The sequence below is a fragment of the Colius striatus genome, chromosome 6, assembly GCF_028858725.1.
Source record: "Colius striatus isolate bColStr4 chromosome 6, bColStr4.1.hap1, whole genome shotgun sequence".
In the NCBI taxonomy this organism is placed as follows: Eukaryota; Metazoa; Chordata; class Aves; order Coliiformes; family Coliidae; genus Colius; species Colius striatus.
The window spans coordinates 36,428,067-36,500,155 of record NC_084764.1 but is presented as its reverse complement, the minus strand read 5'-3'; the positions used below and the strand labels follow the sequence as shown (position 1 = coordinate 36,500,155).

General features: G+C 44.6%; 1 protein-coding gene across 1 annotated transcript; it reads right to left on the bottom strand.

The window, feature by feature from the left end:
• Positions 1–36,091: 36,091 nt before the first annotated feature.
• On the bottom strand, positions 36,092–70,109 carry TMEM260 (transmembrane protein 260). The gene is made up of 16 exons (XM_061998254.1): positions 69,956–70,109; positions 64,806–64,837; positions 63,900–64,051; positions 50,583–50,760; positions 48,112–48,225; positions 45,676–45,855; positions 44,258–44,298; positions 43,809–43,892; positions 43,421–43,538; positions 42,290–42,462; positions 40,981–41,152; positions 39,867–40,015; positions 38,811–38,987; positions 38,198–38,251; positions 37,702–37,792; positions 36,092–36,597 (listed from the first exon to the last, which is right to left on the bottom strand). Exons 1-16 carry the CDS (start codon positions 70,107–70,109, stop codon positions 36,325–36,327), a joined length of 2,142 nt encoding a protein of 713 aa, XP_061854238.1. The 3' UTR covers positions 36,092–36,324.
• Positions 70,110–72,089: the final 1,980 nt, after the last annotated feature.

Sequence of the window (72,089 nt, the reverse complement as noted above, 5' to 3'; positions counted from 1 at the left end):
TGTCATCTAGATTTCCTTTCTTTCTAGTTTATCTCCTTCTTCTGCAGCCTGTGCAAAAGACCAGTTCCTTTCCTTGATTTATCACATATCGTCTTGCTGTCCAGCCATTACAATCCCAGCCCTCCATACAATCCCACCAAGCTCCATTTCTTTTGTAGAATATATCACTTGGGTTCAGCTGAAGAGGGGTAACTTGCTAAGAAATGTTAACTCAATCACTCGCTATCACGGGTCCAGGGCAGATACAATCAATGCACATCTCTTTAAAAAATGGTTAAGACTTTTAGAATAGCCACTGAGCTGAGACTGCTAAATAGTGGTGTCTGGCTCTCTCTCACCTGCCCCACTGACTCTGTGTGTGACCAGATGCATCGTCTCAGTTCTGCAGTTTAATTCCTTCTGCCCTTTGCCAAACCTCCTAACTGCTTCACCTGAAATTTGCCCAGGGAGCTCCTCTTGCTTCAGTGGTGTCAAGCACACAGAGCACAGCCTTTCAGGTATGGTTTCAGGATGCATTTAATCCAATCTACAACAGCATGGCTGCCAATGAAGGATAAGGCTGCATTTTTACTCTTCTTCCTTCATATTGGTTGATATACTCAAACTTCAATTATTTCCAGGGCTGGGGTATATATAATTCATTGCAAAGCTACAAGAGCTCTGTAGTGGGCACAAGGGAGGAGGTAGACACGTGTGTTTGGAAATGGAGGCAGCAAGTGGCTTCAGACTCTGTCCCTGAGTACAGACAGTACTGACAATAAGAGAGCAGGGCCCTGTGCATAGTGCCGCTCCATCCATTGACTTGCCTGATGCTTAATGTGAGTTTCTCGCAGCGTTTCCCTGCTCAGGGTCCTCAGTCCTCTCTGCCAACAAATGTTGACTACCGTGTTGGAATAATGAAAGCTGGAGGTTGGTAATATTCATATCAATACGAAAGGGGGTTAAATCACATTTGGTAAACTAAAAAAATTACGAGTCTCACTCAGGGCTGGGAATGAGGTGAAACTTACCTCTACAGTGCCCAAGTGGGGAAAGAAAAAAGCTGTCTTCCCTTCTGCGACTTCTGTTAATGACACCTCTGCCCAGAGCAGGGCCACTCATCCAAGGCGTGTGGGTAGCCTTTTGTTTCAGTTTTCCTTCCTGGAGACTGTTGCAATTAGCATTTCTTAATGCAGCTCAGCTGAAACTGCCACTAATACAATCTGAAGTTGCTAACTACAATGTCATTGTGCATCGTAACGAATGTTTGCTTAAAGATCAATAGGTGATGCCAGTGTTAATTGTTAAATTAAACATAAACATTGTCAAAACACATCCATCGTTATTCTTCCACCTGATGACATGAACGTGGAGATCCCTTTGTGACCTTATATTCAGGCTCTGTGACCTTCAGGTGGTCTGCATCAGATTATCTTTACCTTATGCAAACTTAGTGTTTTAATTGATCATTTTAGAATAGAGCAGATTGCAGAACTCATGCATTCTCGGGAGGGTTTGCCTTGAGAAACACTCTCTGAGGGGGTAAACACATTTATAGGGTACCCAGGAACATTTGTAGGATATAAGGAAACTTGGAGCTAAATGTGTGACTGTCTGGCTGCCTCCTTCCATGACAATATCCATTTCTAACCTTTTTCACTTGTCTGCTGGACTCACTAGAGCCAGGAAAGTGTCGCAGAACAGAGCATTTCTGGTGATAATCTCCAGATGCTGATTGATGAGATTCAGTTCCTAATATCTGGTCACAGGAAGAGTCCCAGTTCTGAGGATGGGCAACACGGATGAAGCAAGAAGAATAAACTAAACTATAAACCATGAGAAATATTGGGCTCCAGCGCAGCACAAGCACCGTTGCTCTCAGTGACATTGCTGGTAGCAGTGAACGGGAACTGATCCCTGCCCTGCTCCACCTTCCTGCTGTGCTGCTACTGCCAGGTAATTAGAGCTTGCCAGAGGCTGCAGAGAGCCTAAAATAATTACTCCAAGATGCATTATTTGTCACATGTGTCTTAGTACGTTAAATTCACTGTAGAATTTGAAGGGAGTCATGGAGTCTGGTTCTTTACACCACAGGGAACAAAACTGCACAGGTTTCATCTCTTTATCAAATACCATCTTCAAACTATTGAATTTTCCTGTCCCGCTCACATTGGTGTGGCTTGTTGCAGAACCCCTTCCCTCTTTCAGTGTAAAGCTTCCCTCTAACTTCCAGCCTTGATTTATTCAGAGCCAGTTCCTGCCTATTTGTTCTTGTGCCAGCATTTCAGCTTATATAGCTCTTATCCCTCCCTGGTGTTTACCCCCCTGATGCATTTCTGGAGAGCAGGCCTATCTCTTCCCAGCCTTCATGTTATTAGGCTGAACAAGCCCTGCTCTTTCAGCCTTCTTTCATAAAATAGGTTCTCCATTTCCCCAGTCACCCCAGTAACCCTGAAAGTCTGAATCTTAAACATGGGTAACCACAACTGTCCCGCTCAGGTTTTCCTTCGTGTCTTCTGCAGCAATATTAAGGCTGCTACAGGTCTGCAATAAAATGGATATATTCTAGGATTGTGGTTGTTCTGTTCACAGTCAGGTTGCACAGTGGCCCATCTTCATTCCCTAAGCTTTTAACACAGTCTTTCACTATGTCTGTCTTTCAAGCTGAAGAGTCCATGGTTTAAGGCAGCAACTTCTGTTATTGGTCCCAATGTGCATTGACTTTGTACTTCACAATACTCAGATTCTGTAAGTTGATCCGAATCAACAAGGCTCCTAAATTTTCTATCAGCAGTGTGTTTCATTAGTTCAAGTAACTCCATAACCACTTTATAGTTCCTCATTTCTTCCTCCCAAGTCACCTTCCATCTTTGCCCCTTTGACCACTTTTTGCCCCATGACAGAACACTAGTTTTAATCCTCACCATCTCCATCATCACAAATTCCCTTTATAGCACAATATATTCAATTTTTCAGAGGAAACCAGCTAGACTGGGGCACCACACACTTCTTGACTTCTGCTCAGTGAAAGCCCTCCAAGGAGCCCAGCACAATCACTTTTTCACAAGCCCATCTTGCATTTATCCTATTTTTCAGGTGCCTTTGCAAGTTCAGTTATTTAAAAAGCTGCTCTAAAGCACTGCATAGTATTGAGGTACAGCCAGAAGTTTCCTTAATCACGTTTCCACAGCTGCTCCATCATTTATTACAGGTACTTTGTTTGCTACTTCCCAGTCAAATGCTCAGGGCAGAGCACTCAGGCTGTGAACAGTTTATTGAGAATCTTCGCTACAGGGATGGTGATTTTGTGTGTCAGTTGCTTCACTCCTGGGGCTGATGTGATCCTTACAGACTTTAACACACAAAGTGCTTGGAGTTCTGTGTATTGCACATGATTCTCTCCAGTTCTCGTCACTCGTTCCCATCAGCCCTAGGGAAATCTGAGGCAGCGTCCCTTCAATGTCTGGGTGGCGAGTATAAATCCCTAGCCCATGACCCATTCTTTTTCTTTCTTTTCATCTACATGGCTAATGAGCCTTTTATTGTTTCTTTTGAATTCTCTACAAGATCCTCTCAGCTTCTTTACCTGATCCAGATAACTTCCACACTTTCTTTTAAAGAAATCACCAGCATTTTACATATCCAATCCCTTGAGTTGTCCTGCTCTACTAATTCCACCAGCTTTAGACAACAGCAGGAGTTGCTGCTGGCTGTTAAAATGTTCAGTTTGGGGACCCTCCCTTTGACTATCTTACAGGATGGCTGAAACCATTCATAGTATCAACATTTGGTTATGGGCAAGGTGAATCCTGGATGATTGTACACACAAGGTGTCTGCCCAGCTCTAGGCAGCTTTGTGGTAACAGGGAACGTGTGAAGCTTTGTCTCTCTGCGCTCTAATACAGAGCCTGCTGCATGTTATAGTCTCTGGTTGAAGACAGGACAACATCCCAAGCATCACTGAGATTTTCAGCCCAGGTTAACAGGTAAAACTCTTCTGTATCATGATCAAATTGTCTGCCTGTATGATTGAGGCTACTCATGTATCTCTTAAAGCCTGCACTCGCACGACTGAACTGTTATCGGTGTTACACAGAAATAAGTTGCCTTCTGATGGGATTCTTGAGTGGAGCACTGCGTAAACCCTGCAGTTTTAATTTGCTGGAAGGAAGAATATCACTTTGATATTCACCCTCGCTTCTGTCAAACAAGATACGTGCTCTGATCTGCCATGACTGCAATTTCATAACTTCAGAAATACACAGCCACACGTCAGCGAGGACGTGTTTTTGTTAAAGTCAACAAACCCAACATGATACTGTTTTAGGTTTCCTGTTATTTTTCATAGTGTTGTTGAGGCTGTTTGGGTCTCTCTTTAATAAATACCTTTATTCACATAACACAGATTTGAGATTCGATAATTATGTAAAAGCATGCAAGTCTCAAGCATAGCAGGACCCACAATAAAACAGTAACAATAAACACAGAAATTTCATCAAGAGAAGAAGGACATGCAGAGCTAGAATTAGGAGGACTGCTAAAAAATTAAAACAGCTGCCTTACCTCCTCTTCTTTCTGGAAAACCTGGGGAAATAACAACAAAGCAAGAGATGGAAAGAGATAGAAATCTCCAGAATTCAACTTCTCCACACCATTAATTATGGCAGTTAGAAGAATCAAGTGCTTTGGACAGATTTTGCCCGGATTCAGGAAAGCGCTTTAACATGGGTTTAAGTTTACCCTCTGTTTGGAAAGTACTTAAGTATAGGCTTAACTTCGAGCAGACGTTTAAGTCCCCTTGACTTTAACATGTGCTCAAGTGCTACCTACAAAGGAAGCATTTTCCTGAAGCAGGAGACCATCTTGGCTTAGGCACTGGATTAGCTGTCAAGAGATAGGGATTTGTTCCTGGCTCTACCCCTGGCCATTGACAGGGTGAGCCCAGGCAAATAACATCCCTACTTTGTGCTTGTTTCACCACCTGTAAAATGGAGCTAACTACACTGCCCTCTGAAAAATGCACCAATTCACATCATTATACTTGGGGCTGTCTTGCATTATCCTTTCAAACAATTAGTCCTGGACAGTGAAGGGTCTCGGTTGCACATCCTGCTTATCCTTCGCTGTCAATTGAGAATAAGGCCTGACTGTGTTGGTTAGTTTCCACTTTTTACATGTCTCTTAGTAAACCCCTTTTTAAAAAAATTTAGCATAAAAAATTACATTGAAGTTAATGGGTTATTAAGTTGTTGGATGCGTTTTACACCTTCATATGTGAAGTGAGTTTGGATTTTCATTAGTTAGAGCTAACACCAATCTTCAATAAAATATTAACCAAACACACAGAGAAATAGTTCATGTGGATCTATCCACTACTTCAATAAAATTAATAGACTTAGATATTTACTCTTGCCCCAGCAGTAATATTTTCCCACATTACATTTCAAACAATGAAATGACACTAAATTCATTTAAAACAAATTTATATTATTGTTATTTTAAACAATACTTAATTCAATTTCAGTGTTTGGCATGCAAAGTTTGAAAATATCAATATTATTGTTTAATGTAAAAAAAACAATAATAATTCAACTACAAATTATTAGCATATGCAAGCTTCCCAAATGAGTTCCAGGGCTGGTATTTACATTAAACTGAAAATGAGCAAAACCAGCCAGATGTAACTGTGCCATTTCAAATGGGGTTGCAAAGATTGTTTGAAAAAAAAAAAGATAAAAGAAGATGTTTGGTCCCAATTTCAGCCCTCTCACCTGCACTTGTGGTATCGGTTTGCTGTGGTTGAAGTGAAAACAGAGGCAAACAAAGAGGAGAGGAAGAGAGATGGGGAGACAATCGGTACGTTGATCACTGTAGAGATTTTGAGGCTATACTCGTCACCAGTAAACCTCTCAATAAGTGGTAAATAGCATAATTTCCCACACAGATATGCAAACTGAAGCACCACAACTCTTGCTACCATGGAGAATACTGGAAATATGGCCACATACGTGAAGCATATGACTCTATCATTGCAGCTTGTCGTCCCAGTCCTCACCTCCCTGCCTGCCCCACGGTCAGCAAGGCTTCTCACACAGGGTACTCTGTTCCTTCATCCTCCACCATGCATCTGTTATGAGGCCTCCCCTTAGGCTTCTCACACAGGGTACTCTGTTCCTTCATCCTCCACCATGCATCTGTTACGAGGCCTCCCCTTAGGGCTAGGGCCAGTGGTAGCCATTTTGTGTGTGCCCCTCACTGCTGGCCCTGAGGGTACAGCACCTGGAAGGCAGCAGTGTTATTACTCAGTAATACTATATTTATTATATAATCTATTATAGTAGCCCACATTATTATACCTCTAATATGTTATTCTAACGTCTAGATTAGCACAGATGCTGCAGGGAGATGATATGTTGGCTTCCAGCTCTGCACAGAGTGGTATTGGCAGAGCGTGAGCCATAGCAGCAAATGCTTATGAAGAGTGGCTCTACCCAGCTCTTGCCTTAAAGGAAATCAGATGCCTTATACTATGTGGGGCTACCTATGGTCTTGTCAGCAAAAAAAAACCAAAAAAAAGAGATTGTTTTAATCTTTTGGGCCAAAGATTTTGGCTGAAGAAGAGGACTGTAAGTACAAGGAGGCTAAAATAAGACCTGAGTTTGTTTGAGCTGCCTGCAGCCTGCTGGGACGATGTCAGCATTTGCAGAAGTGCATGGCTGATTTCTGGTGCTTTCACCCCACATCTGATTGGTTGGGTTAGCTGACCAGTATCCCCCTCTTAACACCAGTCTTGCTGAGCCATGTGCTGGCTGTCCAGGGTCAGAGTAATCTATGGGGTCAAACCCTCCTGCGCATGGGATTTAATATCAGCTCACGGGGATGCAACATCAGCATCGTGCAGGCAAATTCCACTTTGAACAAAAGGCATTTGAAGCAACAAACATTTCAAAGCTTGTAAACCACATAGAGATAAACAACATACTCAAGTATCCCCGAGCACTCCACCAACATGAAGGAGAAGCTCCATCACTTGGAAACAAGCTGCTTCCTGAAAATTGCCAGGATGGCTCTTGCTGAGCTTTCCTGATAACACCACCACATGGATGGAGCCTAGAAAGGCCCATGACCAATCAGTGACTTAAGGCAACCTCTGAGGACATCACAAAGTATATTTAGATTTGTTCTTTACCTGCTAACATGGTCCTTTAAAACCCTTTAGACAAAGAAACACTTGCCATTTGAGGATGCCTTCCCCACATCCAGCACTCAGAGGAGCTCTGATTCAGAATAAAACAAGTGGCTAGAAGAGTGTGTGGGTATTTAGCTAATTATATGCTTGGTAAATTTGTGTTTTAAAACAATGCTGCTTGTCTCCTCCATTTGCAGAGTGCCAGTTCACTGGAGTGTTTCCCATGGATTGGCAATTAGATGTAATTAGGTCTTGTGATTTCCACATTTGTCTTCATGTCACAAAGTTTACTACTAAAAATGCTCATTTTGGTGGTAGGCGTTTTCTAATTGCTTACAGCCTGCAGCAGTAATAGAAACCATTGGCAGCCTCAGCACCTGAGTTTACTGTTGAATCAAGGAATTACTTACTCCCTGCTCAACTTTTTGGGAGGATTTTGCAGCTCCAGTAGTCGCAGACAGTACTTTGTCTGGGTCAACTGCACTGAAGTTGAGGACAGGGAATTTATACTTGTCTGCTGGCTGACACATCAAATCAAGTAGTAATTTGGAAGGTGTGTAGAAAATTAGAGACCAAATTTAACGGTTGCTAAAAATTCAGAGAGGAGAAATTAAGCTCTTTTTCTTTTTTTTTTTTCCAGAAAAAACCTGTCAGTATGAAAGTGATCATTTTGCAACCTTTTGCAATTCAAGTCTGTGAATGATGTTACCTCAGTCCCATGCAAGGCATTTTTGTGCAGTTTGTAGGAGGGACCACTCTGCTGTACATTTCCATGGTGGACAGGATGAGAAGCAAGAGGCTTAAGATGCAAAGGAAAATATGAACCAGGCAGTAGAAAAATCTCTGCAGAGTGAGAACCATGAAGCTCTGAAGCAGGTTGGTAGTGGTACGGTTCCTCCTAAATTGGAGACCTTTAAGAATAGGTTAGAGAAATTGCTAGCAGGAGTAATTTTGGTTTTGTTGGGTACTGGGACTGGGAGATGGACTAAATAATTTCCTAAAAGCCTTTTGAGCCTTATTCTTTGGTTTTATGAGTAGCAAGGTCTTTCTCAGCCCACCATTGTAGGTATTGTTTCACTGCGTGTGCATTTGTCACGTAAGTCATACGGGCACCAGTCCTCTCTCCTGGCTGGATCTTCTAAGCTCTTAAATGCATCCCCCTGAAGAGTGCATGGCAGAAGGGCGTATTTGACAAGCACAATTGGAGATAAGCAGCCCTGAGGAGTTTTAGGACATTGAAGAAAGAAAATAATCTTCTGGTTTCTTCTTTGCACAAAAAAGATTTAAAATAACTCCATCCCCTCTGGACTGCAGAAAGAGACACTGTAAACCAGATAATCTCTAGCTCTTAGACAGAACATTTTCTCTGTTGATCTCAAAGATCTTTCCTAAAGAGGTCAGCAGTGTGATCTTGTTTTACTGATGCACAGAGGTGTGCAGATCTGAGCTGTGGCCACACTGCCAGGTGAGCAGAGGTTGGGAGCTGCTTTTCTTGCTCAGAGGCAGACCCAGGCTGTGCTCAACCCTTCTTGCAGATGGAGAGCACAGCACCTCCATCCACTCTGTGCATCTGTGCGGGCAGACCAGCTGGGCCCCAGCAGAGCTAAGCTTGCCACGTCTAAGTCCATCAGCAGACACCATAAGACCAGCTCTTTCTTAGCATGCTGCAGATGCTTGTGCCTTCGCTGAGTGCTTGGCAACATGGAAAAGAGGTGTGCGTGGGCCATGAAATACAGTTATTGCTCTCATTCCCCTTCCTCACCATGCTGTGTAGACATATTACAAGCAACTGGCTTATGTTCACCCTGCAGGTCATAGGGTGGAGCAGAAGGAGAGCTAAAGGCACCGTTCAGTTGTCCCAGTGCTTTCCAGGCTTGTGTCTGTGCCTGGAGCAAGCACACTTACGGATGACGTGTGTGGTTGTGCACATTCCACCTGCAGAGACTGCAGCTCTTTGTCTAGTAAATGCTGCTGTAACAAAACTGTTCCCTCTCACTCTCTTTTATTAAATATTTGCTACAGCGCTGGCTCAGTGCTTTTCTCAAATGCCACAATCTTGGCTCTAGAACTGACAATAGAGAAGCAGCACAGAAACAATATAGGTGTACACAGGGCCAACATCTATAAATTCAAAGTGTGGAAGCCCTGGCAGCACATAAGACTCTTGTTTCTTCATTCAAGCTCTGGGAGAAATAAAGACAACACAAAACTAAAGCTATCTAGTTTATTTTTGTCTGGAACTGCAGGGCAGATGAGTTTTCCAGAAGGGATAGAAGGCTGCCATCGATTTTATTATTGAATCAGTTTTAATGAGTCACAGTATTTTTGGAAGGCTTTTAAGATTACTGTAAAGTGCTTAGTTACAGTGGCTACAGGTGCCAAGGCAGGAAAGGAAATAACAAAGAAATGCACAGCAGCTGTATTGCTACGCTTCCCCTCAGAACTGGGATCAGCAGAACAACACACATGGAAAATGCAAAAGAAAATAGGAGAAGATGTAAGAAATGACAGAAGTCAGCACGGTCAGCTGCTAGGCTAAAGCAAAATGCATTTTATTTAAGGAACAGTCCAACGCTTCTTAGCTGCAAGTTGGAAAGGGCCACTGACAGGCTCTGGATTGCCAGACGTTCAGTGACTCGCATGTTTGCCTTTCAAGTTGTCCTTTGGTTGTAAGTCATTTGCTCCCATAGCTGCCAAGCTCTGCCACTGCCATCCTGTGTTGAATGAAACTGTGGAAACATCTCATTTAGCAGATGAGAGAAGGGAAGGCAGAGAAAGCGGAAAAGAGGTGGTATGAAGAGAAAAAACACATTTTTTTCTTGGTGACTTGAACAGACTCGCCTTTTTTTCCGCCTGTACCATTCTGGAATACATAGGGCACAACTTTCAGAGAGCTCACAGAAACAAACACCACAGAATGGTTCAGGTTGGAAGGGACCTTAAAACTCATGCTGTTCCAACCACCCACAGGGACACTTTCCAGTAGAGCAGGTTGCTCCAAGCCCCATCCAACCTGGCCTTGAACACTTCCAGGGATGGGGCATGCCCTTTGTGATATGGCAAAAAAAAACCCCTCAGTGTTTTCTACTAAAAAGAATGAACTAAAAAAAGTACATTCTAAAGGTGTGGGGATGGAAAACAAACAGCCTCAAAAACAAAGGGGTCGAGAAAAACCTTCCAGTTATCACCTAACGTTGCCAGGTAGATTCTCGGATGCTTCTCGTGACGATTTGGACTCAGAGTTAGGTAAAAGCAGCAACCACAGTTTCAGTGAGCAAGCCCTGAGCAGGATCCATTAAATACACACACGCTTGCCTTGGCCTTGGCATAGCAAGTGCCTGAATGCACAGCTGGATACTCGCATATGCAAATCCCAGTTGGTATATGCAGATAGCTGCACGCAGCCCAGAAAGCAGTTCTGACTTTGGAGGCCTATTTTCACTCTCCTCCTGCCACCCCCCTCCCCCCTTCCCCAGACGAGGCTGTGCAGGATGGTTCTCCAGCACGGCAAAGGGTCACTGCCACCTTTACAGCATCTTCCAGGGTCCATTGCTCACCCTGGAGATGCCACATAGCAACCTGGGCACCAGCCACCCTGCTCCTGCACAAAAATACATACGTACGAGAAGGGGCAGGGGGAGCAAAGGGAACTCCTTATTGTCTGTGGTGGAGCAGAGTCGCAGTGGATCCAGCCTTGTGTCTGCTTTTCATGCGTGACTGGCATGAGTCCCACCGCTCAGCCTTTGGCTGCCGGCCAAGCACAGAGTGGCAGGCACCTGTCCCTGCTGGGAGACCTGGCGACCCCGACTTGCCCTAACGGTTAGTTCTTTTCTAACATCACGTCTACTCGAATTTACCTCAGGATTTCCCCCCTCCGGGTGCCAGGGAGCTAGGCTGATGCCAACTGCTTCACCATGGATAAAGCAAGGAGCGTTCCCAAGCTACACCCGGGCACCCTTGAAGCATTCAGCTGTACCCTCCTCGCTGGAACAGATGGGGCCCATCAAGGTGTTAGCGTCCTCCACCACATCAGCAAAATACCCCAGCACTGGGACAAAGTCAAGAAAGAAAAACAAACCAAACCTCAGTAGGGTTCCCCCTCGACTGTCCTTAAAATGCAGCTTGAGACATGTGCTGAGAAGCAGGCCTGGCTCTGCACTCGCCCCTCAGGGGTGACAATGGGCCTAAGGTGCCCCCTCACACCCTTCACACAAAGACATTGTCTCTGTATCCAGGAAATCACAAGTCCCAGACCTCTAGGCTGTGTTTCAGTTCACTTTCTTTGTGATGTCTGTTCTATCATTTTATTTTCATAGAATCATCAGGTTGGAAAAGACCTTTAAGATCACAGAGTCCAACCACTATCCTAACACTGTCAGGCTTATCACTGAACTAAACCATTTTACACCCGCAAGCAGCACCCGGCACATGCAGATCAAAACCTTTCATAAGTGTTTCTGCTGGAAAGGAGGGCAAGGAGTTTCATTTCACAGAAAAGGAAACAGAGACCAGTCAGGAAGGGGTTTTTTTTCAGGAAGTTTAAGGCAGAGATAAGACTAGGACATAGGTGTCCCTCGTCTGCAGCCTGTTTTTTTATATAGACTCTTCTTCCTTCAGCGTTACAAATGCAAGTAGAAATATTTCCCAAGTGTGGAGAATTTTTGAGTGATGTTCCATTACTTCAGCTTCATTTATAGTCTCTTGTCCCGATATAGGCACATTTCGCTTATCCTTCTGAAGAAAAAGAACGGAAGCTTTTGCTTTCTGACAAGTGACCTGCAGTCAGAAATTGTACACCCTGTCCTCAATTTTAACAGCATGAAGTTCATCAGGCAGAATGACAAATGCGGTTGAAGAGACTTTGTCTGGTAGGATTGGTCCTTGCTAATAAAAATGGAGCTATATTGTGTGGATCAGAAGCTGTCTTCTCTGTGATGAGGAAGATGTCCGAAGGCATCCCAACTGCCTCTGTGTTGGCTCTGCAGCCACCTTTCTCCTCAAGTGACCATTCTTAGTAGGTTTCTCCTGTCTGTCCTGGCTCCTCTGACCACAGATCTTCATGGCCCAAGCTCTCATCTGCAAGGGCGATATAGTACCTACAGGCTGGAAGCTTTGTCTCAGCAGGCTTCACTGCAAATGCAATAACACGAGGAAAACTAAAGATCCAAATTCTCGGTCTTAGAAATCAATTCTCATTTTATGTTTAGGTTCAGAGGTGCTTAATCAAGGCTGGAAAACAGAAACAGCAGAGGAAAAAGTGCTTTGTGCGAGAACCACAGACCAAGAGCGAGGGCAGTAACATTCTCAGGCTCGCTCATCTGTCAAACAGGCTAAAAACAGGCTAACAACAGTGAGATGAAGGAAAAGCCATCATTTAGAGCAGTGGCAACTCGTTAACCCAAATGACCTGTGTCTTTGGCAAGCATCAACCCAAGGACTCGCAAATTTACCTCCACTGCCCAATAAACTGTCGCTGCCCAGCTTCTCTAATTAAAATAGTCCTGGATTTGCAGGACCTACCCAGAGAATAAACTGGAATTTATCAGATTAGCTAAGCCAGATCATACGTAGAGCATACAGGCTGGCCAACAGCCTACTTTGGACCAGATTAACCAGCTAAAATAATTGGGGATTTTTGCAAAGTCTGCCCCTAAAGACTGGCATTAAAGAAATGCACCAAAGACTGAGCATACATTGCAGCCCATTTTTACCCTATTTAGTTCTTAGCTTGATGTTCTTTGGCAATTGCTGGCAATCAGCTTTTTATCTTTCACTAACCAGTGAAAAAAAAATCCTCTCTCTGCAGCTTCTTCAGGTGTGCTGTGTCAGTGGGAACTGGTGGGTCTCTGAAAGGGCAGGGAGGCTGTTGTTTAATATATTCCTACATCAAAACTCTGTTCCCCTTATTCCTACCCTCTGGTCCCTGTGTTGCCAGCTTTGTGTAATAAGGAATGATTTAGAGAGGAGCTTGTGGACTGATGTCTGAGCAAGAGCAGAGCTGCATCTTGTCCTGATTGAGTCAGATAGCCTTGCTGGAAAAGAATGAGGAGGAAAGAAAGTCTTGCAGCCTGAAAAGGATGGAACCCAGCTGGCTGCAGAATGCCCTGGAGGCTCCATATAAAATAGAGGCCTTTCTCCTGGTGTCCTAAAGTGAAACGTGGTGCAGTGGTGCACCCATCCATCCGCTCTCACTGAGTTATGTGCATGGGAGCCAGTAGCAACATTCTGGCAGATGTTTCTTTTGTGCAATATGAGCTTCATTGAGCTCAGGCAACACAGGTTTCGTTAATAGAGCCAAAGGACTGCAGCTATGGGGAGGAGCAGGAGGAGGAGCAGAGCCAGGAAACACCTGAGAGCTGCATTTCCTTCTCCTGTTCTCTGTTCACACCCTCCCTCAGCAGCCCCTACCCAAGCCAAACATACAGCAGAGCTCTGGATGTCTTGTTCGCCTCTGTGGGTGCAACAACCCACTTGGCTTGTGCCTGAAGCAGGCTGCAGGCATTCTCAGCCCTGCTTTGAACCTATATACAGCCAATTAGAGGGGAAACAAACCTGAAGTCTATGAGGCTCTGTTTTTTCAGAATGTCTGGTTTCAGCTTTTCCCTTTTCCTTCAACACTGTTTGGTTTTTGCTATACAGAGGCATATATAACAAAATGTGTAAAACAAAATAAAAACAGGAATATTGCATTCTGCTGAACTCAGCTGTGAGATGTACCAGCATCCACTCACCTCCATTGTCCTTAGCAAAGATCTGTCAGAACACAAAGGGAACAGAAAATAGCAGGTGACAAGTGGGCAAATAAGATGCCGTTGTCCTGAGCCGGTGCTGGTCAGGAGTCCATGTCCCTAAACAGTGAGGCAATAGAAAGAAGGATGAGTTATTAAAGGACAGAAAAAGACCTTCTCCCCCTAGTTTTGACTTTGCAAAGGACATCAGGAGGTTTATGTATTGTTATTAAACCAAACGAGAAAAAAGAGACCCTACAGTCAGTCTTTTCATACAAGAGAACCACAGCTTCACCAGAGCTGTGACTGGTTCGATCTGTGGCTCATATCATCACCTCTCTGACTGTTGTGTAGCTCACTCCTCCTTCACTCATCCCTCTGGATTGTACTGGTATGAGCTCCACAGGAAAACATGAGAAAACCTCACGCCTCTCTCACCAGCTGAAAGCAAACTGCCTCTCTCACAAGCACACATCCATCTGAACTCAAAGCAGCAGGCTTGCTTCAGCCATACCATTTGCCAAACCCAGCCCTGCATGCACAAGCTAATGCTGCTTCTGCACCCGTCACAGCCACCCACAGCAGTTCTGTGCTTCCAGGCTGAAGTAAGGGAATCTGTTTCTTGCTGCTGGTTGGGGGATATGACCCCAGGACTACCATGAGGCAAGCAAACCAAATGCTACCGGCCTGTAAATGAATCTTTACATACCCCAAACTAGGACGTGCATCTGCTTTTTGGGCAGAGGGACAGCTGCCACAGCAGGAGAGAACAGCTCAGCCTCAGCATTCAGTCTTGGCTGCAACAACCTGGCTCCTCAATTTCCACATGTGATATTTCTGCTGATGCAAATGAAGGAGCTCCATAGACTGAACAACTGCAAAACACAGTACAAATCCAAGCAGTAAGGGGTTTCTCCTGGGTCCTCAGAGAGCCCACCCAGCTTTAGCTGGGCTCTTGCCAAGGATTACCCTAAGGTCTTGCTACACGGTCCAGGTCTGAACCCTGAATTCTTCACCAAAGTTAGCATTTCACCCTGTTTTCTAGAAGCAAGTCCAGAAGCTGACCTAAGACACCCGGGTGGGGGATATTACATAACAACGGAGATTGTGTGTGTAGTTTATGTAAAAACACTTAATCTCACAGCTGCTTCCCTCCCGTACACCCTCGGCAAAATTTCCTTTCCATCTCCCATTTAAATACCTGGTATTTGATCATTTCACAGGCTTGGCAAAACAAGCACAATGGAAGCAATGTTTGCTCAGATCTATTTTTGTGTGTATGTGTGCGTGTGAATTTTTGGCAGAATCAGTGTTTGCAAGAAGCAGATAAAACTTTTCTGTTCGAGAACCACTGACAGCCAGGAATTGCTGCCTGCCAGCAAATCTCTACTTGCCGAGGGAGATCATGTCATTGTTAGCCAGGTAGAGGGGCTGGAGACAGAAATCTAGAGAGCTTCCTTGTTAGGCTGGAAATGAAATAGTTGTTTAGCAATTACTCTAAGACAGTAAATCTCTGTGTCTGAACCCACTTCAAGATAAAATCCAAACTTGGTTTGCCCTGCTTTTATACAGCACAGATGCATATGCATCCTGGAAGCTACATAACCCAGTCATATTTTATTCACATCACACTCCAAGGAGCTCACTGACTGGAATTCAATAGAAACTGTTCTCTGTGTGAAAGTAATTTCAGAAAGTAATCTAGTTTATGGAAATGAAAGGCATCAAAACACAAAAAACACTGTTTCTGTACAAGTGCTTTGCTTCAAATATTTGACATGGAAATTTATATAATCCCTCTGGGGCACATGGGTTTCACGAGTGTTAACATCTTTTGAAATGAATTTCACAAATGTTTATTTGGAATACCAGGCATACAAATAATTTAGAATATCAAGGCATCTTGTTGAATCAGTCTTAATGATACAGATCTCAGATGGCTGTGAAGGTTAAAAGGTATGAATTTTAATTGGGTGCGTGGAAGATGTCATTTTCAGACATCGCACTGCATTGCCACAGCTATCACTTTCCAATTCTAAGCTTCCTGCTACCTCCTCCTCGACTCTCTCTGTTGCTTAAAGACCAAAATGAAACATTTTTCACGTTTTATTTGTGTGCTGGGCATGTATTAAATGTGGAGTCTTGCTGCCTATCTCAGTTTATACAGGACTCCATCACCGTTGTATTGCAACACTTCTCAAGCAATAAAGAGGTTGACTTTTTCCAGACAGATAGCGGTATATTGTCATTCTAGCTTTATAAAAAGTTAAATGATTAAAGGCAGACAGTGTTGAGGCCATCTACAGCACAAACGGTTGCTAAGACTCAGGTCAAAGTCAGACTTTACAGTTGCCTTCTCTCCTGCCTGCTCCCATGGGTGGGCCCTACTCACAACAGTGTATAAATCAGAAGTGAAATTCTTTTGCTGTTCAAAATCTCTGTTTTAATTGGTAGATCCATATTTAATTCTGGCTTTGGATAACATGATGGATAAGCAAGAAAAGAAAACCTAACTGGGTACCTGTTAAGAGTTCATTGTCCATCTTATGTGGTAAAGGACCAAGGCTCCTGTGGGAAAAGATATCGTGTGATTGGGTAATTAGAAATTATCATAAGCCAGAGGCAGTAGGAAGGCAAATTAAGCCTGCAAAGTCAGCATGAGTTCTGAGAGCTCCTCAGCTACTAAGTGCTCAATATTGCAACTTTAAAACTCATTTTAGGTTGACTCGTAACCTAGATTTGTGATTGGACAGATTTTACGCAAGATGCTCTTTTTTTCCTGGTATATTACCGAAAAAAGAGAAACTTGGAATGGAAAACTAAAGAGTAGTTTGTTCACAGGGAACAAAGAGGTTGGGCTCTTTGGTGCCTCACTCACTGCTAACCTTCGATGTGCTCAATCTATATGAGGGATTTAAGTTGGGTATGTTCTAGGGGAAAAAGAAAAGTCCCTCTCCTGTTCAACAGCCTGGGGCCAGGCACTGTGCAGACCGTACCTTCAGAGAAATGAAGCAGCCAAATTTCAACAAAGCTCTAAAGAACATGCACACTACTGATAACTTGGCCAAACATGGGTGGATTTCAAGAAGGGCGTGAAAAGCTCTTTGTTCACAGGCAGCACACGGCCAATTTCCTTTCTGCTCCGAAGTGTGATGATAAAAGCTCAGCAAATGGCTCTGAGATGGTTTTTTTCTTTCTAAAAGCAAATTTTATTCCAAGAAATAGACATTGTTTTCTTTGAAATGTCCATTGTCATCAGCAGGAGCAAAATGAGTGTAATGTAACCATCCAACCCACACAAATCTGAATCTCTGGCAGAAAAAAAATACATTGGTCTTCTAGAAGGACACATTAAAGTTGATCTGCTATAGACTGAACTCTCATGTCTGCCTACACCCAGAGTCATCTTGATCTCATACACATTTTTCTTTGCTAGGATTGACGGCCTTAAGCATCTAATAGCAACCAGTCTGGGACAGGCAACTGACAATCAGATCAACAACGTTGGTCACTTTAGAACAAGAGGAGAATAAGTATGTAACTGTGCCTCCTGAGAATAACCCTCCAGTTTTATGGACAAATTGGACATTAAAAACTCATCTTGATCCCTGTGAGGCACAAAAATGTCTAGATCATACCTGGGAGATGTTGGACAGAACATCTGATGAAAGGAGAATCCACGAGGCTTTGAGGCTGGCTCATGGTTTCAACACCTTCACAAGCAGAAAGTCTTTCCAATTGTCATCTTTAAGAAACTCCCATTTTAGAGGATGCAGGTTGGTCACAAAATTCTCTTTTGGATTTTTCCCCGGTTTCCCAGCTATTCTCTTCCCCTCCTCAGTGAGTAGCTGGGACCTGATGCCGTGGCCTGGTCTTGCGCATCCCCTCTCCATGGTATGTGAGCACATGCTCTCCACTGTCAGTCTCAAAACTCCCCTCTTGTTAAGGCAGGCTGGGAGGAACACAAAGCCCTCTGTTTTGCTTGAGTGTCTCCTGTGAATAGGTGAAACAAACGATAAGCACAGAAACCAAGAAGAGAAGTTGTCCAAACAGGACATTACTTTCCCTCAGGGGAAGGCTTTCCAAGCTCTCACCTTCTTCTCTGGCCTGCTTGGATGGGAGTGAGCCTTCTGCTGAACAACCTGGACATTGACTCCCTCCATCCATCCACTTGTGTCAACTTTCTTTCCCCTTTTTGTTACGTGTGTGTCCTCCCTTGCAGCCTTGCGACGTGTCGCAGGCTGTGTCAGGCCATGAACAATGACAAGGTGGACATGCAGGCTTCCAAAACTCCTCCATTAGCAGAACAGCATCCCTTGGAAGAAAAACACCATTAGGAGAGCCTCGGATACTTTTCTCAGTATGATACCACTTCCAAGGCATGTACTTCAACCAGGGCACACACGCTTCATCCGTGTTCACTGGAAGATGCCAAAAGCCTGAAAAGCAGTGTAAATTGCCATGGTCATCAAAACATGACAGCAGCTCCGGGACTTTCTGGGAAGCACCTCCAGCACCAAAGAGGAAACTAAAACATCCTAAAACCCATTTGAGGACAAGAAGGGCCCTCTTTAATCACCAAGTCCCTCCCGTCACATTCCCCGGCAACCAAGTCATACAATCCCATTTCACAGGCTGAACAAGCACCAGCTTCAAATGAGCTGGAGCATTTGCCCCAAGGCCATTCCCAAATCTCTGTTGTCTGAGAGTCTCAAACTCGCTTCTGATATCCAGCCTGAATATATTTTTCATCAGTTCATGTCTCTCTCTATTTGCAGCATCACGGTCCATTAAAGCTAGGCAGCCTCACCCCTCTCACAATCAGTCAATGTAAAACCAGCAGCCCCATCCCCTTCAGAGCACATCAAGCCAGGATAAATCATCCTGCCTGTGCCCATCTCCTCTCTCCGTTCCTGCTCTAAGTTCAAAGATACCTCCCTTTCTGTTTCCATATGATGTCCCCAGTCTCACACTAAGATAGTGCACCAAAGGAGCTCATGCAAATATCTGTCTCAAAAAAACTGTGTGTGCTGCAAAAAGGAGAGTGTTTTCTTTCACTGCAGAGATGAAGTTGGGGTGGACAGGTGTCCATAAAGCCTCCATTTTCTGGTTATACCAGTAAAAATGCATCCTTGAAGATGTTCACTCTTTGCAGAATGTTTCTGCTTCACACAATGCTCATAACTTTGGGAAACTCTCTTCAGCTGGGCCAGACAATTGCTGCTCTCATTGCCAATATTTTGGAAACTAGTTTCATGAGCAGCCTGGATCTGTGTTGGTCACCTGGTGTATTGGGATACACATCTCTTTTTTCTACTTGATACAAAGGCCCAGTTAAACCAGTTGTGCAGGTCAGCAGGAATTTGGTTTTCTTTTCTTTTTCTCCTCTCCTCTCCTCTCCTCTCCTCTCCTCTCCTCTCCTCTCCTCTCCTCTCCTCTCCTCTCCTCTCCTCTCCTCTCCTCTCCTCTCCTCTCCCTCTTCTTTTGTTGTAGTATTGGAGACACTGGTTAAAAACAACATTTTAAAACAGCTGCAGCAAGTGAATGTCCCTTCCTCAGCACCTCCAAGCAAGCCTCTAGTGTGCTTCTAGCCAGAAGTGTTCACCAAGGCTACATGCACTGGGTGAGCACTGGGTGTAGCTGTGCAGCACACATGCAGCAGAGCAGTGCTCTGCACCCCTTGATGTCTTAGGAGAGATGCACCCCTGGGACTAGTGGGCTCAAGGTGGGAACCTGCTGTTAAGACCCGTGTCTCTCCCACCCAATAATCCCATTCCTCACTATCCTTTGACTAGCAGCAGTCACAGGATAATTAGTCTCCTTAGGTAGGTAGATGTTAACCCTGGTGAACACTCTAGGCCCCCTGATGAGTTCTCAAGGTTGGAGAGGAGTTTGGGATAGACTATAGATATCAAGGTGGCTTTTTCAAGACCTAGAAGCGAGTACCTTCCCCCTCTGTGACAGATGAGCCAATGGTCAATTAGCTAAACTATGCAGCAGGAGAGAGCCGGTCCTCAGAGTTTCATCTCTGGGACGGTTCACACAGGAGAGAAATAAGATCCCAAGAAATGCAGGGCTTCATATTAAAAAGGTGACCAAGACTGCCAAATTCCTCCCCAGACATTGGTTTTATTGCACTGCTGCTTGAAGTACCTTTTGGTGGAATTTCAAACCCATTTCAGTATTCGTGTCAGCTCAGTCACAGTCGTTGCAATCCGTATTCATTCGGATCTGAACAAGGGCCGTTGCGAGTGGCGGTAAGGAAATATCACATCTACAGGTTGTCATCTTGCTCACAGGGAAAAAAAAAGAAGTTCAAAAAAATTACAATCAGCATCAAGTGGATTGCTGGGGAAATAATTTTCATTCCAAAATGTAATCATCTATATTGGATGCGATGTTAAAAAGGAAATAGAAATGGAGTTTGGGAGCTCTCATGTCTATAAAAAGACTACTCTTTCTGGCATTTATAAATATTAATATGGAACGCTAGTGAAGAACAATACATAACAATAATGAGAATCACCAAATCCCATCATTTTTGACATTGTCGTATCAACAGCTTAAGGATTAGCAGGTGAACTTTAAACATATTGCTTCCAAATAATAATAATAACAGTAATGATAATAATATCAGAATGAAAAAAACCCCTTACTCCATTATATATTCTTGATGGCTTTCTTCTTCTAATAGCGTTTATGGGATCACTGCTTTGAACATTTGGATGACATGCTTCAAAAATTAACCTGAAGAAGGGGGAGGTCTTCTTATCTCTCTCCATTCTTGCAAAGCTTTTCTTAGCCTTGTCTTTGTTTCCCACTAACCTCTGACATTGACGGAGTTAAAGGCCTATCAACTAATACCCCAATTTCTGAAGGATTTTATAGATACATATATCTATGCTCGTCTGCAGATGTTTTGTGCATGTGTGTACGTATATGCATAAAACAGTGTGGTGTTTTGAAAGATAAAGTTGCACCAGGTGTCAATTTTCACACCTCTTACTAAATACGCCTGGTAAAAAAAACGATGCCACAATTTCATTGAAAATCCAAGCTATTGAGATCTAATCGCTGCTTAAGCTGTGGCTTTATTCAAATCTGGATGACCAATAGGGCTCAGGATGTAAATGAAGTGCAAAGAGAAATAAAGCAAAGGCAAAGAAAAAATATCTATGATAGCCCTTTCCTTCAGCCATTTGATTCCCAATTCCTTATCAGTCAATTAATGCATACTAAAACTTTAGTGGCAGCCTCAGTTTAACAGACCTAATAGCTACCGCGAGCCCCAAGCATTAGCCAAACAAAACACACTTCCAGCAGCCTTAATATGAGACTGAAAAAAGGTCAAAATAGACAGGCTTTACGGAATAAATCCTGAAGATCCATTCTAATTTCCACTCAAGGATCTTTTAAGCAGTTCTTGGATGCTCTTTATGGTACTTTGATCCAAGCATAGTTTCATTAAAACTTTGTGGCTCGGTATTTTTAAACATGATAGCTTCACTAAACTAGTTCTCAAAATGTTAGCTAAGCCGCTATGCATAAAACTACTTTACTGTCATGGTGTCTTCTAATATCACCTAAGTACAGGCTGTTGCAATTTTGAAAATGAACCTTTTCTACATTCACTAGATCTCAGCTTGGGAATTTCTGCTTTCGCGCTTGAAGGCTGTCTCTCAGTATAAAGGGAAGGTGCTGCCTTACCCCCTTCCACTCCCCCTGCCTGAAACCTAAAACTAAAATTAGCTGCTGTACCTTATTTGTTCTGGAAGCAAGTTACACAGTACTTTTATCCACTGTGGTTTCCAATTGCAGGATTAACACTGGATGCTAAAAAAAACACCACCCCCCTAGAAAAATAACAAAACATTAAATGGTGGTTTGAAATCCAGTTTAATGATGGCAGGATCAATTCCCTAAAGACCCGGGAAAACAAATGTTACTTCCCACCTTCATAACATGGCATGTTAATAAATCTGATTTAACTGCCACAGATAAAAATAACCCTGTGTCTCCAGAGACTGTCCTTTGCTCCTCTGAAAATGAGGATGGCTGAAAGGTTAGGTGACAATTTTCTTCCTTTTGCCTGGTGCTCAAAAATGCTTTGATTTCTCAAGGAGCTTTTGTGGTGAGTTTGCATTTCAGCAGCTAAGAGAATTACAGAAAAGAGGCTGGGCTGAATTTTCAAAAGAAAATATAAACAAGGATTACTTTGGAAAATATTAATAAAACTGAGGAGCTGGTACTGGCACAGGCACCTTGTCCAGCCCCACTCCCATCTGAGCCAGGGGCCAAACCCCTTCGAGCTTTCATGGGAGAAGTTGGACCAGTGGGCAAAAAATCCCCAGCAAAACTTGAAAGAGAGACAAAAAAACTTCTCCAGGCTGACAGGTGGGAGATTATTTTCATATATAGTGCACATTGAAGGACAAGGTGCACGTTTAAGGCCGAAACAATATATAATCGTACATGGAAGTGCAACTTCTGTTATCTGCATAGTCACTCTCTGTCCCACATGGGCACAGTCATCATGCTGCAGGGGGGCCTGATCCTGGCTTTAACCACAACCCAGTGGCTCTTTAGGGCTGCCCCATCCATGGCCTGAGTCCAGGATTCTACCCTCCAACCTCATCTCTGACCCCAGTACCATGACAAAGGAGGCAGAAGTGAGCATAAAACCTTTTGGCATCCAAAAACTTATGAGATATTCATGGGTTTGGGAAAAGAAATCTGGCCCATTGACCACTACTTGGTTATGTTATGGGAAAAGCCACCAAATCTTTGCTCTTTAATTCCCTCAGATGCTCTCTCAAAAGAAAAAAACCCTGTGAATTACTGATTTCTTCAGTGGCCGCTGCCGGGTGGGTTGGGATGAGACAGTCCCACTTCTCACTGGGTCCTCATCACCTGGCAGAAAGGGTTTGGTTGTTTTCACTCCTCCACACACCTCCGAGGGGTCAGCAGAAAAATCCTGTCAACTGCAAGTCTGACAAAAGCATCCTGATGTCAGGTATAAAGAATGCCACCTACAGCTTAATGTCTGCAAAAAAGCCCCTCCGACTTCGGGCAAACAATGAACGGTTTTGTCTTCTTAATGCCCAGTATGCAATCGAGTGGAAATGCTACTTCCATCCTTAATCTACAAATGAAATTAAAGTTGTTGAAAGACACATGATAAACCAGGATCCTTTGTTTCTTGCAGAAGAGGGGGGAAAAAATTGAAACCACTAAATATTTTAGCAGATTTACTAAATTTCCAATTAAATCTGGAATTATAGCAGAGCCTGTATCTCCCTCTCACTCCACCACACACATTTTCTATTTGAATAAAGTAGGTTAGACGCAGAGCTCCCTCCACCCGCCCACCCGAGCAGGAATATTAATGAAGCAGATCCGTGGCTGGGCCAGCAGGGATGCTTGGGCATCCCCGGCCCGAGTGTGTGTGGGAAGGGCTGGTTGGTAGGGGAACAGCCTCGGCTATCCGGAGGGAGTGGGATATGCTAGGCAAGAGCACCCTCTGCCCGCTGGCAGGAGGGTCTGGCTCAATTAACATGCCCCCCCATCCCTCCCCCTTCTTCCCTTTGCTGAGGAAAGGTCACGGGAAGCAGCTTACACAGGCCAGATGAGGTGGAGACCAAATCAGGACCAAGATTATATGTCAGGGACTTAAAGGCAGGAACGGAAGGACAGCGTGCAGAGCTGGCTCATGCTTTGTGCCCGTTTCCAGCCCTTCCTCTCACCCTGCAGAGTGCTGGTCATGTCAGAGTAAGGATAATGGGTATCCCCTCACTCAGTGCAAGTGGTCAAGTTGTCTCAGACTTGGCCAAAAAATGTTTGGGAGACATAGATGTGCTTATGACTCTTCCAACCTGGTCCAGTCTCATTTGAAACTGAACGGAAAAAGGATATGGTGGTTGGCTCTCATGGGAGACACAACCTCTACATCCCCTTATCTACTTGGGTAGGAGGTGGGGATTTCTCACATCACAGTCCAAACAAGGGACAGGCGGATCCCCGGGGAACTGCTGACACCAAAACCTAGACCAAAAGAAAATAACACCTGCTGTAAGAAGAGGGTTGAGTCAGGTCTGTACTGGATCAGGTCTTGGTTCCAGATAGTGTGTTGCCCACCTCAAACACCAGCTAGACTTCAGAAGTGAGGTGAGGGGAGAAGCATAGAGCAATCTTTCCCAGCTATGTCCCTCAGCTTCCAGCAATTAGTGCTTTACAGATGCCTGGAACTGGGATTTTGCATTTTAGACCATCCCCTCTGTGTTTTGGCTCCATGTCATTTCTGATATCTGTGGGGATGTCAACTCAGAGACTACAAACACCAAAGAGGCGTGGGCAAGGACGACCACCTGCACCAAGGGAAAGATTGACCTCCAGCGTGGCTCTTGGTGTAACTTATCCTTTCATCACCCATGGTGGGTACCACTGGCAGGCACAAAGCTCTGCTCCACCCCTGCATCCTCAGACATCCCTGTACATCTGCAGGGACAGCTGATGAACCTCTTCCAGGCTACCGCTACAGCAACACGCCTCAGCAGATAGCAACATGCCATCTTGGAAAACATTCCCTGTCACCTGCTGAGACCTGAGCTCCAGAGGAGACCACTGGGGGCATTTATGTACTCACTGATGAGATTTTTCCTCTGTTTCTCAGACACCAGGATGAATCAGGACACAGTGTTCTCTTCTCCCAGGTATTCTGCTGCCTGCCCAGCACACCAAGCCTTCCTCAGAGGGACTGTGAGGCAGTCATGAGGGCCAGGAGAGACTCACAGAAATTACCTTTGCCTCACTAGTGACCACAGATGGCTTACTTTTCTATGTATTAGATAATACTTTCCCTCCCTGGACTCTGTGCATCTATCCCTCACACTTGGTCTCTGCTCTGGCTACTTGTCACAGTGCTCAGAGCAGGCGCCTTCCTTTCTTCTGCTCTTGGGCACCAGCTTGCACAGGAGAAGGCAGTTTTTTGGTGCTACTAGAGGCTACAGCGAGGAAGATTATTTTTTTTTCCCTTGCATAGCAGCTAAGAACTTGTTAAGTTAGTGGCAGGCTTTGCCATGGCACAGAGCAGTTGAGAACAAGGTTAAGGAAATCAGCAATTGTGCTTATTTTCTCCACTTTAAAACAGCTCAATTGGTCCATTGCAACTTATTCCTGCTGTCTCTGTTCATGTATTTTCTTCTAGGCAGCTGCCAATTGATGCTGCACATTTGCTTTGAGTGGAATATACCAGCAGGCCTGAGCTCTAAAATGTTGTTTCAGTCCCATTTCAAGTTTTAGCTTATACACGTCTGTATAAGGCCTGTTTTTTCACAACCTTGTATGCCAAGAGAGCTAAACAGTGTTATTTGCTGTGTGGTCAGAAGATGCAAATTGCAGCTGCAGAAGGGTTTGCCACCTTGTGTGGGATTTCCTACACTGCAGATGCTGGTGTCTGAGCTGGCAACCTGAGCTTCCTCCTGCTCTGACCAAGAGAAGGGGACCCCTGATCACACAATCCCCTCGATCTCCCTGGAGTCACTGCCTCTGGATGGGATGAGTCACCCTGCACTGTGCCAGCTGGGATGCAGCCTGGTCTCCCAGGAGATGCTTCCCTAAGGTGCTGGGAAGAAAGGAGGCTGAGCTGCATGAGGGAACCTGTGAAGGACAATTTGGAGAGATGCCTTCACTGTTCCCACCCTGGACATCCAGCCTGGAGGCAGTTCAGGATACTTCAGGCAGTTTGGGCAGTCTGGAGAAGAGGAGGCTGAGGGGAGATCTCATTAATATTTACAAATATCTAAATGGTGGATGTCAGGAGGTTGGGGCATAATTTTTTTCTATTGTATCTAGTGACAGGACAAGGGGTAATGAGATGAAGCTGGAACACAAAAAGTTCCATTTAAATATAAGAAAAAAAAACATTTTACTGTGAGGTGAGGGAGCCCTGGCACAGGCCGCCCAGGGTGGGTGTGGAGGCTCTTTCTCTGGAGGTCTTCAAAACCCACCTGGATGTATTCCTATGTGACCTGATCTAGGTGGACCTGCTGTGGCAGAGGGCTTGGACTAGATGATCTCTAAAGGTCCCTTCCAACCCCTACCATTCAGTGATTCTATGATTCTATGATATATCCCATTTTCCATGAGGTATCAGTAAAGCTGAGGAGACAGAGGCAACCGCAGTGAAACCTGCAGAGACGTGAAGTTACTATTGCAGGGATTGCTGACCTACTGGAACCACCTTCCAACCTGAGCTGACATGGCTAGAAACCACAGAAGGGTTTCCATCCTGTACCTCAGGGTCAGGGCAGGAGTATGAGAGCAGTGACAGGAGTGATAAGGCAGTCTGGGGGAAAGTGGGCCAGCGATGACAGCTCAGGGACAAGCCATGTTAGCAAAATCCTCATTGTCTCCACCCTCTCCCAGCATGATGCTTGTGACCCTGGAGAAGACTCTGAAGCAAGTAAACTAATTTTTATTCTTCCCGTATTTTTGTATTTCTCTGCTCTAGTAATAAAAGACTGGGCAATATATCTACCTGACCTCAAATCTTATTTCCTTTGAGAGGTAGAGGTACAGAAGACATTTTGAATACCTAAGTCAAAAGTAGTCCTGAGACACCAAATCATTGATGTATTCAGGTTGGTTTCTGGACATTTCAGCTACAAGAAATGCAGTAGAAATGGACCAAAAAACCCCAAACCCAGCAAGCAAACATGTAATTATTAAGGGTTTCTATTTCCAGAATTTAGGTCAGCAAATTCAGGAGTGGGTTTTTTGTTTTGGTTTGGTTTTAAAACAAAAAACATGTTCTCATGTTGAACCCAGGCAGTTTCCATTCAAAAATGAACCTGTAAGGAAAAAGGCTGTGAAACCAGAAGGCTCAAATAATCCTCCAAATGAGGCAAACCATGTCACTGTTGGCTGAAGGGAACATCACATGGAAATGTTTCAACAACAGAAAAAAATGACCTAGTCAAATCTAAACTGACTGCCCTCCAAACCAAATCATTTCCACAATTCCCAGTGGGAATTCCTCCTTGCCATTGCCATGTGAGTGGCAGAAATACCCACTACCATCAACCTGACCTGGCTGCCTCGGTGAGAGATGGACAGCCCCAGACACCAAGACATTCTCCTTGGCTAATGCTGGACAAAAAGCTGTAGAGGGAAGGTCTCTGATGAAGGATGTGGAAAAGATAACATTAGTGCTTCACTATAGCAAGGGCCCTGGTGCCATCAGCTTGTGGAGAGCAAACAGCCTCTCCTTACCAAGGGAAGAGGACACAAAACCTCCTTTTAATGGGTCCAATCTCCACGGCTTTTACTCTCTCTAAGGAGAGAAGGAACTACCTGCTGGTAGGCTTACAGGGAAGGCACTGCTGAAGACTTCCAACATATTGGATGAAACTTAATCAAAGGGAAGAGCAAGAGCAGACTTTTGTCCTCCTCAGACCCTGCATAATCAATTTTGGGAGTCTTCGACTGCTCACAGAAGAATAGGAGCACCCATTGCTTTTCTGTCTCAATTAGAGCTCTGGGTTTCTATATCTCACCGATCTCAAGCTTGGTAGAAGGTGTGTGAGGCGTTTGGGGTCCAAAGGACAGCCTTGCCAACCCAACAACTGCACAACAGCTCAGGATTGCAAGAGCTCCTGGCTTCTTTCTCCTTGTAGAGATCTACAACTAGATATCAGACCCTACCAGCCTGGCTTGGGGGATCTCTGTCCCTAAAAACGGAGTCCACAGAGGACTGGGACAACATGCACCTGCAGGTCTTGTAGGCACTACCTCGGGTTATGTGATTAAACAGCAGCACTGAGTTTGCAAAGCTGTCAGTCAATCCCATACCTTTGTCAGTCAATCCCCTACTTTTCATCAGCACTTAATTCACACACATACACACACACACAAACAGCCATATCAGCCTTTAAAAGCTTTGGAGCTGTGTTTCTCATGGCTGCAATAATACTTACTTACAATATGGACTCTAGCTGCTTTTTATGTAACTGCTGCTCTTAATCAGCTCAGTATTAGCAACTCTAACCTGTTCTTGCTTGGTTTATTTTATTTTCTTTCTAAAACAAATATAGATTTACAATCTCTCTGATTTCCCAGCTTTTATGCCACTCCACTGAGGCGCTTTAAACATCTTATTTATCTCCCATACGTTGGGAAATTACAACCCCCTCCTCTCCAAAACAAACAGGCAAGCAAAAAAACCTCCAGCTAAAATCTACACAGTTGGAAAGTGTTGATTTAAACAATAGCCCTGAAACAAGATAGGGAGAGACTAGAATATGAAAACAGACTTCTTGCTTTTTTTTTTCCCTCCCTACACAGACTGAGCTCTGAGGTGGTTTGTTTGCATCAAATGTTGACTCGTTCCAAGGCAGCATCTATTCATATGTCATTGAAACTGTAAGGAAGCAGTGTGAAATATACTTTCCAGTCATTTGAGAAAGACTGTGCTGTTGCACTTCTCCTTCCCTTCCTGCCCGCTTCCTCTGTACTTCTGTGCAGGGGGCTGGAAGCAGTTGGGATAATTTGAGGTATCAGGCTTTCCAAAGGAGGCTGAGGTGGAAAGCACACGTTAACATTTTGTCCTGATCTGTATCATTTATGACAGAAATCCTTCCCTAAGCAGATAGATGATTTAAAGGGTTATGCTTGCTCCTGACTGATGAGTGTGCTGAATATAAAGGTCTGTACTTTCTAGAAATCTCTACCCATTCTGGGATACCAAGAGCAACGCTGTGCCCAACGCCTCTAGGCCCTTTTGCTAATTGCATGATTCACTGAATGCAAGTGACAGCAGATTTCCTTCTTTTTTAATGATATTTAAGACTTGCCTTGCATCTTTCCCCCATCTCCTCCCTGACGCCATCATAGAACCTTTATGCTATAGTATGTGAAACTAATGGGAAACTTCCACTTATCAATTACTATTTTGTTACATATAAACAAGCAACTCACATTTTGCCATAAATAAAGGAACAATATTCCCCTCCTGATAATTCTCTTCAACCTGATGGGCTTTTTCCCCCTCTGTAAAGATATTTTCATTTACCCACAGAAACCCATGTAAAAACAGTGCTGGAAGGACACGATGCTCCAAGATGCACAGTCTCCCTGTTAACAGCCAAGGTTTGAATTTTTAATTCAAGATGCCATCCAAACACTGAACCAGCTCGCTGTACTTTAACGAGCAAACCCATCAATTTCACAAAACCCAAAGCGGGCAAAACATGAAAGTCTCTTACGTGCCGACGGCAGAGGGAGGGGGAGGAATAGTTATAAACCTAAACCCTCCATTCCAGATCACATCCCCAAATGTAAATAAGCACACAAGCATGTTGCTACATATTTTTACTGAAATAATTACCAACAGCCTTATCGGGAGGGGGGAGCGGTGAACTGGGCGCCGGGCTCATCGTGGTTTCTGCGCGGCGCACATCACTTACCCGTTGTGCCCTCTGCTGGGAAGCGCACACAAGGCAAGCAACATTATTTCCAATTAATTTTTGGCATCATCACTTGGCATCTGCTTCAGGAATGCAAAGCGTGAAATTTGTAGTAGCAGGTTTAATATTTGATCCAGCCAAAAATATTTTTGCTACAAGGACTTACCTTTGGTAGTGTTTTCCTCCTCGCTCCCTCCCTCCTTCCCTCCTCCTCTCCGTGTTGTTCCGTTGCCACCGAGCCTTGTTTACGGTCCAAACGAGGGAAAAAAATCTGCCACCAAACGCCATACGTGGCAGGAATAATTTCATGCTGTGCAAAATTTGTTTCATTTCACATCCTGTAAGAATAATTACTTAGCATAATGCCACTTAAGCTGTATTTCTAGCTGCAAACATTAAGGAAATGGTGAAAAGCTAGATCCTGGTTGGGAGGGAAAAAAAAAGGGGGTATTTAGGGGTCCCCGGGGTTTCTTAAAACTGGTCTCTTTTAACAGCAGGGACAAGAAGAAGAATTAAAATGTTATAAATGATGTCACTGAATTTAAAAACACACTAAATCCCAATATTTTCAATGATATTTGAGGTCACTCATGTGCTGGGGACCTTGCTGGGATGCTGCCTTCAGAAACGGAACTCAAAACACTTGGGCCATGTTGCTCGTGTTTCTCATGATTTCTGCAATTAGGTTTATTTGAAGGGGACAGTTACCCAAACAGTCCTAAATAAAACAACAAGTGAAGAGGGGATGATCCTCCTCCTGTCATGTCATCGCCTCTAAATTTTTACGTGATGGAGAACAGAACTCAGTAGGTTTGAAGAAGAGTTGATGAGATGGATGAGCAGAGTGGACTGACCAAATATCAGCATAGGTTGTGCAAAAAACACCTTAGTACTTCAGAGCAGTGTGATACACTGTGCCAAAGGAGGCTCTGACTGCCCTCCTGGCTCCCTACAAGAGAGAAAAATCCTCCTTCATATCCAGGCAGAATTATTCATGGTTCACTCTTACCATCTAGAGAAACCAACCTGCAGTCTTCAATCAAATGCCAGACTGGCATGGTCTAATTGAATTAGTTCAATTAACTTTAAGGATCAAAATTGTGATTGTGGATTTAAAAAAAAAGCAAACCCAACAAACATTTTTCTCGATGCCAAACCACAGCTTGCAACCAAGTAGCAAATTCTTACTTTTTCTTTCCCAAATGTTGGCAGGAAATAAATACTTACAGAAAACTTCTCTGGTGAAGGACCTTATCTCTCCCATATCGGTTTTTTACCAGCAATGGCAACACTTGTGTATACCACATATCCAGGCTCATCTTCATCTTCCTCAAGGCCATTGTGTCTCTTCCTCACTCACCACCAAACTGCATTTTTGCTGCAGTTTGACCAACAAAGATTTACTGATAAAATTCACTGATAACCAGTATGCTTGCATTGGGTTTGCTCGAACCAACAGAAGGCAAAGTCTCAGATTTGTTAGAACCAGGCTGTGAAGGATGATTGGGTGGATGGAGGCTGTCAGTCCCAGCACACCATCTCCAACCCACCCTCTGCCAGCACAAATTCCCCCAGCTCCACTCGTCTGAATAAAGTTATTCCAATTTATTCTCATTCCTCGTTTTCACTCTGTTTCAGAAAAGCCTTTATTAAAATGTCAAGTTTGAATACAACAGGAGTGTCAAGAGGCAGCAAGGGAGAAATAATAAATTTTAGGGGAAAAAATGGCAACGATCTGGGCACACAAGCCCTTCTTCTGGCCTGAAACAGGCAGCAGATCCTCCCTCAGGAAGTTTTATGAGCAGCATAGTTCTTCAGATGACACTTTTTAGAGTGGTTTTACTGCTAAATCAAAGGACGTAACAAAAAAAGGCCCCAAACCATCCAGAACCATGCTGCTCTTGTGGTTTTTTTGTTTTTTTTATCCCAAAGTTCAGCAAATTGCCTCTGTATCTGACCAGTCACAACTCTAAAATACCCATGAGCACTCAAATGCTGCTGGAGAAGAGGCAACACATGTGGGACACGGTACCACCAGTGACCTCAATCCTCCCTGCATGGCTCTCAGTGGCCATGAAGCCAGGCAGCATCTTATAGCCAGCCACCTGGCAGAAGCAACACCTCCCTCTGGCTTTGTCGGGCAGATCCAAACCAAACAGTCCTTGGGAAGGTACTGACAATGATGTCTTCATTCCTTCCCATGAGCGATGCAGGAGATTTAGCCTCCTGTTTGCTCATGTAGCACCATGCCAAGCTCCCCAGTCTGGAAGTCCCTGGAAAGATGGCAAAGCCTTTGGTATAGGTGGCCTTCACTGGGGTCATCCCAGTAGGAGATCCCATCCTTGCTTCATGAGTCCCTAAAATGCAGAGGCTGGTGAGCACTTCAATAGGATTTTGCACCCTAAATTCCCCAGCTCAATGACTTCCAGGCTGAGATGGCCCCTGACATTGTCATTTATCCCATATAAGATGCTTTCATGATCTAGTGAAAGTTTTATTCTTTATTAAAACAGGCAGAGTGGGACATGGGGAAAGAATATGCTCAAATTAATGCAACGTTTACCAAAATCAACACTTAAAACCAATTCACATGAGTACACCCAGGTGCCTCCACACTGAAATACTGTCCGTCTATAAATCCCATCATCAAATCCAAGGAGGACTTGAAGGCAACCAGAATTGTCCTCAGGCATACAGAAACCTCAGCTTAGCTCTGTCAACCCTTGAGTGGTTGCAAACTGTCGAGAACAACGGTGCCACCTCACAGATCCTCTCCCAGGCTGGTTTTGGGAAGCCTGGCCCACGAGCAGGTTTTGCTAACACACACATATATACACGTGGGACACATGGATTTCAACCGCGTTTCAGGATGGATCACCTTGTGCCACATCTGGCTCCGTGACTCTCTTTTAAAGAGTAAATATGAGTTGCCACTGGCCTCATGAAGGACAAACTCAACAAATTTAGCAGTTGCCTGGGGGTTTTTTTCCTGATTTTTTTTTTAAACACTGCATTGGTTCCCAATGGGATTTTGGGGTTTTGTTTTAATGGCGAGACAAGAATTTGCTGATCCTCCCCGTGGCGAAGTTACTTTCAAGTCAGTGAAAGTTCTTGGCCCGCGATGAAAAGTCTTTGCCAATTAGCACTCAACAACTTCAATTCATCCCTCCTGGTTCAAGATGAGTAGGAACCTAATAAGGCTGCGATAAAAGGGCAAAAGGCACTGAGTACCCAAAGGGGATTAATGGGCTCTTCCATTTATTTGTCTTCCTAACAGCTGAACTGTTACAAGTATTGACGGTCTTCAAACATCCCGGGCGCCAGGGTCTCCAATGGCCATCTCCAGCTCCCCGGCCCCGAGGGGCGAGGGCTTCCCCCTGGGCGATGCCAAAACCAACAAAGCCCCGGGGATCAGGTAATGAAACTTCAGCTTTTCCCCCCTCCAACTTCTTTGAGATTTATTTACTGGCAGCTGACAAGGGGCAAATTCAGCTGGAATTGTGTAGTCAAGGCCCTGTCAAGCCTTCAGAGGCACCCTTATGTCGAATCACCTTCCTGACTGGCATGTCGCTGAAAAGCCCTCGGCGCTGGTCCTTAACAGCTCCCGACAGCACAAAGGACACTCCAGACAGATGCCTACATGGCATCCTGCAGCATTTTAAAAGAGAATTAGTGGTTTTAATTATGGTCGTAGTATGAAAGGAAACCATGCAAGCTCGGCAGGAGACCTTTGATCAAACCCTTTTGCTAGCACAATGCCGCGGAACTGTGACTATTCCTAGCAAGGGGCCTTTTCTCGCTGAATGACTCACCAGTGATCTTTGAATGCAGACAAGTTCCTCGCCCTCCCTCTTCATTAGTGAGCATTTCTATACAGGCCCTATATAGTGCACGGAGTCTCGGAGCTATACAATGGGGGGGAAAAAAGAATCCCTACAGATTCTGGCCCCTACTTAGGAAGTGCTGAAGGACTCTGAGTGACTTTATTCATTAAAACAGGTTGCTATTAATTAACTGTCATAATAAAATAAAGAACTATTATTTGCATTGCTTAGTGCACTCCCTTTAGTAATATGTATAAAAGATGCTTGTAACAAAAATGAATTTATAAGGGAGAAAAAACCCTTGAGAAGTCTTTTTTTTACCTCTCCCCCCTCCTCTTTTTTTTTTTTTAAGGTCTAGGCAGCAGGAGCCTGACTAATTATTAGGACCAGTTTTGCAAGAGAACAAATAAGAGGTAAAACACAAATATGAAAGTAATTAGTAAAATGCAAAACCCTGTTTACTTGGCAACCGATTCACACAACTGAGACCAACGAAGAGCAAATCAGCTTTGCTTGTTTGATAAACTTAAGGGTGCCACCTCGGAGGCACTGACAAAAATGAAACTTCTGCCAGTTGTCCCTCAGCATTGCCTTTCAGCCAAATGGCTCAGAAGCATCCACACAATGCCTTCGTCTACAAGCAGCAGCACACCTCATCTGAACAGATTCAGCAGGTGGGAATTTGGGTAAGTACATTTGGACATCAGGGACAGCTTTGAGCTTAACATCCATGATGGACACCCTGATGGCACACAGCCATGGCAAGGCCCAAGGTTGCAACTGATTCTGTTTTGCTCCCTAAAAAAAACATCATGCTTCCACTGTTCTCCACACCTGGAAGGGAAGTTCTGCCTGCAGCTTGCATCACTGCTTATATATGACAATACGTTCTGTGAGGCAGGCTGCAGACCTCTGTCCAGCCCCTCTTTTCTCCCGAGTAGATAGTGGAATCCACAAAAGCTTCCAATTATTTCAAGACTACGCAGCTAAGGAGGGGCATCTAATCAAGATAAAGAAAACCCTCAGCTCAGTATATTTGCTTGAATGGATTTTCAATAATGCAGGTAACAAAAGCATTCAAAAATTGGATTCCTAATGCTTTTCTGCTAGGCTGAAGGACTGATTTTGAGAAGGGAGAAGAAAGCCAGCCCTGAGAAAGCTGCACAGAGGAATGCATGATATTCCCTCGCTCTCTACAAACACTTCTGCGGGGATTGAGGAAAGGGAAGAGATTTAAGTGAGGCACAGACGACCTGAAATGTAGTCAATTACAACACAAAGAGTTAAAATGACATCCCTGAACTGCTCCTCATCCTCTCACTTCTACCCAGAAGCCATAGTTTTCTTTCTTTTTATTGCTCAACTGCTGTTTGTATAGGAATCATTTATACAAGAAACAAGGGGAATTGCTGTGGAAATCACACTACCAAAATAAATCAGAAGGAGATGGAGAGAAATAAAGGATCTTATTTTGCAACCAGAATCTGAGATTCCTCGGCAGCAGCTTGATTTTTACACAAGCAACATTCAATCAAAGTCAGCACTTGGGGAGAACAACCAAAGCCGTCTTCTTGTAAAAGGATCTATTAGGATCAGTAGCCTCATGAGCCGAAATCTGCACCTACACACACCTCAGTCAACAGGGCATCCACACACAACATCCCTCGTAGCTGCTCCTCCAAGCCTCCAAGACGCTTCCAGAGGGGCCACTTTATAACACAATCTTTACAGAAGTACTTCCTTCTTCTCTGAAAACTTTACTAGCCCAACTGAAATCCTGGCCTGGTGGGAATTCATCTCCTGAAAAAACACTGGACTGAGATCTCACAGAACAAAGTATGAAAACTGAGATGAACACTCCAGTAACAACCCCAGAGTTCTGGGTCCATTTTAAGCACCTGAAGTACATATGAACCAATGACATTTTGCAAAACATTTCATGTCTTTTTTGTTTTGAAAACTAGTTGAGCTCTTGTTAACCAAATTGGTTGGCCTTTGGGACAGACTGAAAAGCAGGATATATTCACACTATTCTTTTGGTTAAAGCCCCTGACACCTCTAACGTTGCAGTTCTGGCATCCCCAGTACCTGCAAGGATGTGGCAGAGCAGATGAGTGTTACAGGCTTGCATGGTAAGAGGCCACAGTACAGATGCTATGAGCCATGGGGAGCACAGAGCACTGTCCCTGGCAGGGTCTCAGCACCACAGTCCCTCTGCCCTGGGGGAAGGCCGTGAAAGAGATGCCATGCTGCTGCCTACAGTCACGGTGCTCTGCGAGGGAAAAGACAGAAGTTGCTTGCTCGCTATTGGAAAAAAGTCTATCCCTACACCTAATTACAGCATAATGAAAATACTCATCCCTGCAAGACCCCTCCCTCAGCTGCTCCCCATCACACTTGTGCTCCAGCCCCTTCCCCAGCGACGCTGCCCGGCTCTGGACACGCTGCAGCCCCTCAGTGTCCCTCTGGCAGCAAGAGGCCCAACGCTGAACACAGCACTCGAGCTGCAGCCTCACCAGGGTCCAGCACAGCGGGACAATCACTGCCCTGGTCCTGCTGGCCACACTATGTATGATACAAGCCAGGATGCCAGGGCACACTGTTGGCTCATGATCAGCTGCTGTGCATCAAGGAGAACATGATGTCTGCAGCACCCCAGGGCACAGACACAGCCAGGGGACAGATCCAAAACAGCAAACAATTAGGCTCCTGTGAAGAGCACCATCCCACATGCTCATCCTGATGTAAACCTACCCAACCACGCTGCCCTGTGACCACAAAAACACACAAATACAGCATTACTGAAAAAAAAATGCTGCATTTGTAAAAAAAATCACAAGATCTTCACATTACAGCAGATTCACACATTTCTTTTAAAGGAAAACTCTCCTTTTGAAACCCAGTGTTTTATTTAGTGATGAGTTTTCTCCCTCCCCCCCCAACAAAACAACACAAACAGTTCATTTAGCAACATCAAAGACCAAAACCAGTACATTCCCGTGAAGGCAATCACACTTGACTTCCTCTCCACTGCCATTTCTGTCGCCTTTTAAAACCATTCTCACGTTTTCAAGGACTAAGTCAGATTTCAAGTCCCGACTCCAAACTCCCAGTCCTTCAGCAGGCAGAGGCAGGACCGGGCACTACCCAGCTCCCCGCCTCACATCTTCTTTCATTTTCCTCAGCCCCTGCAGCTCTTTCTTCAGGTGCTTCACCACCTGCAGGATATCCTGTCGCTGGGGATCGTCCTCTGCTTTCTCAGTGTACAGAAGGAAATGTTTCACAGTGTCGGAGAGCAACGCTTCGGGATCCACATCCACCCGATGCAGACGCAACATCCTCTCGCAGGCAATGGCGTAGTTTTTGTGCCAGTTCACCGGGTGATTGGGATGAGAGTTGACAATGTCTTTGTAGGACTGTTACAGGCAGCACAACAAAAGCAAAGAGAAAAAAAAAAAAAGGAGGACAAATTAATTGAATGAAGGGGACCAACAGCTTTTAATAGTGCTTCAGAACTGCCTGTAAAGGAACAGATGCTATTTAGGTGTCCAAGTCCTGAGCTGGAGCATTTCTGTGCCTCGCTCCGTGTCTGCCATGCGATGCACAACAGTGTGGATCAGAAATGCAGGGGGGGCTGAAACGCTTCCCTTCCTGCAGCAGCTGTTTGTTTGGAAACATTAGGGATGAGCGTGATAACCCCAGTGCACATTATGTTCTTCCCTGGGAGAGGTGTTACAGCAGGCTGGGGGCAAAAAAGACCAAAAGGAGATTGAACTGCCGTGTCTGCAAAGACATTTACTCAATATTTCAGGAGATCAGGATATCTTCCACAGGACTTCAGCAGTCTGTTGACTTCAGTGGGAATATTCATAAGCCCAGCAGCAGGCATTTGCCCAAAAACTTTGCAGAACAGCAGAAAAATAAAAATCACAGCAAAATGGGCAAGAGTTGAAAGGAAACTATTTGCTGAGTGTTTGCTGGGGTGTGAAACGCTCCTTCTCTGTGCTGACACACATCGATCACTTGTGCATCTGTTGGCCTCTCATACAGTCCAGTATTTCCAGAGATACCTACATCAGCTTATGGGTGTTATTCTTTGGTGTGAAACGCAACAGAACTAATTTGCAGCCAGAAGATGGTCAGATTTTACACTTGCTGGCTCAGATGTACGACTGTGTAATAACAGAGGGGAGAAGTGCATAGAGGGGACTTCAGGACAAGCAATTTCTTGGCATGGGTTTGGAGCCCAGCACAGACAAGATAATTATAGCAAAAGCAGGGTGTTAACTGGTCAGCTTTTGGCATCCTCCATGACCGAGGGGGCAAGTAGGACAAAATGCCTGAACAAATCTCTTTGAATCTGCTATACTCCCAGTTTAGATGAACAAGGGAGAATGCGCATTACAGGACCCACGTGGAAACACTGTATTTCTATGGAGTCCATACATTTTTTTTAAAAGGGGAAACAAAAGAAGGGTGGAGACTGCAGGGAGCACTGATAAGCAAAATATATGACTCACGGTGTAGGCGAACGTGTAGAGTTGTGACTTCATTTCTGCAGTCACACTGGCGCCTTCTGCCAGGTCAAATATAAAAAACGCTGTTTTCATCCTAGGGAAAAGAGAAACACTTCCATATAATATCTGCTTAACATAACCAGCTCACATCATGTGGCTATACACAACTTCAACGTGGTATGAGACAGAATCTCCAACTAGGTCATCAGTGATACAAGTTTCTCTCCATGATGTATTTTCTCACCATGTCCCAGCTACCCTCTGCTCCTTTGAGATACTTTGAGCAGAACCTTTTGTGAACAAGACAGTCAATTTTCTGAAGGATTTGACGGAGGCCAGGCATGCTTCATCTCATTCTGCCAATCTTTTTCTTCTAAAGCTTGGCACTTTTAGATCCAGTAAGGCCATGCGCCGTCAAGCTGCCCACTTTGTTGTGCATTTCCACACCAGTGAGCTGGCACTGCCCACCAACTGTTGGAAGGGAGTAAAGGAGCATCACCTGGCTTGCCACATCTCCTCATTGGCAACAGCTTCCCAGGAAGAGGGCTTGAAACTAAATGGGAATGAGAATAAAATTCAGCCATCAGATGTCACTGTGTTTCACCCACCACGCAATCAGCGTTTCCCACCCAGGCACCTACAGACCTCCCAGGCAGAAGGAAACCCATCATGAAGCCTATGGCTCTGACAGCAGAGATTTCAGCTGATCCTCAGTCCTTCATGAAACTATATTCTTCTCTTTCCACAGAAGGAACCTCTGACACATCAGGTGTTTGACAGCATCCTAGCTATTCTCAAAGTGACACATGCCTTTAACCACCCATCACAGTTCAGTCTATGACACACAAAGCTTTGGATGGCCCAGATCCTCAATGTCTTTTGGCTCCTGATCAAGTTTTAAGATCAAAATTGGACCCGGTATTTGACTAGAAATGCCCTGTTTGCTTTTAACACTACTAAAAATACCTCACACGGATTGATTACAAGCTCCAGACCACAAAACATTGTGATTACAGCTCATGCTTAACTTCTCTAACACTGCAATGGACATGGTGATGCTGCTGGCAGAAGAATGATGAGCAGGAAAGAGCAGAGTTGCCTCTGCCTCGTACCTGCCGTAGTCTTCAGTCCAGTTATAGAGATTTCTTGTACGATGAATCCACTCTCCAGGGTCAAACACGACATCAGAAGGAACCAACTTTTCACACGTACCCCACGGCCAGAGCGAATAGCTCCTTCTCCAGGTTGAGTCACCTTCGTGAAGACCTATGCAGACAAACACTTCCTTACTGCCAAAGGAAACAGAGAGCGCAATGGTGAAGCCATGCCAGAGACTTTGGGCCACCCCACATCCTTAAGCATACCACACTGCCCACACTACTGCCACAGACAGGTCTTTAGCAGCATATTTCCTGCAGCACAGGTACCCGTCCGGACCATTTCATGTCAGAAAGGGCACATTTCTGTGTCAGCCTGCAAAACAGCTCTCTTGCTGCAAGCCCACGTCCCATCTGGCACTGCAAATCTCACACATCCTCTCCCCTGTGTTGAGCCCCACAAATATGCCAGAAGCTGCAGGAGAAGCTTCTTTCTTCCCAATGACACCCAGCAATGCTCTTCTGCCTCCCCACACTCGCAAGGCTCACCCTGGCTGGTCTAAATGCAGATGCTATTCTTATTCATGTGAGTATCTAATCCTTTCTCCACTCTTACTAAGCTATTTTTATATGATGATTATTCCTGGAATACATTCATTCTATGCTAATCAGTTGGCCACAATGCTCATGAAGGAGAAGCAGCAGCAATTTGCTCTCCATCATCATTTTGAGCACAGGGGAAGTTCCTCTTCTTTCCTGATTAATTTTATCAACAACAACAACAACAAAATAATCAGTAAATACCCTCTGCCGATCACCTTCTTTTTTTTTCCTCCTTAAAAACCAACCCAACCTCAAAACACCAAGCAACATGATATCCGGATGGAGTTACTTCTGCATAGATATTTGCTTTAATTGCAAAAATAATCTCACCACCAGGGAGGGAGTCAGTGGAGAAAATTGGTCTTTTGGATGCAGCACCAAGCTGTTCCATAAACAATTTAAAGAAAAAAAAACCCAAAAAAGGTTGAAGATTTTAGGGAAGCTGTTACATATGAAAGAAATACTTACTCTTTGTTTACTTGGAGGAAATGATGGAGATTAAAAGTGAGTGTCCCATCAGGTAATACTCCTTCCACAGGATTCCACCGCATCCCAGGAAAATAAACACCAGGTAAATGCTTTGCCAGCTTGGGTAAATACCATTCGTAAGTCATCATCTGGCAACAAAAATATAAGAGCCAAATTAAAACAAGAAACAAAATTTTCATCCATTTTACAGGCAGAAGCTGCAACAAATGGTTTCTGCAGGAGGAAGGGCTGTCATTGCTCTGGAAGATCATCTCCTGTTTCAGAGACCGACTGGGATCATCCCATCAAACTAGGTCACCAGTGGTTTTTGATCAGAGGATATGATCCTCCCTGCTGAGAGGGCAAAGGAAACACAAAACTAACTACTGTTGGCATGAGATACAAACAGGTTTTGGTTTGCTTACACACGAGGCGTTGGGTTTTGGGTTTCTCACCAAGTCACAAGCCCTTGCTGCAAAGCCAAGTGTCAGTGGAAGTGTCAGTGTCCCCTTCTCTTCTCCCATTTCTGGGTGCAAACACCACTCAGAGACACACAGCACCTCTCTTTTAATGTGAAAAATAGAGAAAGGAGTCTCCAAAACCACGTCTAGGGGACCAAGATAACAGAAGGGATGCAAGGAATGAGCCTCAGCACTGTAAAGTCCTTGGGAGAAACCCCAAAGCCACATTGCCCGTGGGGCAACTGCAGCCCTGCTGCACTCCATGCTACTCCCAGAAGTCCTCTGCTGCCCCAACATCTGGATTTTGGGACAACTGCAGTAAATAGCAGGGACAAAGATTCTCCAGCAAGGCAAACATCATCTCTGTGTCATATCTGGACATCTGCTGTGATTAAGAACTTGGGCTTTCCCTTCTCTCTACCTGTTGTTGCCTCTCTGATGGCTTTTGGGGCTTAAGTGGGGCTTGCACACCATGCTCCAACCCAGAGCCACCCACAATCCTTTAAAAATAAAAGAAAATTTAATTCTATTTCGGCATCATTTATTTTATTTGAACAAAGAGATCTCCTTGAGAAGGGAAAGGAACAACTGAACTCCTACTTCTTGTTTTTAAATCTGCCCGTTGTCTCTTCTCATACAACTTTTCCACCTACCTCCTGGTCCACTAAGGTGATATCTGGCCTCATCCCTTCGCAGTAATGCACATAACGAAGAGCATTCCCAGGTAAGTCTCCTCTTAGCAAGATCACTGCACCCATGGGCATAGAGGACAGCAGGTTCCTTGCAAATTTATCAATAACATAGTTGTTGCTCTGATCACAAGCACTGAAGAGAACAAATGAAAACCAGTATCTTAAAAACAGCTATTTTGCATGGCTTTGCATATCTTCAGAACAATTTTATGCAGTAAGCATCCACAGGGAAAGTGCTTCACCCTGGTCAGATCTTGCAGAAAAGCATCAGCTCCATTTACAGAAAAGCCAAGCTACAGAAATGAAGTAGCAGAGAAAGAAGTCACCGCTGATTTGCCAAAGCACACTCTCATGGCATACCTTCACCTTAATTCTGACTTTTTTCTTGTGCTAAATCTGAAAATGTATTAGTTGAAGCTGGAAGTGCCAGTCCAAAGATGGTTCTGTAAAGCATTTGAAATCCTCCCCAACCTTTCAATCCTTTTAAGTACTAAAAAAAAGTCGAGTTTTTGTAGCATTGGTCAGAAGTAGATTTATGTTACCTGAGATTAGATGCTTTTAGTTACACAACAGTGTGTTGCACACATTCCAGACATAACTCAAGCAGAGGACACTCCATGACATGGCTCTGGACAGCTCATGACTGGCTCACCTCTGGACGAGACTTTGGGAAAAGATATGTGCAAAAGGAAGATTCCTGAGCATGAAGTTCTGTGTGTTCTACTCTTCACCAGTTGGTCAACCTCTACCTGAGAAGCCCAATACTACCCCAATTCCTGCCCAAGCCATTGTAGTCTTTGGTCTGGTTATAAAATAAGCAAGCCCTAAAGTAGTAGTATAGATGACAGATGTAACTCTTCAAAAACGAAAACATAGAAGAAAAAGCCCCAGGACACAAGGTTTTCTCAAGCAAAGCAAGGGAAGGATGTGACTGTTCAGATCAAATGGGTTCTGTAGACCTTCTTAGGAAATAAAGAGCAAATGTGCAAGTTCTTTTCATTGGGAGTTTACATATCTACAGTTTTCCTCCTTCAGCCTACAAGAATACCCCCATTTGCAGCCTGGAGGTGGTGTTTGGTGATATTTAGGGAGAACAAACATGTAGCCCCACAGGCTGTGGCCACACAAGCTTAAGTGGGATGTGAAAAGTGCCCTTCCCATTTCAATGCAAGGATAGAAACCCAGGAGCAAGGGTGGGGGGTTACAGCAGCACCCCAACTTCACAGCCCTGTGAGGCTTCAGCAAGACATGTGGTCAGGGGATTTCTTACCTGTAATTTGCCCAAAGCTGAGAAGCAACGAGAGTGAGAGCAGAAAGCCACTGCAGCCAGGGCAGTGCCCAGCTGCCCACCACTACCACACGGCCAATGGAGGTGAGTGCACCCAGGCCCAGCCCCGCCAGCACAGCCACCACAGCGCTGCTCTGCAGCCAGAACCGTTCCACCTGGGAAGCAAAACCACAGAATCACAGCATGGTGGGGGCTGGAAGGGACTTCTAGAGCTCATCCAGCCCAACTACCTGCTAAAGCAGGTTCCCCCTGATCAGGGGGCACAGGAATGTGTCCAGGTGGGTTTGGAAACCTGCTGAGAAGGAGCCTCCACACCCTCCCTGGGCAGCCTGGGCCAGGGCTCCCTCACTTCTACAGCAAATAAGTTTCCCATCATAATTCCAGTGGAACTTTTTGTATTCTAGTTTGTGACCATTATCCCTTGTTCTGTCACTGGACACTACAGAAAAAAGTATTGTTCCATCCTCTTGACATCCACCCTTTATGTACTTACAAGTGTTGATGAGATCCCTCCTCAGCTTTCCCTTCTCCAGACTGCACAGCCCCAGTTTACACAGCCCTTCCTCATAAGGAAGATGCTCCAGTCCCCTGATCATCTTGGTAGCTCTGCACTAGCCTCCCTCTCATAGTTCACAGAATCATAGTTTCTTGTCCCTCTTGAGCTGAGGAGCCTAGAACTGGACACGGGACTCCAGATGAGGCCTCACCAGGGCAGAGTAGAGTGGGAGCAGAACCTCCCTCAACCTGCCATCCACTCTTGATTCCCCCCAGGACACCATTGGTCTTCTTGCCCATGAAGGCACATTGCTGGCTCACATATATTTGCTGCCAACCAGAACTCCCAGGTCCCTCTCCTGAAGCTGCTCTCCAGCCTGTACTGCTGATGGGGTTGTCTTTCCCCAGGTACTTGCCCTTTTTGAACCTCATTAGGTTCCTCTCTGCCCAATGATCCCTGAGACTCTATTCTGTTTCCTCAGCTATATGAAAACAGAATAAGCAGCTGTATTTTTGCAGCTTACACAGCTTCAAGGCAATTACTTGCTCCTGATTTGGTAGTTTTAAGGCTTCTTCCAAAAATTAACAGGTCAGAGCAATTTTTGGAGTGCAACTCACCACGCCCAGAAACAGAGGTTTTGTAATATCCAAATTCGCCCTCCAAGCAAAGAAAAGGGAATAAAGACAGAACATTCCAACAAAGAGCCAGATCACAGGTGATTTCTGCTGGTTTGTCCTGTAAATACAAAAAGTAGCACTCTAGTGGCACAATGAAAAAGGAGACAAAACTTTTATGTGCTTGAAAACCACTCTCTCTCTCTGCATACCTAAATGCATTTAATATGAGGAGCTGATGAGCTTTTCTTTACCTTTGCAACGTAACAAGCTTCTGTTTTCAAAGCACAGAACCAACAGGATTTCAAGATTTTTAAGCTTGCCATCTACAAAGCCACAGGGTTACCAAAAGCAGGGACGCCAGGGAGGAGAATATTCTGTTGCAACTTACGGCAGTGCTGTGCTCACACAGGCCACGAGCGTCAGGGCAAGGACGGGAAGGGAGAGCTCTGACTTCATCTGCACCAGCTGAAAACTGTGGAGAAATTAGTGTGTCATCCTCAAATCGCCCTTTGCACTCAATTAAAGTGTCAAGAGAAGCTGGGAATAAGTGCAGCATAACATATTCTCATTCTGCTATGATTAAGTCTACCAGAAATGGGAACAAGCTCAGTTTACATGTCAGGATTTTGAATGAAAAAAAATCAGTGGACAGAGGGATCCAGCATTTTCATTTTAATGGGAATGATAGATGTGCATGCATGCTGTTCCTGCACCAGGCACACAGCCCCAGCTCTAGGCCAAGCAAAGGAAAGGCAGAACAGGGGTCACATTGGCCAAAACAACAGCAGCAATAACAGGTTTCTCTACATTGAAAAGTAGAGTCAAGATATTACTCACATCAGCATCTCTCTCATACTGGATCCTGTCTCAGACTTGGCCTATTTTAAAAAGAAAGAAAACTCACATGCTGATTGCCACATCACTGGGGCAAGGAAAAGGTTTTTACTTTTCTGTTTGCAGAGCCCTGAGCACACAGGGCTCCTCCAAACCCCTTCAGATGGTTACCCCAAGGTAGTCACAGGGAGTAGAAATTACTTAAACAACAAAAGATATCAAACTCTAATCAAACCTTAATTGCAAGATCATCTCCCACATTCTTGCTTTACATTATGCCACTGTAAAGGCAACCAGATAAGCACGTTTTCCAGGTGCTCCCACCTCACTACCCTGTGACTCAAGCATATCATATACTTTAGCTTTGATCACCACTATATCACAGATTCATAGAATCATTTAGGTTGGAAAAGACCTTGAAGATCATCGATTCCAATCCATCACTAAACTGTCCCTCAGAGCCACGTCTACATGGCTCTTACATACCTCCAGTCAAGTTGCTTCAGCCACTTCCCTGGGCATCCTGTTCCAGTGATAACCCTTCATAACCCTTTTGGTGAAGAAATTTTTAATAATCTCCAATCTAAACCCATCCTGGTGCAACATGAGGCTGTTCTCTCTTGTCCTACATCTGCATGCTGCAATTATTTTCTGGTACATCTCCCCTCAGCCTCAGACAAGCATATGGGACTCAGGTCCCAGTTGCTCACCAAACTTGCCCCTGTCCCCTCTGCTCTGATGAAGGCAGAGTTCTAGCAGCTTTGTGAGAGATGTATGAGAATTTTTACTGCTGAGATGTGCAATACATGGCACAAGTCAAGAGGAGAAGACCAGCTCAGTGGAGCTGAGGAATTCCCTTCATAGGTGTTTGTTGGAAAAGTGTTGGTTACCAGATAAAAGGTAAGGTAAATGGATTTAGGATATCTGGAAGTAATATTTAATCTCATTAAAAATGGAATAGTTAATTGCACATAAGACTTAAATAAAAAAGAAAAGTGTTGGAGGACAGAGAGCCAGCCCACGGCTCCTGAAGAACCACTGTAGCATCTTTAAAGCCCCATCTTGCTTTAAACAGCAAAGTTTAAAGTATTTTTTTAAAGATAATTGTCTTAAACCAAGGAAAAACCCACAAAACTGATGTCACTATTTCCCTCCAACACAGTTGGCTCTTTGGGCTACGAGATACCCGCACAGTTCGCAGTAGATAATATGGCTCACCCCGTAACAGCAAGGAGAACTATTTCTTTGCTTTCACAGCCACACGATCCGTTCCCAGAAAACCAGGAGGTCAGACTCAGAAGTACATTAAGAAGAAACCATTCTCAGTTTCTTCCCCTGCACGCCATTGATCGTGGCAAGCAGAAAGCTTCTGCTGCTGCCTAAGTTAAAAGAAAGTCTTTTAGAAAATGACCCTTATTTACCAGATTAAACGTCCCGTATTCTTCCCTGAGAAAGTGGGTTAAAAATCCTTGAAAAGTCGTCTGGTCTCCCCATGTCCAACGGGCTTGATTGAGGTAGGACGAAGCCGGCAGATAGAGATAAGGCAGCAAACCAGCCAAGAAGCATAAACCCAACTTCAGCAAATGGCCTAGGGACAATTCCTGCACCAAAATATGTCATATTGCATAACAATGTTTATTTTAGTTTAATCACGCTGGAACTTCAAGAACAGATAAAGAAAAAACATCAAATATATTTACACAGAGCTGATCTCTCAATTTATAGTAAGTCCCTACAAAATGCTATGTTAAACCTTACGATTTTGTGGATTACTAGGAAACTGCATCAAACTGATCTCCTTTGCATGGCAGGGTGAAATTTAAGTGAAGCAAATAATATTAGCTAGGACTCATGAGTATCATACTCATTGCATCTTTCACATTTAAATCATGGCATGACATGCATAGATGGCTGAAGCACTGCAAGGCTGAGATAACCCACTTTGCAGCGATTAAGAGTTGGCTGGTATTCCATCTGGCAAAAAAAATAAATAATAAAAAATGCTGTTCCAGTACAACTACACACATCAGCACCATCATCAGGAGTCAGTTTCGCCATTTACTTCATCGTGATTACGCTGGCTAAATTGGATAGGCCAACTTTTAGGGTGGGATTTTCAGGACTGCCTAAGGGGTCAGGAAGACAAGACTTTCAAAGGGACTTCTGTGCCTAACTCCTTTAAGTGCTTTGGAAAATCCCACCCAAGAATATTGCATGCTTGCTTTATCTTTTAGCCACTGTCCTGTCAATCAAAGCCCTTCTTCAGCAGTTGAGGTTATGGGGAAGAGGCACCATTCAGAGTAATCATCTACAGAGCAGAAAAAAGGAGCCTAATAATGGTGGTGGCCACAGTTTCTTCAGAAGAAAGCTGGCTCTGTTTTACTTAAAAAGGCACTGTTTCCCATCAAATATCCTACTTATTAGGTGGTTTTCTGCAGCAGGCACCACTGGGCTGTCTAAAGCATTTCCCAGGAATATTATATTGGCACAGAATTGCCCTTGCTGGAAGTCACAGAGACCTCTCTGGACCATCTTGGTTAAAAAATGAAAACCTTTATTTAAAGAACAAAAATACATTGCAGAAGCGAGTCTTCATTTAAAAGAAATATATACTTAAAAAAGGAGGTTCAGTGGAGATGCTGAATAGATTTTTAGATGAAGCGTGTTTGAGTTGCATCTCATCTTTTGCAGCTCACGTGCTTCACTCCAGGCTTTGTTACACCTCATGCCGTGATCCAGAACCACACTTGGTTTACCAAGTCATTGGTGGAAAAACACAGACAGGACTGGCCCAGCAAAAACCTGTCCAACTGTCACCTTCAGAGTGATCAGAGCATTTATATCACTGACACGTGCAGCTGTTTGCAAGGCAAAGTAGGATTTCTACAAAGCATCTACACTCATCCTGAAGCACTGACCCAAAGACTGCCTACAGACAAGAGCACTGCAGGGCTCTCAAATGTCATCCAGGAGCCTCATCCAGACAGATGCAGATCACCTTCATGAGCCAGGCACCCAAAAATGCATTTTCACTTTCTTACACAATGAGTCAGTTTAATAAAAAGGTGTAAAAGGAGGGACATCTTGAGAACGGGATCCCTGGTAGGAGATGAAAGGGACATATGTGACCAGATCAAGGGTCTGATGTTTTGCTGAAGGTCAGCCTTCTTTTGGCTTTCTGCAGCTGGCATGAGCCAGGCACTCTTCACCCAAGAGCTGACCTCTTCTAGGACTCTCAAGTTCTGGCTACATCACAGCCAGAGGCCACTGGAGCCTGGCACATCCCAAGGAGTTGCTGAAGAGGATTTCCCCCAAGAGACAAGCAACTGCACCCTTCTTGCTGTGCCACTTATTCTGGCTGCACCTTCAACTATCAACAGCTCTGCAATGAAGGAACCAACATACAGAAGCTCATGTCCAGATGGTGTGAGAAAGCCACTGCCATCAGCCAGGAGAAGCAGTGCCCAGACTGCACATGACTGTGACTTCTCATCAACAGGTATTTATCAGCTTTCCTCCTTAACCCGTCATTGACTATGCTCCTTTCTCCTACATGCTGAGCAGTTTTTAGCTCTATCAGTCTCATGGCTGCTCACAGGGTATTTGCAAGCACCTGGGGCTGAGTGCTCCTGTGCCAGGAGATACAAGCTGGCTGTAGATTGCTGGTGTAAGCAAAGCTCCCAGGTGGGACCAGTGGCTCTGGAATCGGATTGACAGACTAACTTCAGTGGGTTATGCCTGACAGATCATTGACTGTCCCTTGTTTGCCACATCAACACAGAAGTAGCACAAGTGCTTGGAAAGAAGAATTAGTTACTGCCTCACAAACCAGAGGTGTGGGTCAGCAAAATACGTACCGCCTTTCTGAACAGTCGGGAGAGAACCCAGGGCACAATACAAGCAACATAAAGCACTATTGTGTGCTGATTGCACAAACTGAGCCCACAGCAAAAGGCACCAAGTTTAGAAATCTGAAAGGAGAAAAAAACCACAAAAAACAAAACCAAACACATTCACAATTATTCTTTACAGTTTGCAAAAACATCCAGAGACCAAAAGAGCTTGTGTGCTGCCCGCAGCACACTTACAGGAGAAAGGCAAACACATCGGTGAGCTCAGGTCGATTCTAACACAGTTAACACAGGATATTTTTTTATTATATTATTATTTTCACTTGTTTAGCAGGAAACATTATTTAAGAAGTGCCCGGCTACGTCTCCTTGTATACAGAGATCTTCTTTAAGCACTATCACATCATAACGATGCAAAGGGGTCTGATTCCTGAACCCCTGCTGCACAGGAGACATTGCCTAGCAGTTAAGTCCCAATGATGAAAGGTTTTCAGAGGCCATATCCTAAAATAATGTCATTACATACAGAGACCTCATTTTATATAATGGGAATTATTTTTTCCTCTTCTTCAGGCACAGAGGGATAAAGTCAGGGCTTCTCAAACTTCCTAAGCAAAGGCAACGGAATGTGGTATCTCTCATCAGTCTAAGAGCTCATTTTCAGGCATCTTTGAAGTTTTCACATAAAACAGGTGACGTATCCAGAGAGTGCAGGGTACTTCTGGTACTCATTGAGGGCTTTTCAAAGGTTTGTTAACGGCACTATGGCCATCTTTGGCTGACATTAAGGAAAATCTCTCTCTGCCCCATGCTGCCATAGGTTCTGCTCTGTCCCAACACCATCAGACCAGTGCTGAGTCCTCCTTGTTCAGGACAAAGCTGTAAGAGTAACTCCTTATATAAACTTTGGCTTAGTGCCACATATACCACTGAATTTGTCTCCTCCATCACTGTCCACTTGGCCCATGTTACAACCTGAAGCCATATCCCAGGGCAGCTCCTAGGTGGGCAAAAAGCTGACAGTGTCCCATAGACATTGTCAGGCAGGAGCTGACAACCCACCCTCACCTCCCCAGCCATCCCCAAGGAGGATGGCACTTTCATCTATCATCAGAGCATCACCCCTGCTTACTTCAGTCACTGATGAGGACGGTGTGTGAGATGCAAACACTCGCCTTAGTGTGGTGATGGGATCACCTGGTAATTCGAAACTGACTGCTCAGCATTCAATGTTGGATGCTGCTTGACCATGGAAACACCTGTCCTGACTTCAGGAAAAAAGTCCCAAACATTTGTGGACCTTCAGAGCTGCCCTGCAAGACTGACAACAACTTCAGTTATTTTTCAAGTACATTGCTGGACTTGAGGCACATCCCTGAAGATGTGAAGCATGACCACCTGATTTAGGAAAAGCACTGTGAGCTTGCTGTTGGCAGCCTGCCTTCTTCAAGGCATGGGATGCCAGACACCCCAAACCCATTGAAACAAGCTCCCTGACCGCTTCTGAAACAAAGAAATCACATCTGAAAATCCCATTGGGAACTGGGCACATGAAATGTGGAAGCAGGTTGGAAAATGCCCAACTCTGTCTTCACAGAGTTCAGGTCGTAGGGATCTTGGGACATCACTGTCAGGAAAGAAAAAAATTAATCCTCCAGTAAAACAAGGTCTCTATAACCACTGATAAAACATGGTATTTGAGAACTCACAAAGCTGAGCAAACTGCCACTGCAGACTCCTGAAACTCTAGCCTAGCCCAACAAAAATCCTTTTATTCACACAATTTACAGGAATTACATCAGACAAGTCTGTCAGAGGAGAATGGATCAGGGAAACAAATGGAAAACAAACAAGACTGCTGAGTAAAAGTAAAATCTGTCTGCCTAGTCTGCTTTTAAAGTAGAGAACATAGCATGAAATTTAAAGTCTCTGTATTTAACAATGCCATTATTTTTAGGGGCACACTGAATTTCAAAAGAACTGATTGAAAATTTGGTCATCTCTGGTTTTTAGTAGAAACCTAGGTTTCTGTCTACGTGAGCTTTCTGTAAAATGTATCTACTTACCCCAGAGAACAATCTCAGTTCTGAGAATAAAACCTTGAACACCCACAACCTAGTTTTATTCTTTGATGCAGGAAACCAAACTTTGCACTAAAACATTTAGATGAAAATTATTTTCCTTTTCCTGTTTCCACTTTGTGTGTATAAAACAAACCAACACCAAACCCATCCAACAGGTCTCAACTCAACTCTTCAGCAAAGTAGACATGTTTCTCAATGTCTGGCACTTTTTGAGCATCCAGGTAGGTCAGGGATGGACACTACCTAGCACAGATGCTGAACCGAGTCCCCAGATTTTTCCTCCTTTATTTAAACAAAACTAAACCAGCACCAAATCAATAGGAAATTAACCAGATGCGTGATAATGAATTGAAGAAAAATAAAGAACCATTCATGTCGCTTGAGATGTTTTACCTTTGATCTCTCTTTTGCAGTGGATGCCTCCTCAAAATGCACAGTGAGAGCCATCAGCAGCCCCACAAACAGATTGTTTAAGCTGAAAACCTCCGCCGTGATGGACCACTGCCATGTTAGTCGAGAGAATGAAAACACCCCCGCAGCAAGGATTCCTCCAGCGTATGAGCCAGAAAGCCTGCAAACACAGATAACATGAAATCTTCTTTTCCAACAAAAAAAAAAGCACCTACTTTATTGTCCTTCTTTAAAATATTTTTTTGCTTTCAAACATACTGTAGCAGCAGAAATGCTGACTGCCACCCAGCACCCTGCCAAAACATTATATGGTTAATATCTTCTTAATAACGTCTTTGCAAAGAATCGCAATTAGGAAGGACCGGCGTTAGCCAGCCGGTCTGTTTGCAAGTCATCCAACACCAAAGAGTGAGCTTCTTCTCATAAGTGCCATGAGAACTTCCAGTATTGAATTTGGCTCAGCAATCTTGATGAGTGATGGCCCAGTGGGTCGTGGTACACTGAGCCAGGGAGTCACGCGTCTAACAGGATATTCGCCGCTGGAGGAGACGCCAGCAAGGGTGCAGCCTTAAATTCATCGAGGAGCTGAATAAAGAGTGGATTAAAGCTACTCTTGATGGACAGCATTAGTAGAGCTTTCCTCAGGGGTGGGTGAGGATTGCAGCACCCATGGTCCAGGCAGGGAGAGGTGCCAGATAGGCTCAGGAGTGGGGAAAATGGGTGTCAGTCCCGGTCAGCCAGAGGGAGCAGAGGAAGTGGGTGAAGTACCCATCGTTGGGATGGCTGTGAGCCCATAAACCAGGCCCCTCTGTGACTCCCAGATGGGATTATGGCACGTGCTCCCCACGGAGCCACTTGCCCAACTCAGTTGGATGCTGCAGCTAGTATGGGAAGCACACAAGGTGGGATCTTGGCCAGGAAATCTATGATGCCCATTCTGAAACAGTGGCTCTTCCCACCCGTATGCGTCAGGGGCAGCTCCAGCTCTGCCTGTTTGGAAGGTCTCCCCTTTGGGAAGTCACCCTGAAAAGATGACACGTAGGTCACCATCACCAGCTCAGTTATACTGTACCATAGAATTACAGAATGGTGGAGGTGGGAAGGCATCTCTAGAGATCATCCAAGTCCAACACCCTCTGCAAAAGTAGGTTTCTCTGCATCAGGGGGCAGAGGAACACATCTAGGCAGATTTGGAAACCTCTAGAGAAAGAGACTCCAGCTCCTGTCACTGGAGACTACAGAAAAAAGCATTGCCCCAACCTCTTGACATCCACCTTTTAGGTACTTATAAGTGATGAAGAGGTATTCCCTCAGCCTTCTCTCCTCCAGGCTAAAGAGCCACAGGTCTTGCAGCCTTTCCTCATAAAAAAGATGCTCCAGTCCCCTGATCATCTGTGTAGTCCTGGTAACCTCCACACAGCCAACTTACTTCTGTCAAAGAAGGACTTGTGCAGTCAGAATGGGAATTTTTAATCCATTAAACATGGGAAGAAGGGTTCGGGGAGAAGAGGAGATTGGGATGAAGGCTTGGCAAGAACAGGTCTCTATTCCTCCTCCTGCCACCAATGTCTGACATCCTGGGTGGTCTGGGACAAGTCACTCTGCTGCTGTTACCTCAGATATCTGCAAAATAAGACTAATGATTTTTATCTCCTTTGTAAAGCATTTTGTCATCTGCAGCTGTAGAAGGTAGCTGGAGACCAAGAAGGAAGGCAGTCCAGTTAGCACTGGGGAAAAAGAAACCAATGCTCAGGTGTTTGAGGCCAGAGTGAGACAAGCTCAGGGTGACACAGAGCTTCAGCACCAAGATTGTAGGAAGGGGTCTTGAAACATCAGTGGAAGGGGAAACAGAAGTCTGAAAACTCCCAACTGACAGTAGGTGGGACTGATTCAGACCAAATCTGTGTCTGCAAAGTACTCCATAAGCTTTTGACAAAAGGTGACATGGAACCTCTTCTGTAGCAAGCCAGGCAAATTACCAGTATCTACTGTTCTGGTCACTGATGCCACCACAGTGGACTCCTCCAACATCTAAATTTCACTGCACTTCATAGGTCCAAGTATTTGGCAGGAAATTCTCCAAGGCAAGATCCAGCACCTAGTGCATGAACATAACTTTTTAAAATCATACACTTGCACACAAAAAAGATGTTCAGAGGCACAAATGCTGCTCCATTGGTTTTGCTCCCAAGCCAGCACAGCAGCTCAGAGTCTACCTTCTCCAAAGGACAGGTGGGACACAACCTGTCTGGCAAAGTTGTCAGCCTTAAGGGCTCTTGTTGTACTCTCCTCCTCCCTGTTACTAGGAAGATGTGGCATCCAAATAGATAAAAGAAAGATGTAATGGAGCTTGCAGGGATCAAGTCAGGAGTGGTTTCTGCTGCTACAGAAAAATACTAGGAATGGGTAGCAGGACCATGTGTATTTAAAAATCCAAAGATGCCCTGATACAGAAGCCTCACTGGATCACATCCCTAAGTTTTGGCTAAACCCTTTAAGCACTACAGACTTTCAGAAATAGCTTTGTAAATTGCTTTGACATTCTTGCAGGGAAAGAAGGTAAAACAAGAGAAAACAACTTTCCCAAAAACCTTTAAATGAAAAGCAGCATTTTAAGCAAATGTCCCAACCATTTACTACTTCTCTTTGTCTTTCCCAGAAAACACTCGAGTGTATCATTAGAGTTCAAACGAGATGAGTGAAATCCCATCCTCTTGATCAAAAGTCTCAAACCTGCAACTCGAGTTTTATGGAATAAGGCTTAAGAAAAAGCTACTCAAGGCTTAAAGACTTATCTCAGTTATGACGAGCAGAGGACACCTCTTCTCACTGAGCAGTTCAGGGTCAAGATCCAGCACTAAGCACAGTGCACAGATCTGTTTGTCAACAGAGCCAGCGTTGTCTTTAGTGTCATGTGAAACTGGTGTGAAAGGCAGACTGCTAAGCTTGCTTACATGTGAAAGCACATCATATACAGGGAGCACTAAGCTCCTATAGGTATATTAAATGCTAAGAGGGCAAATGGAAAGGTGCTGCATTCTTGAAGAATGCCAAGACAGTAGCTTTGGGAAATGCAAGCTGAAGACCACAAGTGTTTTGCAGGATCTGTTATCAGCAGTAGAAATGATGGATTTATGAGTTTACGGATACAGAAGAAGTCGCTCTTAGAAGTGGAAGCACTCAGTGCAGGTATCTCCTGGGGAGTGAACTCAAAGACCATGTGGCAGAAGAAAACTCACACCCAGCAGGTCCACTCAATGAAGCAGTTCAGAGTGCGCAGTAGCAGCAGCAGAAACAAATCCCATGCAACTATGTCAGCATGATGCTGGCGCCAAAGGAAATCAATCCTGCCTTGCAGCTGGGCTAACAAAGCTATGCTGCTCACTCTGATCAACGTGAGGATCTCCATCAGGGAACCACCTGGACTTCTCCAGCATAGAGTGACACTGCTCTGTCTCTCTTGCCTTAGCACCAAGGAGGCCCCAAAATCCACAGCCTGTCCAAGAAGGTGACAAAGCAGCTCAGGCACAGACAACACAGTTCACCCACATACAATGCTTAGACCGAAGAACAGTTTCAAGGTGGGAAAGACACTAGGGAGTGTTTAGTCAGGTAAGGCAAAAAGAGATTAAAGAATAGAGAAAACACAAAGATTATACTAAAACAGAGACAGAAATTTCTGAAAGAGCAAAGGGATGGGGCAGAACTCTGGAGGTCAAACAGCTTGAAGTCAAGAAAGAGGATGATAAGATTTACCAAGGAGGACAATGCAATCTACAACAGAGGATGCTCCCAGTGACATGTGTAAGGAAGCAGCATGTTAGGAAGCCAGAAGAAAATGGCTGGTTTAATCAGAGGTATAAGCAGCATTTCTGTGGTTGAGACAGAGCATGTCTGGTAGAAGGTTAATACAAGAGGTAAAGGAGACTTCCCATAACTGCAGCAAAAGCTCAACAACATAATTACCAATGTTGAGAGAGAAGGAACAAGGCCAAGAAGCCATTTGTTGTGTAGACATATGCCTGACCAAAGATCGAACACTAGGTTTGACACAGACACTGTAAATAATCCCTGCAGTGAAGCCTTGCTGGACAAAACTCTTGGTCTCTGGCTTGCATTTCCCAAAGCTACTGTCTTGATATTCTTCAAGAATGCAACACTTTTCCATTTGGACAAGCAAGCACAAAGTCCCCAGTCTCTGCCACACAGCGTAGAGACCCACACTCTTCCATCTACATTGGCTGAAGGCTTGCAGGTGCAATGAGGTTAGAGGAAGGAAACAGTTGGGATTTGTTTCCGATAACTGCATTTAGTTGCTTAACACTGTCTCTTGTTTTGACAGCACTTCAGGGCTCCAGAGCAGAGAGAAGCAGAGATTTATCCTCACTTGACTTGTACTCACGCTTCTGTCTTTGAACACAGTTTTCAAACACAGTTATGGCGCTACAAAAAAACATGGCAAAGACCTATGACAGCTGGATCCTCAACTGGCTTCACCTAAAAGTAACAGGTAAGAGAGCTTTATCCCACTGCTTCTGCAGAGCAGGGAGGATAGCTTCCTGCTCCCCCCAAGTCAGCATGTTCCCCTCAGTCCTTGGAACTGTTGTAAGAAAGAGTAGATGACTGGAACAAGAGGATCAAGCAGGTGCCAACACTGAGGACATGGCAATGGTAATAAACATTTTGTGTCCATCTGTCACCACAACTATAGGCATAAAGCTACCTTGCAATAACTCCCTCGAGACTATGGGCCTTATAGAGAGCAAAAGGTGGGCAAAACCCTGCTATAAGTCTGTGTCCAGTGACTGAGGAGGTGGGGGGGATCCTGGCTTGGGCTAGTTTGGCACCATCTCTTGAGAAGAAGGTTGGGTCACCTAGAAGAAAGAATTCAGAGTAGTAATGGCCCACAACTGTAACAGCCTCAGCACACAGAAACCAGAAATCATGAAAGAAGAAAACATCTGCAGCCAACAGAACAGTGGCAAAGTCTTCAGAACTTCTCCCAGGAGTATTAGAGCTACCACCATTGAGAATGATTCAAGTATTCAATAATAGCTGCCTTCCAGGCTTGTTTATCTTACATGGAGGAAAAGACAAGGTAACAGCTTGTATTTTTGATTTTGCAAAATAACTAGTTTCAGGAAAGACCTGCTCAAGGCACATGGAGCACTTTTTCAAAACAAAACAAGGGAGAAGAAGGTCCCTTCCTACTGGTTCAATGATTACAATCTTCTGATCATTCCCATCATCTGAAAATACATTCAGAAGGGGTAGAAACAGTCAGCAAAGGAGAGGTCAGTCACACAATCCTTTCTGAGAACTATCTTCCCATGGCATCCCTAAACATAAAACATTGAAAAAAAATTCTTTTCTTTTCTTTTACTTTCCAGGCACCCAAGTGCCTGAAACGTGCAACTAGGCCTCAGCTCCAAGGACAGGGGCAACAGAAACTTGCTGCAGTTTTTCATCAAAAATTTGCAGGAACAATCAGGAAAACCGAAATTAGGAATTTTAACCTGATATGCAATTACAGTTTTTAGCTTCTCAGTTGTTGGCAATCACTAAAACGTGTCAGTTTGCGATTCAAAATTTAGCCTCTCCTATAAATAAGTTCAGCAAAACTTTTTGTTATCCAAGAGCACAGGTTACCTCTATATGCATTTAACAAAGAACCTGAGCAATGCTTTCATTTTTTAATTTGAACATAATGCGAAGATATTTGATATTTAGTAATTTGCACAAACTTATAAACGATTGGTATGAAGCTAGATATGGATGGGAATTGGAGTCTGATGGAAATGTTTTCATTAAATGCAATCTTCAGTGCGCTGGATTCATAAGGAAGAAAAGTAAGATAATCAGAACATTTTATATTTGAAGCTGGTGTATTAAACACTGGAAACACCTATCTGTACCCAGGGAAATAAGCTCATTACTTCTGCCTTCTGTTCCCTCAAAAACTTTACATGTAGCACATCTCAGCCTCGGTTATTACTTTTTATCAGTCAGTGGAAAAAGAAAAAACTCTCCTGCTTCTTAATATCTTCCCTGATAAACTAATTTACAGGTTTAAAAAAAAAATACAGTCTCTCCCTGCAGCTGCAGAGGATGACCCTGATGTCAGCGGTTACCTCTACACTTGCACAAGCTCCAAGTACATCACCAACCAACTTCTGGCTCTGCAATGCTGTGACCTTGCTTTGCAGTGGCAAAGCTATATCCCTTCAATGTATTTTTCATGGTATAAGAGACTAGTGCATTAAAGATCTAGCACTTGGAATTTAAGAGGTTTCATTTGTTTGATTTATTTTAAAAACCATGCTTTTTTAACGTAGGCTTAAACAAAAGGGACTTAGAAAACTCAACAATCAAGCTCTCCACAGATAAATTTCAAATGTGCATGTGCACTGATGCTGAAATAGAACTATTTCAAAATAAAATGAAAATAAAAACTCAAATGTGAGTTTAAGACCTAAGTAATAACAACTATCCCCACAAACCCCAATCGCTCCAGGTCTGCCTGGACAAAATGGACAAAAGGCGGTTTTCTCTTTCTCTCAGCACTGAAGATCTGCCACAGGTACAACAAGGGAACAGCAAACCAGATTATATCCCTCCTGAAGGACATGGAGTTGAATAGTCACTTCATCCCTGCCCACAGCCTCCACTCCTGGTGAGAGAGGAAGAAGGAGGAGGAGGTGGGAGAGCATGGCCCGGCTATCCTAGTTGAGTCTTCATGGCCACAAGAAGAGAACTGAAAGCAAGCAAATGGGCAAGACCACCACCAAAAAAAACGCCACAACAGACACTTTGGTTATAATTGATGGCTGTCCTTTGTGTCAAACAGGACTTCAGCATCACATGACTTCAGTGGACACACAGATGAATGCCACTTCTGCTGAACACACCCTCACATCCAGCTACACCACTTATTTACCTTTAAAAGAACCCCTCTTTTATTGAAACACCACAAGTTGTAGAGGGGATACTCCATCTTGGATAAGGACCATTGTGCTAGTGAGAATTTTGGCTAACAGGAGCTGGTCTTTGTACCCTCTTGCATGTATTCTCCTGGACTCAATGTGGCTAGTAAGGACATCACTTCCACAGAATAATATTGAATCTCTGCCTGTCCCCTTGCTAAGTACAGGCTTGTGAATGTCACCAGCACATGGAGAAGGCATCTTGGACAACACTCCTTGTGTCCTGGGGCCATGTCACCTTGGCTCCTCTGGCTGGGAGGATCAAACTGCCCCTGTGCTGAGGTTTCCCAGGATGGCAGTAGGGACTCATGATAAACACTGAGGACAGAAAGAGCTCCCTGCAAGGGCTTGACACAGGAGTGAGGAACAGGACTTCCCAACCTCAAATCTCATACGTTCCCAGATGCCCACCATCATGCCAGAGTGGAGCCTGGCTGCAGCAGCCTCTTCCCAAGAAAGTTCAGTAATTAAACTCAACTCCTCCATGCCAAGTTATTCCAGAGCAGTTCAATGAGTGGAACAACTCACAACTGACCCACAAAATACATCCACGGCTGCGCTGCTTTAGTAAACGTCATCCTGTACTCATAACTTTCTAAAGAATGAGTTGTAAAAACTGTGCTTCCAGCCATTAAAAATGAGAATAACTCACTCAGTGTCTTTGCAAGCAGAAAGGTTAGATTAGTTAGACCCATTATTTGATTCACAATCCTTAGAAAATAGGTATGCCTTTATCCTAGGCGTCCGTAATAATCGGTGCCTGCTTCCAGCAGCCAAAAACCCCAACCCTGGGTAGGATCCGAGTTGAGCTATTTAAATGTTTTATAAGTTTTTCTTTCATTTTTTTTCCCCTATTTTTTTTGTAATTGCAAAAACTTTTCCTAATCTGACATTTGTTAAAACCCCTTATTAGAAATTATGCAGCCGCAGAAGGGGAAAAAAAAGAGAAAGGGGGGGGAGAGAAAAAAATAGAATAAAATATAAAATAAAATAAAAATGAGCTGGCTTCACAATTACCAAGTCAGCCCATGCAGCCCTTCACTATTGTACAGAGTGGCATAAACCCCCCGGCGGCCTATCAGCTCCCTGGCAGGCAGGGGGCTGCGCTATTCAAAGCGAGAGATACAAGCTGCAGGGCAAAAACCTGGCAGCTCCCATCTGACCCCCCAATCCCCGGCTGGTGACAGCTCCAAGCTCCATGGCAAATTAGCCCTTCTCACATTACAATTGCAGGAGACAGATTCCATTAGCGGTATCTGAAATTGAGTGGAGAGCTGCTCCGTTATCAGACTTGACTCATAAGCGCCGCTATTAATCAGAGCTATGATAGCATTTATATATTTCAAGCTATCTGCCGCCGCTGTGATATTCTGCTACAAAGGGTTGATGGGACTTAGGGAAGGGAACAATGGAGCTTTCTGGGAAAAGCAGAGTAAATCAAGAAAGTCTGTGACTTCCGCACATTCTGAAGGGATTGCGGTTTACATAAATTTTCTCCCAATTGGAGATTGAGCTCTTCCTCATCTTACACATGGGATTTAGTTGTCACTCAATGGTAACAGCTGTGAAAAGGTGAAGCGGCCCACCGCTCAGAATATTGCCTCTGCTTTTAAAGCAATTAACCCATGAACAGGAGGATACCTGGTGATATCAAAGGGATTAAGCCAGGCAGTGCATTATTAACATTTCCTTGAACTAATTCTAACTCTGACTAGCTGTCAGAAAAGACTCTTCAGTCTTTAAAAAAAAAAAAAGAGAGAGTTTTTTGCCCTGCTTTTTCACCCCCCCTCCCCGCTTCAAAACGAAGCAGAGTTATTGCAGCCTAATGTGCCTACTTTAGAGCAAAATGCAAATGAACAGATTTGGTAACGTCTTCTAACAGACTGAACTCAGTGCTTTTTTAACAAGGGGGAAAATAAATATATATATCATCAATTAGTCAAAGATCATGGTAGATTTTCTTATAAAAGCAAATTAGTATTTGAGAACCTTCCTTTCTTCTCTCCTCCCAAAACTTTGTAACTACTCGTCACTAAGGGTTGCTGCTTTGAAACAGTTGAGATCTTCACGCTGTGCTACAGTGGCAATAATCTACGATAATCTGTAATCTGGAAAAATCCAAACACACTCTGTAAGGAGATTCCTCCTTCCCAAGAGCCCAATGTTTTAACTTCTCACGACAGTCGAGCAGGCACTGGCACACTAGGTGGGAGCACTCCTCTCTCCTCCTTCCATCTTCCCCAAATCACGTTCCAAAAGAGGAAGTCAAACTATTTGGGGATGACTCCTGCTCCAGTAAAGGGAAGGACACAAAGTATTTCCCCATCCGTTGTAGGCAGCAGATAACTTTTCCCAGCACCAGTTAAGTCTCAGAGGAGTATCAGCCATGAGGCCTTTCTGGGGAGGACCATGAAGATGACCCATCCTCCTGGTGCTTCAACACACCTGCTCCTTCTCAGGGACCTTCCCACAAGAGCTCTAGGACACACCGCACTGGGAGAAGAAACCTCAGTGCCACCAGAATGGTCAAGTGCTATCATCAGAACATTTTGATGATTTCAAAATGATCAAACCATTCTAACAAGTTCGTTATACAACATGCCTAACGCTTCTTTTTGTTGGTAGTGGGAGAAGAGTTGGCTCCAGTTTTCATATACATTCACAGTGTGTTGCTTGGAAGTTTTAGGGAGGAAGAATATCTATATACATAAAAATATATATAAATATATATCTTTTACTATATACACACACAGACACACACATATATACATATATTAAAAAATTAGTCCAAAACTTAACATAATACCCAGAACAGCCAACTGAAGAGACATGAACTGCTCAATCTAAGGCAACATCTTCCCCCCTTTTCAAAAACCTGTGTGCATCTCAGACAGAATAAAGCTGGCAAAAACTTACTAGAAGTATTTGGGCAATGACATCTTCTACTCTGCTGCTGCCCCTGCAATAAATTAGCTTTGAGTATTTAGATACAGCAAAACAGCCAAGCTATGAAAGGTATACACCAAAAAAAAAAAGAGATGCACTGAAAGCAAAGTATTCTGTTTCTCCTTGCAACAGAGCACGCAAAGAATGAGTCGTCTGTGCAGAAAACAACACTTTGGCAATCATATTATAAGAAGATAATTGGTTTACTTTGTAAACTTGCTATGCTTTGCCTCCCACAGTAAAACAAAACCCTACAGTTGTTTAAAGAAACAATCCTAGAGCCGCACTTGCTGTGTCCTAAAAACATAAAGCAGCTCCCCCTTCTTCCAAAGCAAAGACGAATTATTTGCCTCCACTACAAGCATCTCGAGAAAATTCTTTGTAAATGCTATTTTATGATAATTACAAGCAATTTGTTAAGACTGTGCGGAGTGAAGCAAAAAAAAACCCCAACATATTTGAGGACTAATTGAAAGGAGTAAAGCGTTCGCTCGGCGATAGTCTGGATTATTGACAAAAGGGCTTTTTGCACCAATGCAGTTCGACACAAGTTTGTTTTAAGCAGCACAATCCCGGTTTTAAAAAAACCCATCATTATGAAATGAACAATATAATATATAATATACAAACAAGATGCTGGGGCTGCTTCATAATGAAGCATTTCATCAGCCCATCACCTAGCAGAAGAGAAATCTGTTTAAGGAATAAATTCGATCCTAATCCCGCCCACACCGTAACATCCCAAACACCACTCAGCCACGGAGGGAACCACGGCTCTTTCCTTAAGCAGCAAAGGAAATTGTCCCGACCTGCCCAGGAATAAACTTGGGAAAATGCTGCTTCTTGAACAAAAAGTGTCAAGGTGAAGAAAAAAAAAGGGGAACGATTTACTGTATGGGGATGCTGTGAGGCAGAGAAAAACCCCACGAGGGTAAACAGCAACACTGCCCGTCTGGCAGGCAGAAAAGAAAGGTTTTAGAGGTTAAGTTCAGGTCAGACGACAAATGAAATTGTAACAACTCAACTGTCATTGTCTAATGTCTTCTTCCACTCGATCAATAGGGCAGCATCAGCCCCATTACCATAGAGATGGCTTCCTCCCTGCTGAAGGGTGGCTATTGTTTGAGGAGAGAGATTTGCCACTTGAACCGTGTTGCTCCCGAAGGATGTGTACTTCATCAATTATTTGTATTCCTAACATCTACATATTTTCATATTAACATCCACATTTCAGGCAGCAGGAGGAGCGGGTGTTCGTTTTTCCTCCGGTACCTCACGGGGGTCACCCCAAACAGCTCCATTTTAATTAAAACACAAAAATGTGGGGGGATTTGAGATACTGGTTTATAGAGTCTTTTTGAGTACAGAGGAGCACTGTCTGTTCACACAGACAGTGCCAGTAAACACCTTCTGGAAGATTTGTTTTGTTTGTTTAAAAAGATGGCAATAGAAAGAAGAAACTTTTTTTTTTTTGTTAAATGAATGTTGTAAAAATGAATCAGTTTCAAGGGGCTTACAAGGAAAAATCTAACATTGTTAATCTGGAAATAAAACTGACCCACAATAGCTTCCAATTAATTTGAGACAAAAATCAATCGATGATGGGCTGAATAATTGATCCTGTCAGGGACTTGTATACATAAAACAATTTTCTGTGAGTCCTAATAGTTTCTATCGTTTCTCAGTCCCAGGTTTTCCATTCTCCCGTGCAAGAGAAGCAACACTTCTCAAATCCAACTAAACAACAATAAAAAAATTAAACCTCTAGAAGTGCAAAACCAATTCCCAAATTTAGCCTGTCATTTCTCTCCTGTGTTCTCATTTCTCTAAAGCGACGACGGCATCAATTCACGTGAATGTAATGGGCACGTAAGTAACAGTCTCACTGGCATTATAACTAAAAACGTGGAGCAGATCTTCACAGTAACTGCAATAATGGGAATAATTATAGTTAAACAAAAATTAAATAAAATCAGAACCTCATATTCAAAACCTTTAGCAACTCCTTGCAGGAGTTTTTCATATAATAAAACCAAGTTGTGCTCTGACGCTGCGCCTGACACTGTGCACGGGAGGGCAGCACCGCTTCCAGCTCCCCAAATACGCTGCAAAATACAGGATATTAAATTAAAGAATGCCGACTTAATTACATATATTACCCAACAGTGAAAGCAATCAGTTTAAAAGCCTGTAGAAATATTTAGGAAAGACTTGAGCAATTCCAGTAGGTGTGCTTTGGAGCTAATGCACTGCTACGTGAAAGGTGATGTGCAAAAAGCAACTGCTCTTCGGCAGAGGAAGATGCACTTGGACACCCCAGTGACCAAACTTTGAATGAGCTCAGGGCTCTCGGGCTGTGCAGGATCAGACTACTCCCCTATTTATTCCTGTTGATACTTTTAGGTTGCTCTCACTCTCTGGGAAGGTTTTTCTGAGGAATTGATGCAGCTCTGGAAACGGGTTGGAGAAAAGGGCTTTTGTCAAAACAATCTCGGTAAGGAAGCAGCCCATCTTATCCCAAAGTGACTCGATATAATTTCGAGATTTCACTGTTTGCAGCCTCAAAACCTGCCCTATTTTCCCTGCAAAAAGAACATCAGAAATTGTTTGTAAGGGTTGCGATAATCCTCTCAAATATGGGTCAGGCTGAGGTTAAGAGCAGTCAGAACTTGCACATCAAAGACCAGCGGGGTTAACACTCCCCTCCCCCCCCCCAACCACGTGCACATTCCGATTGTTCCCTTTTCTCCCAAGGTCCGGAGAAAAACTGATGGGCTCCGGGTGGGTCGGTCGGTCCCTCCCTCCCCGGCACCTCCGCCGGGGGAAGCAAGCGGTCAGCACCGATGCTCACCCCGGCTCTTGGGTACCACCGGCAGGCAACTGCCCATTCGCCTCTGCCGGCAGCTGCGATTAAACCAAGTTCACGGTTTCCCCGAAAAGGTGAAGCTCATCCTGTTAATTTAAACAGACCATCTGCATCTTTCGAGAACGACAAACTTCATTAGTTCTGGTTAGTTAAACCGAGCGGTGATTTGTGATAATGAGCCTGAACAACCTGTCACGCCTGCGTAAGGGAAAGGGTGCACTTTTTATTATTACTATTATTATTATTTAACAGAAAGAACGAAGAGAGGGGGCAAAAAAAAAGGGGGGGAGGGGGACCTTTTGTGCAGGAAAGAAGGTCAAATTCAGATTAAAGCACTGTTAGGTTAATCAGAGGAACTAATTACAGCTGGAAAGGGACGGGGTGGGGGGAAACGCTAGTCCGAAGGCCAGAGTGGAACAGAGGAAGCCTTCAAAACGTCCCGAGCAGCCGGGGAAGCGCCCAGCCAATATCACACCAACGAGAAAACACCCCCAAGGACTTTACCTGAAAACCGTGTAAAAAAGCAAAGAGGCGGCAGCTGCTCCCAACAAGCCGCAGAGGAGATTGACTCGGTAGGCAGGGGAGCCGAGGGGCAGCAGCCCCGTCGCCAGTTTGGCCAGCAGCGTGAACAGGGGGTAGCCAGGAGGGTGGGCGACCTACGGACAGATCGATACGGGGTTGAAAAAGGGTGAAACTGTAGGAAATGGAAAAGATGAGCGGCACGCCGGGGTCCGGCAGCAGGAGCCGGGGGGTCTCCGAGCGACGCCTCTCCCCGACCCGTCCTTTCCTATCAATCTGAACTCCACAAATATTTTTCCTTAGTGGATTTGGCTCCACGCCTCGCCCATCATAATGAGGCGGTGAGAAAAGGAGGTGCCACGTTTCATTAGCGTGTCTTACAGGGCTCCTTGTTTGGGTTCACAGTATATTAGGGTCATTCAAAAGACTGTTGTGTTGGGTTTTTTTTTCTTTTGCTCCAAAAGGAAAAAAAAAAAAGCAGCTTCTCAACTATTTTATTGGTTAGCAAGTTGAAAGACCACACTGCTATCGGATTACCACCACGCTGACAGTCCTAAGGTCTTGCCTAAAGGGATCATGCACCATAATAAAGTTTATTAAATAATAAAACTTATTAAAATTGTTAACCCGATTTATTTTATTCTCCCCAGCTTATACAAAATTTGGGTTGATAATAAGCCAGCTACTGTATATACAGTAAAGCCTTTGCTTTATAATTTAGTTTAATTGGATTTAAAACTTGAAGTAAATTGTCGCGTGCTGTACTTATAAGTTGGTAAAAACTGTGGTTTGAAAATAAATTAATCTACTTTACTCCATGCTTAATTAAACTTCCTTAATTCCTAAAACTGTTAATGAGAGCATTGATTAAACAATAAAACTAATACTTACTCCAAGCTCATATGCGGCTGTGATCAGCTCCCCTGTGAAAAAATAATGTAAAACCAATAATTACTATTAGGAAATGACACTCCTCCAAAGTTTTCAAAATCCAAATGCTTGCATTGGGGTTTTGCATTAATTTGACTGGATAAAACTGTAAATCTGTAGAGATTTAACAGCATGAAATTTTCTAAGAATATTTTCTCCCTCTGATGTCATTGCACAAAATATCTTTTGTATGTTTTCGCGACACTTTTATGAACAGATAAGTGAAAGTATAGGTAGGCTCGGGTAAAGGATGGCCCCAGATACTCAAAATGCAGACATCTGTGCGTGAGCGTTTTTAATTTAAAGCCAATCAACTCAGTAACTTTCAAGCACTACAGTTTGCAATGCTTAAGCTGCATTGTCTCTCTTAAACAACCCACTTGTTTCTCATTAAGAAAACCCAACAGCCAAAGCTATACAGTTTTAAGGAGCGAGAACATAAATCATCCATCCTGCAGATCTGCAGCCACGTATTTGGGAACGCTGCTCTCCCTCCATGCAATATGCAATTCTTGCAGCATCTGCTTCACAAGTAACTCTTCTATCTGTCAGCAGAGGCTGCATCCAGCAACCACCCCTCTTAGAAACACCCATTTCCATTCTGCATTTCATTTGGATTTTTACATTAGGACAAATACCTGCCTCAAGAAGACCCATATGAGCATAACAATAATACTTGACGTTTTCAGAGCACTTGGCACCGAAGCATTTTGCAATGTTCCTGAACTGTGTATATGAAATATATTCAAAGGCATGACTACATTTGGGGATGAAGGGCATAACCAAGGGGTGATACCATTAAAAATTACAGCCAGATTTCCTTCTTTCCCTCAAATTTGGTGATCCAGTTTTGCAGAGCCTCATCTTACTGGCTCTGTTAAACTTGCAAGTGCCAAGGTCACGGTAGCTTTGTCCCATCCTTAGATGGTGATGATGCAAAACAAAGGGTGCTGTTGGCTTTAAATGCTAAATTAATAATAACTTAAATTTCTGCAAGTTATCACATCCTCACCATCCAATATAGAGCACCTTTAAACCTCAACATTAAAGTAAACACTGTATTTTAAAAGGAAGATGAAAGTCAACCTGCTAATGCTGTTGGCAACTGCTGTAACATTACTGCCATCACCCCACACCATGCCCAGGGGATGGCCCTGCAGCTTTCTCCACAAAAGCCTCTCAGGTGTAGATTTTACTACACTTGCAAACACCAGCTATTTTCATTACTGCTCTCTTTCTTTCAACCTATTGCAAGATGGTCCTGAAAAAGCAGATACAATGAGAAAATCATTCATCCCAAGCCCTTTACTGGTGTGGCAAGGCTGGGAAGCAATCCATCCCCCTGCACGCAGCAAAAGATGATGTTCATAAAGGAAATCCCTAAATTTGGCATTGCAGGGGTTCCCTGGAGTGCCAGCACATGCTGGTCTGCACAGCAGCTGATGGTGGATGCCTATCACCTATCATATGGTGAGGATGGTGCTCCTGAGCTAGTCATGGCTTCACCTTCACTAAAGTCCTTTTGGGACACGGTATCTCATATGGCTTGAGATGAAGTTTGTGCATGTTGTTGTGACAGTGGCTCATATCACAGCCAAGAATAACCCCAAAGCAATACAGACACACACCAACCAGAAAGCTGAGGAAAAATGGTAAAATACTGGTGGATGCCATTGCCAAGCTTTGAAAGCCAACAGCACAACCTGGCCTCATAAGAATTAAAGGGAAAAAAAAAAACCCAAACAAACTAAAAATGGCAAAAATAAGCTCCCAGGCTGCAGACCCACTGACTTCCACCAGAACAACAAAGGGAGTACCTAACACCCACTACATCAGACATGGTTCATTCTCCATCTCACTCCCTGCTGGGAATCACTTACAGCTTCCATGGGCTATGTAAGTGAAGATCTGAGCTATGCAAGTGCAGAGCATTATTATTAAATGGTAAAAAAAATCCACAGAGAAATGGGCAAAACTACAGCATTTTCAAACTTGATTTGAACATATTTCTTGTGAGAGAAAACAATCTGCAGCCCTTTTCAGACACCAGCTCAAATGTAAAGAGTTTATTCCCACATAATCTTGGTGTAAACATGTTTCTGACCATCTGCTTTGATTCCCCAACAAAGGTGCTTGGGCAACAGGCCCAACACTGCCTGAAAACTGATTTATCCTCAGCAAGGTTGGGAGTTGATGTCTGAGACGTCAGAGAGAAAGTCTGAGTTTGGGTTGTTTTTTTTCTTTAAACTTGAGTTTATTTGATCCCTTTTTAAGCTGTTCTAACATCTGTGGATGTTTCTGAATTTGGATTCATTCTCTCATTTCTTTATTATAACTCTAAGTAACCCAAGAAAGCTGCCAATGAAAATACCTATTGCCTTTGACATTTTTGGATTACTGCAAACTTCAGGAACAATTAAAAATATACAGATAGCTTAAAAAAGAAAAATGCAATAGACTCCCTGCCTGAAAGTAGATACCGTAAATCCCTAAGCAGTGCTTTACTCACACAAGTAGCTTCAGTGCTTTTGATGACACAAGTTTGAGCTCCATGCTCAGGCACAGGCAAGTTAATTGCCTTGAGTGGAGCTGTGCATTCCAGGTGACTCAACTGCTCAGGCCACAGGAAACCAGAGGAATACCACCCCCTCCCAAAAAAAGTCTTAATGCAACGTGTTGGAATGAGCCCATCTCTGTTGAACTCTAATAAATACATTTAACTCAGGCAACAGTTTCAAAGAAAATGCAAACAAAAAAACGCCAACCCAACCCCAAAACAAGTGGACATGGGGAGTGAAGTCATGGGAATACTGTGCCAAGAGATTTCCTCTAATATAATTCCCTCCAAAGCAGGTTGCTGGAAGTCTGTTAAAGCATACAGTCCCACAGAATCTCTCTGCTATGCCCGTTTGCAGCATGCACCTCATTAGCATCTTTGATACCTCTGACAAGAGCTATTAGAGGAGTGAATCGCACTGCACATACATCTGTGCATTTCTATACATGCAGCTGCTGTGCTAGGACAAACCAGGATGCCTTCAGACATTAGGGAAAGAGCAATCCCTCTCCTGTCTCCAAAATGAGATAATCACGATAACCCAGGGATGGTGCAGCTTCGCTACTCACTGTGTCTACTGGGATAATTCACATCAAGAAAGGAACAAATCCCAGCGTCAGGAAAACCTGCATCCCACTTTGTAAAGGGTGCTATGCTTGCTTGCAACCCAGAGGCAAAACCCAAGCTCAAGTACAACTGAAAACCAGGTTCCCAAGGCTTCAGGCAAACAGCTGGGAGCACAGGCATGCAGTCATAGATAAACGTTTCCATCAGAGTACTTTAAAAGACAAAACAGTAATAACTGTAAATATATTGATTGCCATATATGAGCTGATACAAGTAGAAGGAGCACAGCCAGCCCTTTTACAAACTCAGGAGCAGATGCAAAAGCCATCAGAAGCCATCAGGGTGCACATCAGCCAGCCTAGCAAGGATGCACTTGCATGTCTCATCCAGACAGTGGGACGAAAGCTCTGTGGAGAAGGGATTTTTAAAGAAATTCTTTTAATATGGCCCTAACTGGGTCCTTCTAATCCAAAGATGGGAAAACAGATCACACAAGGCTGCATCTCTGAGAGCCAGCTAACCAGGCCAAGTTTGGTGTAATGAAAACACACCTCCATCCTGACACCTTTAAATCAAATAACTCTCACTTGAATCACTGCTCAACTTTACATCTGTGTGTGAAGAGCTACGCTGAATACATGCTGACATAGCTAGACAAAACCATCCTGCTTTCACCAAGTAGTACTCTTTTTCCCATAACTCCAAACAAAAACTAACAATAAATTTTACAGAGTTGTAATTCAAGCGTGTATCTCTCTCTCTCTGTGCATACTGAAGCTGTAAAATATATGCATCCACTAAAGCCCATTTATTTATATGGAATTTTATGCACTGCTTGGATCTGAAACCAGCAACAGCCAAGAGGCACAGGGCTAAACAGATTCAGTGCTGTTCTGAAATATGAAAGAAGTAAAACATGTGGGATACCTACTCCATCAAAAAAACCAAAAGAAAATCAAAGCATTCCCTAGAAAATTCAGATCTTCACATCCTAAAGTCACAGCTGCACCCATGCTGCAAACACAAGGTATTTTTTAAGCAAGAACAGCTTAAATCAGCAAAACTGCAGAAAGACCACACAGGAGGATTTTGTCCAGCCAGGTGGGATCAGTAGCACCAAACACAAAACATCAGACTGTCACTGTCTGCGAGGTTCGCTTCTACCCAGGCACATCCAGAGGTTTCACTGCTGTCAGAAAATGCAACAGCCTAAACCCCAACCATGGAATCCTTTAGGCTGGAAAATATTTTTAAGATCATCCCACATCTGGCTGGATGGCACATCTGCCTTCTGATGTCACCAGTTGTCCCTAGGGCCCCTGACTAAATCCTTCACCAAAAGGCTCAGTCAGAGGCAAACTATTTGCTATGAAGCAAACAGGGTGGGGGAGAGGATCAGCTCAAACCCAAGTAGCCAGAGGGTTCCAAGGGGTGACTCCACCATGTTCAGGGGTACAAGCACCCCGGGAGTGGGATGGACAGCAACGTCCGAGCCCTGACGGCTGCACACTCCGATACAGGGTGTCCATGATGCACCAGCCTACGGGGCGAGTGCCCCTATGGGGAGGTTCAAATGCAGCAACTCCAATGGGGTGAGCACAGCACGGAGCAACCGTGATGCAGCAGTGCCTATGGGAGGGGGTGCAACCTTCTGGGATGAGTAACACTGGGGGGTGCAATGCTATGGGGAGACAGTGTCTCTATGGGGTGACAGTAATGAACCAGCCCCTATGGAGTGAGCAACCCTACGGGGCGACAGGGATGCACCAGCCCCTATACGATCAGCATCCCTATATGGTGACTGCGATGCAGCAGCCCCTAAAGGCTCACACCCCTCGCGAAGGGTGACCGCGCAGCATCAACCCCCACGGAGCGAGGGTCCCGACGGTGCCAGCTCCCAGCGGGGCGGCCCCACGCCCCGGCCCCGCGGGGTGTCCCGCCGCCCCTCCCCGGCTCCCGGGCGGGCTGGCGGCGCTGGGTACGTTACCCGCATCCCCGCCGGGCAGGGCGGGCGGCAGCGTGGCCGTGTAGAGAGCCGCCACGGCGGCGCCCAGCGCCCCGGCGGCAGCGCCCGCACCCGCGCCAGCCCCGCTCCCGGTGCCGGAGTCGGTGCCGGCGCCCGGCCCAGCCCCAGCGCCCATGTGCGCCGCCGCGACCGCCACTTCCGGGTTCGGCTGCGCAGGGCGGGCGGTCCGTGCCACTCTACCGCCCCGTGGGGGGAGCAGCCCCGCCCCGCCCGTCTGCCTGTCCCCGCGGGCAGCCTCTCGGGAGCGCACATCATCACAGGCGCTCAGATAGGGAACAGGGAAAGCCGGGGGCCCAATGGGGCGAATCAGCGTGGCCTCTCTCCCTTTTCTTCCCCCCCTCCCGCCGAGCGGAGTTGGTACAGCCGGAGAGGGCGGGGAAGCGCTCCGCTCGGAGAGGGCGGCAGGGCGGGGTCACCGCGCGAGGGGGGGATAGGGGCGGAACCACGGCGGAGCGGCGGGGGGGCGAGGCGGGGCGGGGACAGCGCACGCCCCGCCTGCCCGGGGCCGTCCCCTCAGCGGGTGCAGCCCTCGCGGGCTCCGGCTGCCCCGGCTTGGCCGTGGGCCGGCAGCACCCAGGGCCCGACCAGGGCCGGCAGGAGAGCTGACAGTGGCTGGGTGCCCACGGAGCATGGGCTGGAACCCGAGATGTATTTTGCAGTCGCCGCCGCTCGCGGCCGGACCCGCGCTTTAACCGCCCCGCAGCTCCACGTACAAGCGCACAAACGATCACCGTTTCTGCCCTGAAATGGGGGGTTGCACGAGATGCTGGTGGGGGGAAAGGATGGAAGGTGTCAGAGCCTAGAGTAGGAAAAGCAGCGATTCCCGCTGCGGGAGTGGTTAAGGAAGGCAAAAAGCATCCTGGGACTTATCGGTGGAAGACTAAAACGCATCCCTACGGGGGAATCGTTATGGGATTGCACAAGAGAGCGGCGGGGCCATACCTGGAGAGTTGAGGCAGATTGAAGAGAGGCTTTTGAATACAAATCGAAAAGGTATAGAAGAGGGTAACTAGGATAAATAAGCAGCCTTATGGGTTAGATCTAAGTAGAGACGTTAGAAAATTAGGTTTGCATTTATTAAAAAGGAAAAAAAGAGAGCAGGGTTAAGGGTTGAACGGCACATTGTGTTCTGGGGACTGGAGCAAATGCTGCTGAAGGAACCTCTTAGAAACAGCCGCCACCAGAGCCCTGAAGGGCATGAGCTGAAATCAAGAAAGGTATTTAGGGAAGGTCTTTCTACACGCTCCAACTAGTGTGTTCAGAGGTGGCAAAAGAGGATAAATTTGCGACCCGCTCAGGTGTTAATTAGGTTATTTGAAGGAACTGGTGTTTGAGGGGTGACCTGCTGGAGAGCAGCTCCAGGAGAGGGATCTTGGAGTTCTGATTGATAACAGACTAAACATAAGCCGTCGGTGTGTCCTCTTGGCCAATAAAGTCAATGTTATCTTGAGGGGCATCAAGAAGAGTGTGGGCAGCAATATGCAAATGACAAGATAATGAATTTTAAACCTGATATGTTTTAAATTATAACATGAGCCAGCAATGTGCCCTCGTGGGCAAGAAGGACAATGGCATCCTGGGATGCATCAAGAAGAGTGTGGGCAGCAGGTCAAGGGAGGTTCTCCACCCGCGCTGTTCTGCCCTGGTGAGGCCTCATCTGGAGTCCTGTGTCCAGTTCTGAGCTCTCCAGTTCAAGAGGGACAGGGAACTGCTTGAGGGCAGGGCTAACAAGATGCTGAGGGGGTGGCACATCCTTCTTAGGAAGAAAGGTTGTGGGACCTGGGGTTGTTTAGCCTGGAGAAGACAAGACCAAGGGGGCAACTTCATCAATACTTACAAGTACCTAAAGGGTGGGTTTCAGCAGTATGGGGCAGCACCTTTTTCTGTAGTGGCCAGTGCCAGGACAAGGAGTAATAGACACAAGCTGGAACACAGGAAGTTCTGCTTGAACACACAAAGAGAAACTCCTTTGGTACTGAGGTGAGGGAGCCCTGGCCCAGGCTGCCCAGGGAGGGTGTGGAAGCTCCTTCTCAGGAGGTTTCCAAACCCGCCTGGACACGTTCCCGTGCCCCTTGATCGAGGGGAACCTGCTTTA

Bases quoted from the DNA above. Each gene is read 5' to 3' on its own strand.
- TMEM260 (XM_061998254.1), bottom strand. From the start codon at position 70,109: ATGGGCGCTGGGGCTGGGCCGGGCGCCGGCACCGACTCCGGCACCGGG. The intron at 40,016-40,980 runs GTAGGTGGAAAA...TTTTGTTGCCAG, and splicing joins TCACCTTAGTGGACCAGGAG to ATGATGACTTACGAATGGTA. The intron at 36,598-37,701 runs GTGAGTCATATA...TGCCTGTAACAG, and splicing joins TCTACACGTTCGCCTACACC to TCCTACAAAGACATTGTCAA.